Raw genomic sequence first — 72,089 nt, forward strand, 5'->3', positions numbered from 1 at the left:
TTTTTTTTATTTCAAATTGTATATATATAAATTCCAGAAGTATTCCTATAAAATGCACTTTTGTATAGAATGTACATCAAATTGGTAAAACAATGTTTAAAAAATCATCACAAGTTTCTCAATATCTAATTCATACGTATTTCCCGAAAAGCTGTATATATCTGATTACCAAAAGTAGCACGAAAATAATACGGACTTCGTCCTTGTTCACATGTATTACCTGGTTGTGAGATGGATATTTGACATTTTCGAAAAGTTATCTACACGGAAAATATATAATACCGACACCGATACCAACACTTACTGCAAAATAGAGGGACCGTATCAAACGGTCAAATCATACTGAATGAATAGCCTAGTGAAACTTGGTTGGAATCAACAGAAATAAAAATAAATATAAATTCATTATCCTGTAGTTTTATATATTTATTTATTCGGAATCTGAGAAAAACCAAATGCTGTCGTTAGTTTTGGAATTCTTTAAGTGATGAATTTGTGATATTCCAACTGTTTTCTTCTAATTGTTAAATTAAACTGATTGATGTTTTAAAGCAGTAATTTGCATTTTATGTTATTTTTTTTGGAGAAATGGCAATAATCTTATCAAAAGGGAAAATTGGGTACACCTTTTTACGTTCAAGCATATTTGACTTGACTGTTTTGTCCTGAAAACGTATAGGCAAAAGTATTTGATACATCATTTTGCTTCAGATCCATTATTTTTATATATTTAGGCTGCATTTTATATAATAGCATTACAAATTCACAGTACCAAAACATGAAATATATGAGTAAAGTGAAATACCTTTCTAATGTGTCATAACAAAAGATTAGGTGTGTTTGAATAACAAAAAAAAAAAAAGCTTCGTGCTACTTCAAACGATTAAACTGGATGTGTATTTCTTACTTACATTCTTTTTTACTTTCGTTCATTTATTTTACAGAGAAAGATTTAAGCATATTACATTGATTTTTTTTTACTAAAAGTCATTGACTTTAAAAATGCATTTTTGTGTGTGTTATCTAGGGTTATAATCTTCAACCTCTGTAAATGTTTAGTCTGCCCTTCCACAAAATACTTTTTAGTGTCTTATAACTTTCGAAAACTCCTCATGACAACCGATCAGACAATAGTTTTTAGTTGACAAAAGGTCTAAAAGTACATAAAATGATGCTTTATAGATAGTAGATACATTTGTCTTTTAAAATACAACTGTTATGTAAGGATCGTTATTATGTCATGAAGATAGATTTATCGTTTTTCAAGAGCTAAATTGACAGCGCGTCATCCCTACAATGACTTCTATTTTCACGATTGAAATCAAAGTACTGAAGTACTGAACATCGGATGACCGCAAGTTTTGTGGATGGTCACAAGCACTTGTCTCAGAAATAAAATCACATCTCTATACCTGAAAGTGAGGTTAATGTACAGAGATATATTTTTTTCTGAGACAAGTTCGTGCTTGGATGATGAATAAATGACAGGGAATTCAACCTCACCGTAATAACTATTATTTTTTTGTGATACAAATCAGTATACTCTGGTTTGTTGTTATATATTATATTAATATTTGTATATAACAGTTGCATGTATATATAATTTTCATCCATTTGTATATCATTCTATTCTACTATTCTAATAATAGTGCAGTGCAAGTGCATGGTGGACACTGTTCTGTAATAATTCGATTTTTCTAATAGATTGGATTTGAGTAGGCATTCATATTTTCCCGCAAAACCTTCTTGAGATATTCTTCCGCATGCGTTAACACTATGTACATGTGCATAGATATTTATGATTTTTTTTACTTATATATATATTTCTAACGACAAAACATTTTCATATTATTGATTTATGTTCTAAAAGAAATATTTTTATGAGTATTCATTGAAGAAATGTATTAATAACAAGCGATAAGGAATGTTATTTTGCACTCGATAATGTCCGCGTATTCATAGATCGGTTACCAGTCAAAAACTAAAGTTACGTAAGAAGAATCTCTGTGGCAACAATACATAGGAATGCCCTCACGGCCTTTGCGATGTAAAAATTAGTCGGCGTATTGGGGAGATAATTTTGAGGAAGTAGAATCCTGACTTCCTGTGTAAAGTTCTACTAATTTACACACAGACCCAATTGTAGATTGGTCAATTCTCAGCTTCTAAACAAAGCTAATAGATTTAACAAATCATTGGAAATATTTTTTTATAAGTATTTAAAGTGTAAATTACATACATATTTTATAAATGCCTGTGTTCACTGTACATTTTGAGATGACCCCTTCTCAAAAAGATTACCTGTCGTCCTGTGCATAGGTGTAAGCGTCAGTATCGATAAGTTTTCGAAAATATCTAATATTAGCCGCATCGTTGATATACTCCCGTCGTTTTCATTAATGGTTAAATGGTAGATCTTTTTGGTCATACTACTAAAGTACTGAAAGACCCTGAACAACCTTGAACAACCTTAAACAACATGATGACGACAACCGATGAATTGCGGTCGATAAAACATTTTCTGGGTTTTCGTTCCTTTTCGGGAAATTTCATAAATATCATATTAAAGAAGCATACAATTGCCCCGTATTATAAAAAAAAATCACCAGGTCACCGAATTTGATATTTATGTATTAACCGTCATGTCAGTCTATTTCAGTTAATTGTCGACAATTTAACACTTTAACACTGACTTCTTCACGAATAAACTAAAAAAAGAAATTATTGAACCAATGATATTTTACAAATCTTACGATAACATATCGATTCAAGAATAAATATTTGAGAACGTTATTTTTTACCAATTTTTCGTGCCATCTATACAAATATGCAACTGCCTGAAGAATTTTACTAGTTTTATTTATGTTTTTTTTTTTTTTTTAAATGATATGTTTACTGAAAACGGTCATAGTACTGATTGTCCTAGGACTGGTTCATCTGAAGGTGTCAGTTAAGTTATAGTAGTGTTAACAGGGTTAAAAAGGATACACACATTTTAAGAATGGACCTTTTTTTTCTTATTTCCAGCTGGAAAGACAAGCTTGGTTCAATTCTTCACAACAAACTGTTCCATGCTTTTGTGGTTATTTTGATAGTATTAGATGCTATCATAGTACTGATGTTGTTACTTGTTGATTTGGATGTTATACCAGGTAAGTCAAGTTAAATATTAATAAAAACGATGGGAAGAAGCTACTAACTACTACTAGGGGGTATTAAACGACCTTGACTACCCATGAGGGTCTCGCACGGTCGGTAAAAGTAACTACATTTGTATCGATAAGATTATTTGTAACCCACAACTCAAGTTTACAAAATAGACACCCTTCCAACAAGTAATTAAAACGATAAGGCTCTGCATCTTCCAGTGACTAAACATCAACTCCCAGTTCCTATTCGGTACAACACCAACATCAAGGGAGTCATTCGGTATATTGAGGACAGTCCGTTGATTTACCTTTGCATAGAGTGAAAAAGAGAAAAGTCCTTTGGTTTGGTTCACCAAAGAAACATTTTTAGATTGGTTTAAATTTGTACCATGTAATTCAAAATGAAGTATAATGTGATAAATATAATAAAAGGTTGTGTATGTCACTATCACAATAAAATATATTAAAATTCAGGTATAAAGGGAAATCAATGAAGGCGTGTAACTCAATCGAGGATTCTGTAAGGACTAAGGGCATCGTCCTATCTGTTTTCCTTCGAAATACTATGTTGTTAAAATATAAATAGTTTAATAATTCAAACCATTACCTAAAATAATATTCACATTGATATTATTAATTATCAGATGTTATCTTATCTTTGCATGTGCATGCTCCAAGAGCTTCAATGGTGGGACTGTTTTGACGACTATTGTAAATAGACCTGGGTATATAAATATATTGAAAAAAAGGGACGAAAGATACCAGAGGGACAGTCAAATTCATAGATCGAAAACAAACTGACAACGCCATGGCCAAAAATAAAAAGACAAATAGACAAATAATAATTCAGATCACACAACATAGAAAACTAAAGACTAAGCAACACGAACCCCACCAAAAACTGGGGGTGATCTCAGGTGCTCCGGAAGGGTAAGCAGATCCTGCTCCACATGTGGCACCCGTCGTGTTGCTAATGTTATTACAAATCCGGTAAATAGTCTTATTCGGTAGGTCACATTCGTGAAAAGGGAAGGGTATTGTAGTTACGACATAAGGAACATATCCGATATCATATGTGAAACGGTCATTCCATAACGGTCAACCAACTCGTGATGGCGTCCGTAAAATTTACGAAGGGATGATTTCAACTTCACCATTTGGAACTCTTGGTTTAATAGCTTTCTTGTGAGCAGCAATCCTCTATCAAGGAAATCATGATAGGAAATACAAGCCCGGGAATATCGTATCAATTGGAAGATATATACTCAGTATACAGGCGCTGCTGGAATGTTGCTACATAGAAATGGAAAGTTCACAATTGGGAAGCTGAAATCATCTCTTTTGTCGTAAAGTTTTGTTTTCAACCGACCCTCATTGTCAATTTCTAGATGTAAGTCAAGATATGAGGCAGAATTAACTGTATCTGAAGTATCCTTTATCTCTAGTTCGATGGGATAGATTCGTTCAACATAGTCACCAAATTTTGTATTATTTAGTGAGAGAACATCATCTATATAGCGGAACGTAAAGTTAAAGGATATTGCTAACTTCTTATCTTTCTTCCTAAGAAGTTCCTGTATGAAGTCAACCTCATAATAATAAAGAAACAAGTCGACAAGAAGAGGGGCACAATTGGTTCCCATTGGAATTCCGACAGTCTGTTGAAAAACACGTCCTCCAAACGTAACAAATATATACAAATATGATGTCAATCAAGAAATCAAGCATCTTGATAATGTCAGTTTCAGAAAATTTTTTGTTTGAATCAGAGTGATTCTTTACAAAGTAGGATTTATCCCTCCCCAAGACAAGATACTTGTATCTACGTTCGCCATTCTTTTTAATGAAACAAAGTAATACCAACTCTTTCAATTTGTCTTTTAGTTTGGAATGGGGAATAGTTGTATAAAGTGTAGAAAAGTCAAATGTTTTAATACTATTGCAAGATGAGAGAGTCTTAGATTGTATGTACTCTAAAAGATCTTTGGAATTTTTTAGTATCACATCTGATTCGCTATGCAGTTTCACAATAACTTTGGAGCCCGGCTTTGATTGCTGATAAAATAGATGTTAATAATTTAGAAAGAGGTTTCGTGGAGCACTTGGAAGACCCAGCAATATACCGTTGTTTGTAAGAACACTTATGTAGTTTAGGTATCTAATACAGTGATGGAAGATCCAGTTCTTCATCTTTGGTTGACATTCCAAAGGAACATAGACCTATTGGCATATACCTAGAGTCTGGTATCGTTGTTCCCTGTTCCATTGATTTTTTTTTATAAAAGTTATATTGATTTTTTTACTTTGGTAGATAAAGTTTTCTTTCTACCATTCGTTGATAGTACTAATGTTGTATGACTCAGAGATTACAGAACACTTTAGTCTTTCTTTATTAGCCGTACAGTGACATCTAAATGTCTTTTGTGTTAAACATTTTGTTGCTACATGTATATTGCTGTCTCATTAATGTTTATCCCTAATCTCCTTTTATTCAAAGATGATTATTAAAAAGAAATAAAAACAATAATAAAAGCTCTGATTGATTTGAATTGCATCACATGATGCTAGTCAGGAACTCATTTATTGACCTCAATCAGCAAAATGCCTGAAATACTAAACATTGTATTTCTATTGCCGAACAAGTGTCATACACATTTGTATCTTCACAGTAGGTATAGTGCCCGGCTAGGATCGTGGTTTTTCGAGTGATTTGATCGGGTTTTTTCGAGTGTGACCACTTTTTTTCGAGTGAATATGATCAAAAATGTAAACAAACAGACTTCCTTTCTGACAAGACGTGATATAGAAGCTTGAATTTAATATACAAGGATATACAATGTGTGTTAGTATTTGAGATAAAAAGATATTATCAATCCGACATTATTTTTCGTTAAAAAAGTTTAATTTAGCCTTACAATGCTTTTATTCCAAAAAAAAAAACAGAATAAAGCCATTTTTATACACATACCAATGCAAAAGTCGATGGAAATGCATACATGGAATCGATATATCCTTAGATAAACAGACACTTTACAAAAATTCTTGTTATTACATTGAAAACGACATTTTGAGACAAAATTCATTTCTATGTGTTCGAGTTTTTTCGAGAGCAGTCCGGGCTTTTTCGATTGCGTCCGTGTTTTATCGAGTGATTATACCAATTTCCTATAGCTTAAAAGGTTATGTGTCATTGTATTTAAGTTTAAAAACAAACAAAAAAAGGTTCAAATTATGTACTTTTAAAGGCACGAAACCAATGCATTCATCAGTTTGATAATGGTGTACTAACACTTACACTTTATAAACAAGTATCGTTCATTTGTATATATTGTTGTTTGTTAATCTAATGTAAGCATAGCCAATTTGGATTGAGACGTACGTACATATAGTGTGTTAAGCTGATGAACTATTCATTTCATTGTTAACTCTATATGAAATTTAATTCAAATTTTATTGTCAGTGGGAATAAAAACTGGTCGGATTAAATGTGTGTATTGTTTGTTTTTTTTTTTTTGTTATTAATGAAATTTTTTGTGGGGCAGGGAGCAGACGTCTTTTAGTAGAATATTTTTTATTACATAGCATTTTTCTGATTCTTCTCTGCTGTCCAGTAGGTTTCTTACTCCGTTTTTGAATAAACAGCTGCGCCATGGGCGCATGATACGCCCGTCGCGTTTTCAAAGAATAAAGTTCATTCTCTTATGGTTGTGGCTTAATTATTAACTTTTTCTTGCATGAATAGACATTTCTTGTTTCACATGCACTGCACGGAGTGTGATACGAAAAAGTGATACGAAAATTTGCGTTAATTTGATTTGCTAATCCAGCATCATAAGACGATATTACGGCATTTCCATTGGCTATTCGTTAGGTCATTGATGACCTTCAAAGGTTACGACGATGTACATCGCGTGTGCAAAAAACTAGACCAACGATACGCGGAATTGTTTAATTTAACACAATGAGAGTGTTGACCTTAAGACAAATAGGTTTAACAACTTGTGAAAATGGGATATCGCTTGATATCAACTCCGAGTCGTTATTTAATTCAAATAGTAATAATAAACTCGCCGAACCGGGTTCGTTTATTATTATATTGAAATTAAATAACTCGAGTTGATATCAAGCGATATCCATTCTCACTCGTTATGAAACCTATAAATAATTTCTCAATGTCATATCAAAAATTTATGAAAAACTAAAGGGAGGTTACCTTAATCTATATAAACAAGTCACCAAAGTTTCACGAAAACTCCTCAAATCACTTTTAAAATATTGTCCGAAAACTGTAAAATCACCCCTTTTTAGCTCACCTGGTCCAAAAGGGTCAAGTGAGCTTTTCTCATCACTTGGCGTCCGTCGTTGTTCGTCGTCGTCGTCCGTTAACTTTTACAAAAATTTTCTCCTCTGCAACTACTGGGCAAAGTTCATTATAGATAGAGATAACTGTAAACAGCAAGAATGTTCAGTAAAGTAAGATCTACAAACAAGTCACCATCACCAAAACAGAGAATTTTGTCATGAATTCTATTCTTGTCTTTAATGTTGAAGAGTGTCCTTTGTTTAATATGCACTGCAGCACATAGACCAAGGTGAGCGACACAAGCTCTTTAGAGCCTCTAGTTCGTCTAATAAAATCCCATAACTCGGAAACGTAAAATCTAAAATTTATAAAATTCGAAAGAGAGGATACCTCAATAGATATAAACAATTCACCGAAGTTTCATGTAAATTGGTTACAGCGTTTTTGAGTTATTGTCCTACATGCTGACGACGGACGGACGGACGGACGACGGTATACCATAATACGTCCCTTATAAAAACTCCGGGGTTCACAACGAAAAATAGTATAAACTGTGACAATACAAGTACCATGAAATGAAGTTTAAAAGATTATGAATCCCCTGCACTATGTAACATAGTATGTTCTAAAGACTTTTTTATAAAGGATCCAATGATTTCTAATTTAATACTGGAAAGTTGTGGTAGAACGTTTTCCGAACAGAAAATTTGCATTAAATTAAAAAAGGTTAATTTTGATCAACGTAGTAGTATGGTTTGGTGATTTATTGAGAATATATGATAATTTTCATTCATTAAATTTGTAAACTTTTATAAAAGAAAAGTGACCAATTCTTTTGATTTTAGTTTTATATGGCCATTCGTTCATATTATAGAACAAACGTTTTGTACAGTTTGTGAACTGTTTTTTATGATGATTATAGTTTGGATATACATTACACAACAGTTTCTTCTTCTAATGTTAATCGATTACTGATCTTCTCGGGACTGATCTTATTATTCAAGAGGAAATTATTTTACCATTGCACGAATACATTTTCCTTACTAAGTCCTCTATGCACGATTTTTTTACATTTATTACGAATCCATAACATGTAATGGACAAAACATTTTTCATTTAGTGAAAAAATATTTCTTGCTCATTAACGTTCATGTTTTATTGCCGAGGTTTACCGAACGTGACCTGAATAAACAATTAAAACAGAATCATGGATCACGTGGAAAATCAGTAAGATGATAGACATGCAATAGAGTGATGTTCAATTCTTTTTTGTTATATATATTTTCCATGCGTTTCTACTTGTAAATTAAACTTTGTCATAACAGCTGTTAAATGATTTGATGTATAAACAGTTTTTACCCATTGGTGGCCTTCGGCTGTTGTCTGCTCTTTGGTCGAGTTGTTGTCTCTTTGACATATTCCCCATTTCCATTCTCAATTTTATTCTTTAAGAATCAATTAACACTATCTAATTTTCACGTTTGTTTGCCTTTTCTTTCATCATGGTTTTCCCTCGCATTTGCGTTGTGCGGTTATCAAAGTGCTAACGAGATAATTCTTAGTTAAGGTCACTTGATACGGAAAAGCTATCGGCGAATTAGAGTACGGGAAGAAAATAATTCAATAGCAGTAAAAGATTTTGATCAGATATGGGTGTTTCTTTCTTTTGTTGGTATTTAACGCAATTTCAGCACTATTGTACTATTTCTTGGCAGTCAGTTTTTATGGTGGAAGAAGCCGGAGGGAACCGCCGACCTTCGACATGAAAACTGACAATCCTAGTCCAATTAAAGGGAAAATTCGCGATTTTTTACTTATCATCTTATTATGTTCATAATACCATAAAAAACACATTTTTATCTGGATATGAACACTAATAAAGAAGAAAATTGGGAATTATTAATTTTATTTATTCGAACTTCCTGACTACTGTGACGTCATAACATTTCGTATGAATGATAAACAGGAGTGCGTAGAAAATACAAGTTTTTACCATTCTAGAGTTATGCTCTTTACAAATGGAAAAAATGCTGAAATTTCGTTTCCGTTCTCTAACTTAAGTTTGTCTCAAACAAATGTCATGAAACTTTTTTACCACAAAACACAGATCAAGTTTGAATTTTGGTGGCGTCACTTTTACCATTCTAGAGTTATGCCCCTTTACAAATGAAAAAATTGCTGAATTTTTCGTTTTTGTTCTCTAACTTTAGTTTGCCTCAACTAAACGTTATGAATCTTATACACAATGCTTATTACCACAATACACAGATCAAGTTTGAATTTTGGTGGCGTCACTTTTACCGTTCTAGAGTTGTGCCCCTTTAGAAATGGAAAAATTGCTAAATTTTTCGTTTCCGCTCTCTAACTTAAGTTTGCTTTTTACCACAAAACTCAGATCAAGTACGAATTTGGGAAGCGTCACTTGTACCGTTCTTGAGTTATGTCCCTTTCTAACGTTGTATGCAAGCGGGGGCATCATATGTGTCCCATGGACACATTCCCCATTTATTTATGAAAAGTTACGATCAAATGCAAAAGGTATATACACTTTAAGCTACTTTGCCCCCACTAATAAGTGTTGATCTACTATGACCGTACCATTGATATTCCCCATATTACTATATATTTTTTTTTTATTTTAAAGTCTTACCTGATAGTGGTAGAGATAAATAATTTCATATGCAGGAGACATAGCATGCTTATTTATTATTATTTTTTTAGTATCAGGAGAAACTGAAGAAGCCAAAGCCAAAAACCATAAAAACGTGGAAAATGGACTTCATTACTTTGGTTTTTCCATTATCTGTCTCTTCGTAATAGAGGTAACTGATATTTCATTTTTATGAAGATCCTTGATAAAAACAAGTCATAGTGAAAGATGGCAATTTGAATATGCCATTTATATGGTTTATGTCCCAGATCGAGAAAGTAATTTGATCTTACATATGCAAGTTAAGTGTAATTGAAAATAAAAAAAGTTCTAATGTCCACTAACAGTTTATTTCTGTTAATCTTGATTTGTATTTTCCGGTTTTTTTATTTGTTTTTTTTTTTGCATCAAGCGTTAAATCCAGGCCACCGGACCACTATATCTTGCTTCTTTTGTTATATCATGTTTTTCTAACTTTCAGATTGTACTAAGAATCATTGTTGACGGAGTGGAATTTTTCAAAGATAAACTAAACGTACGTTGAAGTTAATAGTTAAAGACAAAACCCAGTCTAAAACATTTCTGTTGCAAAAAAAACAAAACAAAAATAAAACCATATTTTTCAAAATGAAAATCTGTTAAATACTATTTTTTGTTTTTTATTTTTATTAAAATGACGCGCGTGGTCTAGAAAATACAAGTTTTGTCAACATACTAAAATTACACAATCTACTGGATGTTGTTAGGACATACATATAAAGGGTTACAGTCAGTCATATCCATACATCAAATAATATGTTGAAATTGGTTTTGATTTTCATTTGATAACTCTGGAGGTTCAATCTGTCAAATTTAGCCTTATTAGAGAAAAAAAACTGATGGAGAGTTTGCGTCGAGAACCCAATAAATAACTTTAATGAAATGGGAGTGCAATACTAAGTTTGTATTCCATATAAGATGTAGTACCCAACTACGCAATATTTATTGTCAAATTTAAGGCGGCCGTCATGCCAAATAAGGGTTTTATGTTCGGTCAAATTATCTTTCCGGGGCGTCATCGACTTCACAAGCAGTAGGTTTATCGTGAGTTTAAACCTGGTAATTATATGTAATCATACTTTAACTAAGGATGCAACTCACTAAACTTTTGGTCTGGTGTACCATTTGATGGTCTAGAAACACTTGTCGGGCGCACTTAAATCATATTCATACGTTTAGTGTAGTTAGGACCACTATATCAACAAGGAGATGCAGTATGATTGCAAATGAGACAACTATACACCAGAGACCAAAATGACATGGCTGTAATTTATCATAGGAAACCGTACAGCCTTCAACAATTAGCAAAACCCATATCGTATAGTCAAATATAAAAGGCACCGACATGGCAATTTGTGAAACAATTCAAATTAAAAAAAACAACAACCTGATTTATGATAAAACATTAAACGAAAAACAAATATGTCAGATAGCAACCATTGCCAACCCCTAAATTACAGGCCCTCGACTTGGGACAGGCACATTCAGAAATGGCGGACAATGACAATCACAGAAGTACAGGTACATGACTTGGGACAGGCACATTTGGAAATTGGTTGACTCAACAGATTGACACGAAGCACCAAACAACTAACTTAAAGAATATAGAAACAAATCATAGATCAAAGAGCACGTGGATGGTACTGAACTAACACTGTTTTATTTTGTATATAGTGATTGATGCATCTTAACAACAATTTGACTTGTTTTCTTGTAACTGTGTTTGTTTTCTTTGTTAATGGTAGACACCCATCCCCAAGAATAATCCTACCTTCATTGGGACAACTTTATAATTTGATTGGGTTTTTTGGTGTTTAATGCTGTGATAATATTACTGTCATTTCTATAGATATTGTCCTAACTTTTGCACCAATCAGTAACACCGTTAGAGCTGGAGTCATTCAATATTGTCATTTCTATATAGGTGTTTGATGCTGTGATAGTATTACTGTCATTTGTATTAGATCTAGCCCTAACGTTTGCACCAGTCAGTAGAGCTGTTAGAGATGTAGTCATCCTGATGATCCTTCTACGACTATGGAGATTTTTTAAATTGATATGTGGTAAATATGTTCTTTTAACAAATATGTGATAAATATGTTCTCTTAAACAAATATTTTGTAAATATGTTTTGTTAGCAAACAAATATGTGGTAAATATGCTCTCTAAACAAACGAGTAAAAAACCCAATTCAAATTTTTCCGCAAAGTTTTACAAATACATATTTTTTTTAGTTTAAGTATACATAAATAGTTGCTTTTGAGCAAAGGGTCATTTTGATTTTGTTTTCCTGAAGACAATCTTTAATAGATTTAACTACAATATTTGTTTCTATTGACCCATTTTTGTTTATAAGATTTTGTCTTTCAAGTGTAAATGTGAATGTCTAATGCACGGCAACATATCATCAAATGATTGAGATTTATCACAAAAAATTACTTGTTCGCTTTTTTGTGATATCTCCAAGACTTGTGACCGCCTTTAGTACAAAGATATCTTGACAAAGATTAAAACATATGGTATAACAAGCAAATTATTTGATTTAGTTGGAACCTATCTAAGTAATAGGAAACGGAAAGAGCTTCTTAAAAAAATCATAATCAATACTTGGAACATTGAAAGCAGGTGTCCCTAAGACTCAGTACTTTGACCTTTATCATTTCTGATGTATATAATGATATAGAAGACGAAGTTAATTAACATAAATGATGCACAAATTTTTTTTTTTAATGAAAGCTCACGGAGGTCAGGCGGTCATTTAATTCTTGTCTTTTCATTAAAAAAAAATAAATTTTATATTGTCTTTTCAGCTGTACTTTGTTGTAACAATCTGTAAATTTTACTTCCGTTTTGATTTCAGCCGTTAATATCTGTGTACGGAAGGACATGAAAGAAGAATTGGAGAAAGAAAGAAAAGCGAGAATGAAAGCAGAGGAGGAACGGGACCATTATAAAGAAATCTTACAAAAGATACAAAACGATTCATAACGCATAGCCCAGATCATTATTTCAATATTTTTATCAATTCATCCTTTTATCATTTTTATTCGATCAAAAGAATGCACTCTGGTCAGGCTTCCATTATTTACATAAGATTATGTCATTGACCTTTACCAGTTTACATCGATTTGCTAGGCGGGCAGCCCAACTGGTCACTGTGGCCTTGAATCCAGCTGTCGTGAAAGTACCGTCAGCAAATAAAGTAATAAACTACACAAAATCAACGTCCTAGGTAAATGTCAACTGCATATTTATCACAACATCGTAGCAAGCCATCGACAACTGAAAGTAATGCAGAGTAAACACTGAGCAAATTGTCAACAATTTAAAAAATCATCTGTCCGACTGAAGGATAGATAAACACAAAAGTTATGTTGGTGGACAGTTCAAATAGGAAAAATAACTCAAATTGTATAATATTGATGTAAAGCAGTTTTAGAACGTGGGCATTAGATAAATTAGATAAATGGAGAATTGTTAACCGTCTTCTTGTATAAAAAGTAAATTAACCTCTACCATGTCGGATACCACGAATACGTTTTCACTCAGACTGCATATATTTAATACATTTGCACTGTTTAAAACTGATAGAATTGTCAGTATATGTAAAATGTGTTATTTTTCTGTATAATTCATATATGTCATCAGAAAAAAAACTGTTTACAATGTAATTCTATTTTATCTTTTTTTTCAAACGTACACAAAAGAAGTCTGCATCTTTACTTATGGAAGAAAAGAAGAAAGGAGATACCGAGGGAGGCAATACAAAACCATAAATTGAAGAAAAGCAGACAAAAGAAAAAAAAATAACAACAAAAAAATCCATCACAAAACGCTGTAGAAAAAACTTAAGATGAGGCAACACGTAGGCCTCAAAAAACCGGATCGTTATCTACATCAACGTTAGTCTCACGAGACAATTACGGTTAATACAGTTGAAGTAAAATATTGACTGTCAAAAAAATATATTTCTTTGTAAAAAAAATAAGACAGAAAGATTAGAGAAAAGAAAGTTTCCTACAATAACAACAACATTTCAAACAAACAAAAGCAAGACTCACAACAACAAAAATAAAAAGAAGGCGATTTTGTTAGCTAATACCATCACTTCAAAAAAAAAATCTGATACCTTTGAACCAAATCTATATAAGTGTAAATGTAAGCATTTGTTTATTATTTTGAAAATCATCATAGATGCAGAAAAAGATCCACCTACTTTCCTTCTAGGAGGTTTTATTAACATAATGATTTAAGGAGTTATTGCCCTTAAATGACGGTTTGTTTTTACTATTTTTATACTTTTGCCCCTAGCAAATCAACAACCTATAATCTACAAAACTGCCAATGCGATATAAACCAACAACATACTTCTTATATCCAACTCAATTAAATTCAGTGAACTTTGTTGAATTCCAATTTTTGACAATTTTATGTTTCAGACTGATATCATCTGCCCATACAAATAGTTTCCTGTTTATACGATCTGGTTCCATCCTTATTAATCTATGCAAGTGTTTTAAAATAACTGTCCACTGTGTCCTTATTAATCTATGCAAGTGTCTTGAAATAACTGTGTATGATAAATTGAAACCAGTCGCATGTCTCCCATGAAAGCTGGGATGGGTGTGTATTTACCTACACCAAGGAAAAATCTACAAGCTCTCGCCTGAATCACATTGATAAATGAAAAATTCTTGTAGCCCGGAAATGCGGAGCAATATTTAACATAGGACTTACAAGTGAATCAAATTGGTTTTGTATAGACGTCATATGAAATGCCACCAATAGCTTTACACTTAGTTATTACTGGGCCTAAGCTTTGGTTGTTAACTTAGCAACTGCATGCTTTAGAAGTAATGCTAAAGTCAAGAAATTCATTGTTCAAATTAGGCCGGTCTGACATTGAACAACATTACTCTTACGTCCATTGATAGTCATTTTATTGTCAGTACACCAATGCTATAACTTATCTAATAGGTTCTTCATTGTCAGTGTTTGCTAACTGTACAATGTCATCATCATGCAAAAAAATACATTCTTCTTCTCCCCAATGTCAACACCAATATCAAAAGATTTTAAGCACATAGCTAATTCTCATTTGTGAAAATATTAACTGCCGAACAAGTGGACAACCCTGTTGAAAACCACATATCACAATAAACTAGTCGACATGTGTTGAAGCTATCAACTATGATGAAGCACCTGACCGTCTGTAGTGTGGACACTTATTTTTGAATGTCGATTTGTTTCACCTAATACTAGTATTACACTAATGTGTATTACTGTCTGTAGTGTGGACAATTATTTGTACAATGTAATGTTGGTTTATTACACTACGAGTACGCTAATATAACTGTCTGTAGTGTGGACAATTACTTTCCACCTGAAACATCAACTTGTAGTGTCGATTTATTTCACCTTTGATTACACTAACGTACTAATTATTGCTATCATACTTGCTGCTGATACGGGAAAGCTGTAAACATGCTGAAACTTTGTATCGATCTGATGAGTTAAGCCCTTTTCAACTGATTTTTAAAGTTTGTTCTTATGTTGTGCTGTAGCACCACTGCCCCCGGTTAAGAAGATGGTTGAGCGCTCACAAACATGTTTAACCCCGCCACATTCTTCATGTGCCTGTCCCAAGTCAGGAGCCTGTAGTTCATTGGTTGTCGTTGGTTCATGTCTGTCATATTTGTTTTTCGTAAATCGTTTTGTTATAAATTAGGCCGTTAGTTTTCTCAATTGAATTGTTTCATATTTTTCATGCCGCGGCCTTTTATAGCCGACTATACGGTATGGGTTTTTTCATTGTTGAAGGTCGTACGGTTGCCTATAACTGCTTACATCCACTTCATTTGAACACCTCCTTTTTGTAATAAACCTTTCGGGCTATATAACTCTATTTATAACTTAAAATAACTGTTTGTACTTGGCTGTATTTGACAAAGCCTTTTGGAATTTTGGGTTTTCGGTGCTCTACAACTGCTTACTTTATACGCCCTTTTTAACTTTTATGATTCGAGCGTCACTGGTGAGTCTTTTGTAGACGAAGCGCGCGTCTGGAGCTCACAATTTTAATCCTGGTATCTATGATGATTTTATTTACAACCACTGGGTCAGTGCCACTGCTGGTGGAGGTTTCTCTCCAAGGGCATAACCAGCCCAGTAGTCAGCACTTTTCTGTTGACATGAATTATTATTGATATGGTCATCTTTATAAATTAACTGTTTATAAAACTTTGAATTTTTCGAAATACTAAGGATTTTCTACCCCAGGAAGATATTGCTGTGGCTGTATTTGACAAAGTCTTTTGGAATTTTGGGTCATCGGTGCTCTTGAACTTCGTACTTTATTTGGCCTTTTTAACTTGTTTTATTCGAGCATCACTGGTGAGTCTTTTGAAGACGAAGCACGAGTCTGGCGTACAGAATTTTAATTCTGTTATCTATGATGAGTTTATTTATATATATCTTTTATATACATTGTAAATGGAAAACTGTAAAGTAAATACAATGATACACAACGTCGGCACCTAGAATATATAACTCAAAACCATTCTGTATTATATGTGAAGTAGATTCTAAATATCTATCTATTATGTCTTGGTACTTGCCTTTAAAGACGAGATGTTCTTTGACAAAACTCTGGCTCATACATTTTTTTGCCCAGACACCGATGACGTTTTACAAAGTATGAGTAGCAGCTCTAAGCTATTTAATATGGTATGGATTGAGAAATGTATAATACAGCATACGCAGGTGAAGTTGAAATATTGCTGCTAAGGTAAAGAAATTTTATAATTTCAAAATGGAAATCATCTCGTTTGAACTAGGTACTGAAAGAAACCCCATAATATGGTTAATGCCACTACGTTAGTAAACAGTATCCCAGCATTTATGTAATCCCCCTTTTACTGTGGACACAATTTTGTTAATCGAACGGACAATTCTTTGATAGAAAAAATCTCTGAATTCATATATTCTGTATGTGCCTGTCCCAAGTCACAAGTAATTCAGTGGTTGTCGTTTGTTGCTGTATATCATATTTGTTTTATATTATTTTGTACATCAATTAGGCCGTTAATTTTCTCGTTTGAATTGCTGAAAATGCCTGTCTCAAGTCAGAAATATGACAGTTGTTTTCCATTCGTTTGATGTGTTTATGCATTTGATTTTGCCATTTGATAAGGGACTTTCCGTTTTGAATTTTCCTTTGAGTTCGGTATTTTTGTTATTTTACTTCTTACATTTGTCATTTCGGGCCCTTTTATAGCTGACTTTGTGGTATGGGTTTTGCTCATTGTTGAAGGCCGACCGGTGACGACCTATAATTGTTAATTTTTGTGTCATTCGGTCTCTTGTGGAGAGTTGTCTCATTGGCAATCATACCACATCTTCTTATTTTTATATTAGGTCGAACAATTACAATTTTTCAACTTCCGGATTCGACGTTGAATCAAATAATTGCCTTTTTTTTTTGCATTCTGACAGAGTGACTATTTCAAACTTTTCTCGTTTGTACATGCTCTGGGGTAATCCCCAACGGAAAACCTTCCTCATAGGAGATTTTTCAATAAAACAACGATTGTTTTTAAATTAATTTAAGCATGTACGTTATAAAACTAAAACAAATAGTTATAAATGTTTAATGATATTAATGCTTTGCATATTGGTATTAACATAATCGAAGAAAAATTAGCTATATTGTTATATGTTGAATGTGCTTAGTACATGGTGTCTCAATAATGAGTTGATAGTTGATATTAACAAATCTATGATCATGCATTTAAGAAATCCATCTGTTGTACAAACTAATTTTAATTTTACTATTGGTGGTAATGTTATAGCTTGTGTAAAAAAATATTATCAATATATAGGCTTGTTACTGTTTAGATTATTAGTTAATGGCTAAATCAGTAGCAAAATCAGCCAGTAGAGCATTGGGATTGTTAATTGTAAAGAGTAAAACTCGTGGAGGTTTCCAGCAGAAACTATTTTCATAACTTGATGATACTATGGTATAGTCAGTTATCAATTATGGTGCAGGTATTTGGGGAACCAGGGACTTCTGCATAAATGCAGTCCAAAACAGGGCCACGAGATTTTTCATTAGAGTTGTTAAATGAACACCAAATGATACTATAGCTGGTGATATGGGCTGGAAACCACCATACGTTAAAGAATGGTCAAGTATCTTGACACATTGGGCAAAGTGTTCCATAATGGACCGGCATAGGATATTTTTTTTTTTCAATTTTTGAATGGTCCTTCGAAAGTGTAATACTAGAATTAAGAATTGGAACTCTAGAGTTATAGAGATGTTTTGAGTTAAATATTTTGAACAGAAATAGTATTAAACAAATTGAGGAATATGTATTTAATAAGTATTAATCAGACTAGTGTCCAATAGTTGTTGCTTATGCAGATGGAAGTAGATTGAGAGCTTACAAATTGTTATAAATAATTATTTGAAAACTTTTTCGTCAATTAAACACAAAAGTGTTTTTTTTTTCGAGATTCAGAAGTGGGGTAGCTCCCTTTAAAATAAAAACTGGAACGTATGAAAGAAAAGAAATGCATGAGATGACATTTTTTAACTGTAACTATACTATTGAAGATGAACTTCATGTCATTTCAAAATGCCCATTATATGTAGATTTAAGACAAATCATGATATATGAAGTATACGTTTTAATGAACGTTTTGACCTACTATCAGATAAAGAAAAAAATATATTTTTATCTAATATGAGAATGTTGTTACTGTAGTGTTACATGTTAATACATAAATTGAGTCCTCCGTTTTACAGTTGGAATTTGCGTTTATGGTATAACTTTGTTTTGTAAACGAGGTGATGAAAGAACTGCTAGTATTGGCGGCTTTACAACATAAACAATTCTTTCTCCCACATTGTTTGTAGCAACCAGGAGATGGCGTAGGTTGCTTTGTTAATACAGCTGTCACTAATTTGTCACGGATGTTTTTAGGTCTTCTGAAGGCCATGACTGGTGGTGAGGGAAATACTTTTTTCAAATTGGAGTCAATCTCTATAATTGTCCTATGCTTTCGAATAATGGATGACACATTTTAAAAATCAGGATGGAAAGTGAGTACAAGAGGTGTTCTATAGACTCCTTGATTCTTATCTTTGTACTCCAGTAGTTCTTTGTGGTTAATTCTGTTTGCTTTTTCGAAAGCTGTATCAATACTGTTGTTATTGTATCCTCGAACAACTAGATGTTTACGTAGTTGTCCAAGTCTAGCATTTTGCTTATTTTCAGTTGATCTTATGTCTGAATGAAATGGATATCACAGAAGCAGTGTTTGGGATGGCATCTTTTTGGAGCACGAAATTAATGTTTGTTTGTTTTCTTCGTATGGCGATCAGTTATCATGGTTCTGTTCTGGATCTAACTCGTAGTTTCAAGGAAGATTATTTTCTCCATTGATGTTTCGGATGTAGATTTAATTGAACCATTGATGTTTCGGATGTAGATTTAATTGAATGGCGGAAAGAGTTACTGTGTTCAAGAATTTTCTTCTGATGGTCTTGTGAATCTGTCCATTTAAAATCAATATCATCAGTAAATTGAAACAATGATAATCACTGGAATGGAGCACTAGCCAAGAGGCGTTTTTCATGTTAGCCCATGAATATATATGGCATATGAAGGGTTCATTTTTGTGTCCATGCTAGTGCCGTCTATCTGTAGACGGTTTTTGTAAATGAAAGAGAAAATTGTTGTTCTGCAGCACTAGTTTCAGAAGTGTAACAAGGCACTCAGTTGGAGGAATTTTGTCTCTGCGATTGTTCCATACCTCTTCACACTCTGCCATTCCTTCGTCTTATGGAATATTTGTATAAAGAAGACGCGTCTATGAATGCGAGTATAGAATTGTTTGGTAAAGGATTAATGCTTTCCATTTTCTTTAGATAATCAGTCGTATCTTGAATGGATGATGATGATGATGATGATGATGATGATGATGATGATGATGATGATGATGATGATGATGATGATGATGATGATGATGATGATGATGATGATGATGATGATGATGACGATGACGACGATGACGACGACGATGACGACGACGACGACGACGATGACGACGACGACGACGACGACGATGACGACGATGATGACGACGACGACGACGATGATGATGATGATGATGATGATGATGATGATGATGACGATGATGATGATGATGATGATGATGATTGCTTAAAGTACAGCGGCAAATTAATATGCATATTCAGGACGAGAGCATGTTAATGTAATATGAATTTTAAATCTGCTTTGTACTAGACCGACACGCTGAGCCGGATTTTTTACGTGATAGTTCACAAGGTAACTGTCCGCAGGAAGACATGTCACTTTACCCGGACACATTATTCTGACTCCGAGCTGACCAGTCTTTGCTCTTACTCCTTTATACCGCGTGCTAAGCGAAGAAGCAGCAAATACCAATTCTAAAGTCTTTGGTTTGACCGGGGCGGGAACCCACGACCTCCGGCACTCGAGGCGAACACGCTACCACGAGACCACCGAGGCGGTTGGAATGTAATCAAGGAGTTCTTTAAAATGAGGTCTTAAGTGATGGCTTATAAACTCAGATATCTTTTCAGTTGGTGACTATTTGGTGAAAGAATTGGTCGACCTGGATTGCCAATTTTGTATAGGGTTAGGCATCATATAGAATCTTCCAGGCTTAGTTTCGTTCTCAAGCGGTCGAAGATAATCAATAATGGCATTATCGATATGCTTTTGGTCGTTCATCTCTTGAAGGGTGGTGTTGATCATTCGAATATTATAATGAATCGCCTTAAGGTAAATTGAAATAACACTTTAGAAATTGTGTGCGTCCGAAGCGTTTTTCTGGATTTACCTTGATCAGGAACACTAACACCAAATAATTTAAGAACTAAGGATGTATAAATACGTAGAAATGTTAAGAGCTATATTGAAAAAAAGAATATCCAAATTCAACTTTACCTGGGGTAGTTGCAACCCTTGTTTCTTAGTAATTACTTAACTTATCAACGGGGAATTAAAAAAAATTCACAAATCATGCAAGTTCTGAAGCACTGACTGCTGAGCTGATCACACCCTTTGGGACTAACAGTCTACCTGCAGGGTATCAAATCAGTGCTAATAAATGAAAATAACTTTTGGAGTTTTCGTGCCTACGCAGCGCCTTTCGGAAGTGGGAAAAAATTCTTATATATTTTATGTCAAAAATGTTATTTTTTTTAATAGACTTGTAAAAGATATGAGGTTTATAATTGAGTACGCCAGACGGGCGTTTATCCTACATAATCGAATCAAAATCAAAAGACTAACCAATTATAAAGTTCACTGTGTATCATCGCCACCGGAAATTGGGTACTAACGAAGCGGAGAGAAATGGAAAAAAAAGTAAACAAGGTAAGAATTCATTCAATTTTAAGCATTTCTACTGATTTGACGAGGGTACCGCTTAAGAAATGATTTTCTGATATATAATTCTTTAAATTATTAGGCCGATAAGTACAAAATTAAGACAAGATTTTGTGTTATACTCCAAAGCTTGCCACTTAGTACCTGAAAATTTCGAGGTCGATTGTCCTCTGTCGCCCCATTGGCAAGATATTCAACTGTTTTTCATTATTTTTCCAGACACTTTTTTAGATTATTATAGTGTGGCATCATATTTACAGAAATTTGTTTTCAAAATGATGGTTTTTAAAGAATATAAACCATAAAAAATAAAGTCTAGGGTACGGCAACTTGCTCGTGTTGACAAATTTACTGTATGGCAACTTGTTTTCAACTGTATGGCAACTTGCTAATTTCAAAATATTTATTTGCCGTCTTTTTAAAGAAAATAAAGTATTAGGTTCAAATATCTAATTATGCATTTGATAAAAAACAATTCGCTTGACACCACTTAAGATGTATACACAATATAAGGCTTGAACACAGTCCTATTACATCTTTTACATACCTGATGTATACAATATGAATACGGCATATACAAAAGCTGGCAAATGTTGTAACTTTCGGAAAGGCATGTCACTGTTTTACTGACCTGTTGTTATGCCCCTGACGTAGCGTTAAATGTTACCCATGTCCGTCCGACCCGTCTGTCCAGAAAGTCCCAAAACAGGGTTTCCGTTCTCTAACTTTAGTATGCCTAAACCAAATGTTTTAAAACTTACACGAAATGCTTATCACCACAAAACACAGATCAAGTTATAAATTGGGTAGCGTCACTGTTACCGTTCTTGAGTTATGCCCTTTTATAAATGAAAAAAAGCTAAATCTGTCGTTTCTGTTCTCAAACTTGAGATTGCCTCAACCAAATGTTTTAACCATACAAGTCAGCATTTGTATATAAGTGATGAACATTTCGGGGATGGGTTGTGGGTGGAAGGAAGGAAGGAGGTAAGGGCAGGAGAATTATTCCGCATTGAATATTTAGAACCATTAAGTGAATGAATTCTCTTTCAACTTTCAGATAAAATGAAATATAAATGAATTATCATTCTCTGCACACAAAAAAAATGTTGTATTGCTACACCACAGCACCATGTTAAGGGAGGTTTGAGTGCTCACAGACATGTTTAACTCCGCCTCATTATATATGTGTCTGTCCCTGGTCAGGAACATGTAATATAGCGGCAGTCGTAAGTTGCTGCCTAACATATTTGTTTATGATTTTGTCATAAATCAGGCATTTTTTATACGGTATGGGTTTTGTTCATTGTGAAGTGTATAGTGACCAATAGTTGGTCAAATCTATTTCATTTGGACTTTGTTTGAAAGTCCTCTCAGTGAAAACCATTCCACGTCTCCTTTTTCAATTAATGTTATTGTCTTATTTGTAAAAGGCAGATACAGCCAATATATTAGAATAAAGAACATTAATTTTCTAAAAAATAACTTCATCTCTATATAGTAAGAAATGAACAAGCTCGGTGGCTAACACTGTTTTAATTTAAAAAAATATTAACCTTAGATTAATCATTTTTGGAAAGAATGAAAGAAGAATCCGATACAAGGGATACAAATCCGGCTGTGGCTACGGCATAAACTATTTATATAAACTTTCTACTTGAGAATAAAGATGACCTTGTATGAAGTTTTTTTGGTTGTCATCTTAATATTATATACTTATTAATACAATTCACAAAAGCTAGCATCTTCGACTTGTAAGTTTAAAGAATTATAATGAAATAACATCTAATAAGGACAGGTTGAAATATTTTTGAATCCTGATAATGCATACGCATAAATTCTTTTGGAAAAATCCACGTAAATTTAAATGTTGATTTGATAGCGTTCATTTATTTATTTGCCCTCGTAAACAGTTTTGTTAAAATAACGAAATCGGTAATTTCTTATCGTGAAAGAATAAGTCGGGTACACCTTTTTACATTCAGGCGTGCTTAAGTTGCACTTTTTTCTTCTTATTAAGAAAAATGATTTTAATTTTAGCATCTATCTAAAGATTAGAATATTTACACACACACAAAAATAGGGCTAACTGTTGATTTTGAAACTCTATGAATTCACATTTATATTCAACCAAACAGATAGGCCGAGAGCCATACCTTTATAAGTTTCAAAACAGAGAAGGTGTGTTTGAAAACAAATAATCACGTACTGCTATATCTTTTAAGGCAAATGCAAGTCTTACTTGTATTAATTATATAATTTTAATTGGCACAATATCACATTAAAATGTACTGAGAAATATTATACATAGTAATCATGAAAATGTACTACAATGAAAATTCGGACGAATATACTCCTTTTCACTACCCCTCCATCTACTCCTTTAAGTTTAGGCCAAACAGCCTTAGCAACGGTCTTTTTTTATTTTTTTCCCTGTAAATAAAAAGATTGATTGAATTTACTTAAACTTAAAAAAAAAAAATACAATCTTATTTTCAATAAGAAACAAGAAAATTAATTCGAAACACAATTCATGATTTATTTCTCCTAATTTTCAATGAAAACAAAGTATTTTCTTCACTTTTCTTTTAACAAATTATTCATTTCAGAAATTATAAAAATAAACAATGTTGAAGACCGTACCTTGACCTATAATGGTTTACTTTTATAAATTGTGACTTGGATGGAGAGTTGTCTCATTGGGACTCATACCACATCTTCCTATATCTATTTAACCCATCACATTCTTTATGTGTCTGTCCGAAGTCACGAGCTTGTAGTTCGCTGGTTGTCGTTGGTTCATCTCTATCATATTTGTTGTTTTTCGTAAATTGTTTTGTTATGAGTTAGGCCGTTAGTTTTCTTGTTGAATCCTTCCACAATTTTCATGTCGGGGCTTTTTATAGCCGACTATAAGGTACGATTTTTCGTTGTTGAAGGCCAAACGATAGCATATAATTGCTGACATACACTTTATTTGACCCTGGTGGATAGTTATCTTATTTGCAATCATACAACATCTCCACTGTTTATATTTAAAAAAAAACCAGCACCAACAAAAGATGAATGGTCGGTTTTTTTCTTATTGAACGGCTTACAAAATTTCACCCTGACAACAAATAAGACAACAGTCGTTAGTATTATAACGATATATGAATGTATTTAGGATAATATGGTTGAAAGAAACCTTTTTGTCTTTAAAAACACAAAGTCAAATAGAGGTACGCAACGACGACTTCTGAACGAAATTAACGGCATGTATTTTATAATATTTGATAAGTAGTTTATTTTGTATATTTGTAAGCCGGTAAAGCTTTGATACAGCCAAAATATCGTCACTTGATATTATTTAAACAGTGATTAATTTTATCTTTAAATTACAATATATTGCAAGACGCCGTACAGATAAAAGTTGTTATTTTGCAATTCGCCGTACAACGTCCTGCAATTCGCCGTACAATAAACAAACAATGTGTTGGTCCATATTCTTTAAAAACATCTTTATGACAACAAATTTCAGTCAATATGATGTCTCACTATCATAATCTAAAAACGTGTCTGGAAAAATAATGAAAAACAGTGGAATATCTTGCCAATGGGGCGACAGAGGACAATCGACCTCGAAATTTTCAGGTACTAAGAGGCAAGCTTTGGAGTATAACACAAAATCTTGTCTTAATTTTGTACTTATCGGCCTAATAATTTAAAGAATTATATATCAGAAAATCATTTCTTAAGCGGTACCTTCGTCAAATCAGTAGAAATGCTTTAAATTGAATGAATTCTTACCTTGTTTACTTTTTTTTCCCATTTCTCTCCACTTCGTTAGTACCCAATATCCGGTGGCGATGATACACAGTGAAGTTGAAACCATATGAACAAAAATATTTCAAAAGTAGTTTCAAATCTGGCTTAAAACAATATATGCACGCGCGCATGGACCGGCTTGTAAATTAAACTATCTTCTTTTTGATATTTGGAAATAACTATACATTGAAGCCGAAATCCACGATCGTAGGTTTTTTTTCCTTACGTAACATAAGTACCATCCAAAAGTCAAAGTATGTGTCTGTGTTGTTTTTACAGTTCATTTCATGATTCGTCTGAGATTAAAAAACAAATTTTTGACACAGAGTGGACAGAAGTAAAATTACAAAAATACCGAACTCCAAGGAAAATTCAAAACGGAAAGTCCTTTATCAATTGACAAAATCAAAAGCTTAAAAACATCAAAAGAATGGATTTCTGACTTGGTGCAGACATTTTCCTATGTAGAAATTGTGGATTAAACCTGGCTAGCTAAACCTCTTACTTTTATGACAGTCGCATAGAATTCCAACGGTTGAGTTTGTTGCCTCTTTTTTCAAAATATCCATTATTGTGGTAGTAGGATTTAATTTAAACATCAGATACCGAATTCAGTGTGCTAAACTCATGCCTTATATCTGAATTTTAGGAGAGCCAAGTATCAGATAACTAGTCACTTCTAAAATAATTTTCATAAGTAACAGAAACAAAGTTACAGTTAACGTGTTTTTAAATTAATAGAATTACGTGTTGTATTGCAGACTTTTTGATCTGACGTAAAAATACAACGAAATTTCAGTGAAAGAGGTAGGACAAATTTCCCTGTACACTTTTACCTGTTTATCTCATAGCGTCAAAATCTCAACATTTTCAAAACTCCTGGAATCCACACACTTTCGAAATGTCACAATCGGGAAAGGGACACAATTGGGAAAATAACAGAATAGATGATTAGTCTGCTATCGAAAGATAGAATACTGCGAAAACAAGTAAGTAAGTAAGCGGAGACTCAAACAATAATATGTCGGTCATCCAATTTGTAATGATGACCGTACAACTTATGCAGTGCCGATTAAAGTCGTTCTTCCTTGTTGTTTGGGCAGTTTTTTGTGTAAGGGGTATATAACATTGTTAATGAAGTCCTTATGGTGTGCATATACACTAGTATAGTACTAGTAATTGAGATGTGTAAACGGCATACGATAGGACAGAGGATATGTACTTGCTGACAAATTGGAAGTTGGTAATTGGGAGAGAAAAAAATTAAACAACACTTTATAAATGTTAAGCGTCTGAAACGCTTTTCATCAGGCAATCTTCGGGCATTTATAATTTTGTGATCTGTTTAGAAATAAGCCATTAAATTTTTATAACCTTTAGAGTACATATTGGACTGTGATACTACTATGAATCTACGTGAAGATTTAAAGACATTTTTGAAAATGACCCTCATGTGAAAAAACAATCAGTGTAAATTTCCCTTCCTCTTTTGGTTAATAAATCAAATGCATGATTTTGCTGGTTGCATTATCGAGCTATATTTGAAAAATATTTAATCCTGGTTTTAATGATGAGTTTATTTACAACCACTGTGACGATGCCACTGCTAGTGGAGGTTTCCTCCCTGATGGTGTCACCAGCCCAGCATTTCTGTGTTGACATAAATTATCATTGATAAGGTCATAATTATAAAATAACTGTTTACAGAAACATTGATTTTTTCGAAATACTAAGGATTTTTTTACCACAGTGATAGATTACCTTAGCTGTATTTGGCAAATCTCTCGAAATTTTGGGTCCTTAATGCTTGAATATTATTTGGCATTTTAAAAAAAGAAATTATTCGAGAGTCACGGATATGTCTTTTGTAGACGAAACGCGCGTCTGGCGTACAACATTTTAATCCTGGTATTTTTATAAGTTTATTTGAATTGTAAAGGCATCTATATTTACCGGCTATACTTCCAAAACGTCAGTATTTCAATGTTTTAATTATTAATTTATATATTTAATGCATTTACTTGCAGGCAGAAAACCGACGTCATTTTAAGTGTAAAGTTTCAACAACAATAAATAAGGAAGAAGGGATCATTTGAGGTCAAGTTTCCATATAAAAAATCAACAAAAGATAAGGAAGAAGGTTCATACAAAGGATTAATGTCAAGTTTCTATAGCAAATATTAATAAGGAAATTTCGGTCTAGTTTCTATTGCAACAATAAAAAGGAGATTGAGTTTCTTAGCAAACAATTTTATTAGATAAAAGAAACTGAAAACAATACAGCAGAAAATGTTTCGCAGAATAAACAAATTTATGATAAGTATAATACTGCTTCAGCTTGTGCTTATATATATGATACTGTATTTGAAGGAGAAACGGTTGTGGTTAAAAGACTTTCACCACGTAAAATCCCTAAAGAAAGAAATGCACAGTTCAGAGAAGTTTTGTTCAAGAAAGACATACTAATGCGAGACCAAATAGACCATCCATCAATTATAAAAATGCTAGGCTTTTGTGTGAACCAATTAAAGCACGATCTTCTTAATATCTACCACGGTTATCTATCTTTAGGGGACATTTCTGCTGTGTATGAATTTGACCAAGAGTTCAAAATTGCCGAAGTCAAATTTAAAATAGAGGAAAGACTGAATCATGCGGTAGACTTAGCTGATCTGATATTTTATTTGCATCATTCTCCGCTTGGATCTTTAAAACTTGTTGATTTTTGCCATTTGACCATTTTCTATTGATCAAGGGTAAGATCAAGTTGATTGATGTAGATTACATAAGTAATGTGGAGCCGTCGTGTGAGTTCTCCACTGGATGCGCTTATTATAATATCACATGTCAATCATTAAATAGTTACGAAATTCAATATACCAATTCTAAATCTATATATAATTGCACAATTGGTGTGTGCAGAGGAACAAATCTAAAACATAATTTGGCTAGGTTCACTGAATCATTCTTCGTACATCTCTTAAAACCGGAATTATATCCTTTAGACATGCAAAAGAAACTAATAGAATTATTGCAACGTCTTGACAAACATAATATATACATTGATGATATGTTAGATGTGTTGAGAGATATCAAGGCAAGCATACCCGACATTAAAAGAGCATTTGAAAACATCATTTTAGACAAAATGACAGATGTACAACTAACTGTATATAGTGTGGTCATTCAAGCATTACATTATACCTCTACGGAGACCAACTATTAGTTACATAATTGTATGTAGTGTGGCGAATCGTTTGTAGTGTCGATTTATTTCACTATGACTGTCTGTATTGTGGTCGTTATTTGTACAATTTAGTGTCGATTTATTTCATGATTGATGGTAACACTAATGGGCATGATTGTCTGTTATGTAGACAATTATTTGCGCAATGAAGCGTCGATCTATTTCTCCAATGATTATACTAATATATATGATTGTCTGAAATGTTGAAAATTATTTGTATAGTGGATTTATTACACCTTTGATGACACTAAAGAAATAAAAGACTAGTGTTGAAAATTATTTGTAGTGTCAATTTATTTCACCTATGATTACACTTATACGTATGTCTATCTTTTTGTGGACAATTTATTGTTCAATGTAGTGTCGGTTCATTCACCTAGCATTTCACTAATGTGTATGGCTGTCTTTGTGTGGACAATTATTTGTTCAATGTAGTGTCGGTTCATTCTAATGCGTATGACTATCTTTGGGTGGACAACTATTTGTTCAATGTAGTGTCGGTTCATTCATTTAAGATTACACTAATGTATATGGCTGTCTGTTTTTATTATTACTTTACCTTTAATTTCACTACAGTGTTTGACCTTCTGTGGTGTGGACACTTAATTATTTGTAATGTCGAATTGTTTGATTAGTTAATGTCTTTTAGTTTTGTGGATTTGTACAAGATAGTGTCAAATTACTTCACTCAAGATTACACTAATGTGTATGAAAGTCTGTAGTGTGGTCAATTATTTAAAGTATCAATTTATTTTATATATAATCACACATATTTTTATGACTGGTTGTAGTTTGAACAACTATTGATAGTGTCGATTTACTTCACCTATCATTACACTAATGTGTAAGACTGTAGTTTCGACAATTATTTGCAGTGTCGATTCATTACAACAGGATAACACTATTATATGTGACTGTCTGCAGTGTGGAAAATTATTTGCAGTGTTCATTTGCTTCAACTACGATATCATTAATATGTATGACTCACAATTGTTTGTAGTGTCGATTTACTTCACCTATAATTACACTAATATGTATGTATGACTGACGGTAGTATGGATTTGTGCGTGAACCCCGTGAGGGGTTCACGCTTATATATTGGCGAGTTTTGGATGTGGCTATGGGCCACTCGATATCTCTCGGCCGGAAGTCGGAATAAAATTCTCGGAACGTCTCTCATTTATACAGGTAGTTATCTACGTCTTTGATACGGTCCCTCTACGGCTAGGCTGCCACGTGACATTGTATATTTCAACAGTCAAAGTAAATTGTAAAGTAAAACAATAAAGACTAAGTTGCAGTAAAAAAATCGTTTAAGTATTAGAACCTATTTGTCTTTTCACAAAACATATGTGTTTTTAATAATGTGAATGTTTATTAAATATCAAGTATAATGATAACGCAATTATATAATTCATGCTTTGAAACGGTCCCTCTAGTCGTTGTGTGTGTAGTGTTAATAAACCTGGGATTAGTTTATTGACAAACAATGACCCAGAATAAACTGATTATTTCTGATAGTTTAACATTTGAGATTTAGTATTTCAATCATAGCATGAGAAAATGTTGGAAAGCATGAAGAAAAAATATATATCTAAGGTCGAATACACAGTGGTCGGAGAGCAGAAAAATAATCAAACAAAAGGATTTTTCTGTAAAAATAAATATCTAATTTTATTAATAAATACTACCAGACTGAGAAATTATTCATTGTTAAGGTTAAACTGAGACTGAATTTATTCCTAATAATTATAGAATATAATCAAAATTGTAATTGTATACGTGCATTATGTCTCACATGTTTGATCAGTCATTACATTTATGAAAATTATTTCTAACGTATGAGCACCAATGAGCAGGGATGCGTACTCAAAATTAGTTAAATATCTAAATTTTAAATGGTCGTGAATGAAAAAATACTTGCGTGATTTCAATCCACAAGGATTTTAAATCCTTGTATCTCACAAAAAACGTAATTAATGTTTTACAATAATCATAACAAAATTAATTACTATCATAATGTCAATTATTTTATACTGTTTTAGTAGGGATTTATAAGTCACTACTTATATTTTGTATAGCAATATATTCATAATCTTTAAAAAGAGATGCATTTGACAAATAAAATGTCCATCCGTAAATACTTGACATTTGTGTTTATTGATATTATATTCAAGCTATTTTCGGAAAAAAAGTTCACAAACAGGAATGTATGTTTATTATAAAAATTTTTTTTTTCTTTTTCTTTCTTTTATTAGTTCAACCTTATAGCATCTAAATATTTGTTCTATGATACGGTTTTAAAAATTGTATTCATTGTGTTGACCAGCTATACTACACGTCTTGATTCATTCACATTATACACCCTGTTCATACGCACACTATCGGTTTGCGTTCACAAAAATTCTGGATAAAATGTCAATGAATCCGGAGTCAAAACACTTGAGGTAGGTAGTTTGACATCCGAATTCAACTATTAGATAAATATATGTGATTACGCAAATGCGCATTCTTATCCAGGGTATCAGTGCATATGCTTTCTATTTACTATTTCTTACGCAAAAAAAACACGTTCAGACATAAATATTAATTTCAATCGCGAATGCGGTAGTCAGAGATTGACATGTGATTTTCAAGCACGATCATCATTGCTTACGGTATTCTGACCTCTAGCTGTTTCTCTTTTCTTTTTTCTTTTTTGAGTAACTGTCCTTTTATAAATTTTGACATTTTTGAAATGCCAATGATTTTCTACCTAAGGAATAGATTACTTAACTTCGTACTTAATTTGGCTTTTAATTCGAGCGTCAGTGATGATTCTTTGTAGACTTAACTCGCGTCTGGCGTACAACATGTTAATCCTGGTATCTTTTCATATTTACCTGTATTTTTATATAAATTGATTCTTATGAGAGTATGTTTATGTATTCATAAAACTTCTGAAAATAAGATATTCTTCAAAACCAAGTTTTCCTGTAGAATATTTGAATTGGTTTAAGAAAATCAGGAAATCCTTGAAATTTGAGATGTTGTATGAGACCAAAATAAGTCTCTATATAAGAGGTCCAAATGAAGCTGGTGTGTTACTCTCAAGAAATATATACGAAACATTCTTAAAAGTTGCATGCCACAGGGTTTCACTTCACATGGAAAATGTATCTATACAATATCTACCATGAGTACAGACAAATTCAATAACGAGTTGATAATATGACGAAAACTCAATATAAAGATATGATAGATAAAATAAATGCATCCAGATTATAAAGCAAACTGAGTGCTTAAATTTATATTGTAATTGGTTTGTGCAATTTGCATTATACATCCGATTTGTACAAACTGGGATTTGCAATAGGTTTATGAAAAAAATGATGTACAATCCCAAGTAACAAATGAAATAGTCGATCTTTAAAATGTATATTCAAATAGTAGCTGTATATATACACATTTCTATTCACAACTATCCAACATTACTTTCAACTGACTTGTGCAAGAATGTACACACTATTACATATTTTTAATAAAGGTAGTTTAACTTCATCATTATCTTCTTCTATTCACAGTCAATTATTTCAATTCAAATGGAAACAAAAATTCAGCAACAATCTTTTGGTGACCTGTCAGCGGTCTTAGGTTCACGTATTGCTTTTCTTTTTTTAAAGAAAGCAACTTGTTTGTGTGATGTCGATTTACGTGTTTGACTGTAGTGGGACAATTATTTGAAGCGTCGATTTATTACACCTATGATCATATGTATGACTATCTGAAGTGGATAATTATTTGTAGTGTCAAGTTACTTCAACTATAATAGCACTAATATGTATGACTGACGGTAGTGTGGATTTTTTTTGTAGTGTCGATTTAGGTGTTTGACTATAGTGGGGCAATTATTTAAAGCGTCAATTTATTACACCTATGATAATATGTATGACTGTCTGTAGATTGGACAATCGTTCTATGTGTCGATTGTTTCACTTATGAATACATAAATGTGTATAACTGCCTGTATTGTAGATAACTATTTGTGGTGTCATTTTGTTTTCTCTACGATAAACACTGAGGTAACAAATATTGCTTGAGGGACAACACACTTATTATTATCCTCATAACAATATGGCATCATATGGTGTGTACATTTTACAATTTATAACGTTATACTATGATCAAGATCATGAAACGGACTTCAAATGATCGTAGCCTTGCATAAACTCAAAAGTTACACTGACAAGGTCACACATTACTTTGAAAAATATTTGCATTCGATATCAGCATCTTATTACTATATATATATAAAAATATTAATTTTCGCGAACCATTTAGGTCACGGAAATTCCATTTTTTGCCATCAGTAAGGAGAGTTGTACAAATAATGTGAATACACAGAACCCCGATCCAATTAATCTTTTGCTAAAAATATTTATCATTTTCTGTTTTATATCTCCTAACATCAATCCATTTTTCTCTAATTTCGATTAAAATATGCCAAAACCTGCAGTAAAAATAGATGTATGCCCCAAATAAACATTCCCCGATTGGTTGAACTACTATGGCGTCAATGTAAAGCAACGCAAGCCTCGATGTAAAGCACACGCTTCCCAAGAGTAAGGAGAGTTGTACAAATAATGTGAATTCACAGACCCCCGATCCAATTGATCTTTTGCTAAAAGTGTTCATCATTTTCTGTTCTGTATCTACCAACAACATTCCATTTTTCTATAATCCCGATTTAAACATGTCGAAACCTGCAGTAAAAATAGATGTATGCCCCAAGTAAACATTCCCCGATTGGTTGAAAAGCTGTGGCCTTGATCTAAAGCAACGCAAGCACACGCAAAAATTTCCGTTGATATGTTGAACTTCGACCCCGGGATTCAGCCGATTCACATAGAGATTTTCTTGCGCTCAAATGTAATTCTAAGTGAAGTATACTGGTAAAGTAAAATTATATTATTTTACAGAAATATTTACACATTTTATCATTAATATATTGTCATGCTTCTGCATATTTACGCTGAGCTTTAGTAAAATATAATTCTATACAAATTTTTGTTACGTCAAGCATTAAGAGTAAGAATATATTTCGCGCTTAGACAAGAAAACGATCTGTGTCACCAAATAAGTTTATCAGCATCTTTCTCAAATTTTCCAACAGAAAATAGCGTTAATTATAGAGAAATTTTGGTGAGTATTACTTATTAATGTTAAGGTTCTCCAGAGGTGGTTCTCTTCACCTTCTTGGTGGTCATGAGTGAAAATCTTATCTATTTGATGAAATAACTTCTTCATTAACTGTACATGCAATATTTTTGAAGTTTTTGATAACCGTGCACATTCCCATTGTATGTCCGCAAGATAAATGGGTTATGCATTCGTGAATTGTGCAAGTACAGTAATAATGTGTAATAAGCTGATAAGAATAATGGCGGAGGGTAAAAATTTGTGACGGGGGGATCACCATGATCACGTGATATTATTATTTGAAACAAACGGGCTCCCCATGTAACACGTGTCGGAACTATCCATACAAGGTGCAATCAATCTTATATTTCACTATTTGATGATATTTCTGTGTCTGTTAGTAGGTTTTGCAGATCAGATGTCATAGTGTAGTTTCATAGACAAAAAAGTATCATGATTGTTCCTGTTCAGTAGTTGTGATTTTTTTTTATAGAATTAGAAGGTAAGTCTACATTAGTCATTATTTAAATTAAGTCTGAAAAAAATGACTCAACTCTCTGTGTAATTTTTCCCCAATTTTTGAAACATGCATAATTCAAAGAGCATTTGCTTCCCTTGAACCTTCTCCCCTACAAATTGCCTAAAACTCAGACTCATAGTCCGAGATTACTCTGATGTCCAACATCTGTTTTTGCGATTCCGGCATTTTAACTCTTTATTTTCAAATTGAACACACTCAGCCATTCAGCTTATTTGCATCATAAATGAACGAGGTGTTAGATTATGTTTTCCTATTGAATAAGGGTCATTTTCATAAATCAGCTCTCATAATGCATTGTAAATTACTTTTTCTGTTGGTCATGTCACAATCTTTTAAAGTTAAAGTAAAAATGCCAGTATTGATGTGTCAATGTGAAAACTGTCCAAATATGAGAAAATAGCGGGTGGCAGGTCGATTAAACTTACTTAAATGAAGAGAAAAATAAACTAATTGAGGCTCGATTTATAAAGATTATGTTTTCCTATTGAATAAGGGTCATTTGCATAAATCAGTTCCCATAATGTTGGTCATGTGACATTCTTATATTCTTATAAAGTGAAAGTTAAAATGAGGGTGGTAATGGGGGTACCTTCATGACGAATAACGGTAAAAAACCTTGGCAAATGACGTTAACGGTAATTTTTGGTGCATGACGATAAAATGAAAGACTTTCTTCAAGACGATAAAAAAATCGACAGATTTTGACGAATCACGTTATTTTTTTGCCAAAAATAACAGTAACGATAATTATTTGAGACCTCTGACGAATCACGATAAGGATATGTTGACGAATCATGGTAAAATGTTAACATATTTGACGCTAACGGTAGCAGAAAATGACCGTTAGACGCCTGATGGTAAAGGGCATTCATACCCTCTAAAATGTCCGTATTTATGGCAGAGGCGGATTTAGGGGGGGGGGGCAGGGGCCCAGGCCCCCACTTTTGTGGGAACAATTTGGTTGATTATATAGGGAATCACTGAAGCATGACTGGAGCGGGCCCCCTCTTATGAAAATTTCTGGATCTGCCACTGGATGGGTCAATGTGAAAACTGTCCAAATATGAGAAGATAACGGGTGGCAGGTTGATCAAACTTACTTAAATGAAGAGAAAAATGAATAAATTGAGGCTTGATTTATATGGATCCAGTCGCCTCCAGAAGCAACGAAGCAGCACATCCACTTTGGACGGGCAAATATCATCTATCTGATATGGGACCAGCTGAAGTCCCACTGCCCTAGCTGATGTCGCAAAACAGTCTATGGAGGTTAGAGTAATCTCCGACTACAAAACTCAATTCCAATGACAAAAATGCCCTAATCTTAAATTGAAAGCATTGGAAAAGTAAACTGTAAATTATAATTTTGACAATGACCACAATTTGTTTAAGTTCAATGTACATGTAATAATATGTGGGATAATACATGAACTTAATACTGCTTCAAGGTTATACAGGTTTGTCAATGTAAATATAAAATAATTTGTTTGCTAACTTAGGGAGCTACCATTTGATTTTTAGGGGGGGGGGGGGGGGGGTCTAGGGTAAAATTTGAAAAAAAGGCAGGATGATACAATATGAAAAAAAAGGCAGGATGACAATTTATGTAAAAAAAAGTCGGGATAAACTAATAGAAAAAAAATGCAGGACAAAAAAAGAGTGAAAAATAAAAAGGCAGGACAGATTACATCTCGAACTAAAAAAAAATGCAGGACATAATTTTTCATCCTAGCCCCCCCCCCCTTTTTCCCCCATAAAAATGGAAAGGAAGCTCCCTTATAGTGTTTCCTTCAGAGGGTGTTGGCCTGGAATGGTACACTGCAGTTTTCATACGCCTGTTCATGAGAAATATTATGGTATGCCTTTGTCCGTCTGTTTGCCCTGATATGTCTGTTTCTAGCATGTTGTTCACTAACTCAGTAATATTTTTTACCAATTTGCATGAAACTCTGGTGAATTGATTATATCTACTGACGTGATCTCCCTTTTAGATTTTTAAGAATTTTATAATATACATTTTCAAAATGTGAGGTTTTATTCATTAAAAAAGGGGGATTTTCATGTTAACGCCCATTAACTCTAAAAATGCTTTGTTCACTAACTCTTCAACGCTTTCACCAATTTGCATGAAACTGTTGTGAATTGATTATTTTATAAATTTTAGGTTTCCCGTTTCAGAGTTATATGGGATTATATTCTGACATGTATTAATGTGAGCTCCCTTTAGATTGTTTTGGAATTTTAGAATTTACATTATTCAGTTACAATGTAAGGGGTTTTATTCATTCAAAAAGGGGGATTTCCATGTTTTCGGACATTAACTCGAAAATGCTTTAAGCAGTTGTCATTTGTCATGAAACTTTGGTTAATTGTTTATATATATCTATTGATGCAAGATCCCGTTCAATTTAATAAACTGTGGAATTTTATTCATATAAAAGGATGGCTTTCCCAGTTTGCAGATCAAATTCAAAAGTTTGTACTTGCACTTCTCTGGCATGTTTCAGTAAATGTGTAAATTATAACTGACATAACTAACTTTGACAATGACCACATATTTTTAAGTTCAATGTACATGAAATATACAAGGTAATGCATGTAGACTCGATACTGCTGCAAGGTTATACAGGGTTGTCAATGAAAAAAAAAATTTGTTTGCCAACTTAGTGTTTCCTTCAGAAGGTTTTGGTGTGGTATGACACCCTGTCATTTTTATACGCCCGTTTACGTGACGTACTATGGTATACCGTTGTCCGTCTGTCTGTCCGTCGTCAACATGTCGGACATTAACTCAAAACCGCTTTAACTAATTTGCATAAAACTTTGGTGAATTGTTTATATCTATTGACATGAGCTCGTTTTTTATAAATTTTAGATTTTACGTTTCTGACTAAAATTAGGTGGAGGTATGTTCTTATTTCTGACACAGGGGTATTCAACCTATATCAATTTATGCATGAAGCGATTGATAGTTGCTAGATACTGAATAATTTTACCACAAATTTGTGAAAGTTTTAACCAGTGTATAAACTTAAAATATGTTAATAAAAATCATGTCTTTTTCAGGACTTCTGATCCAACCATGTAGTATGGCATGTTTGTGAGATATGGTTTTGGCCAGTAGGATGTTCATGAAGGACCTGTAGTACAAAGTATATCACTGGATTGAGCTCATTGTCTAAGTGTATTATTAAAGTGCTTTGCTTTGAGCTCAGTTCATTGTTATGCAATTCATTCTTTGTGAAATAAAGATTTGACAGACAACTCTCGTGTACAAGGAATTGTTAAAGTAGTATCCATTTTATGTACAATGTAAGTAATAGGGAGATAAACGCATTTTATTTAGATTTGAACCAAACATTTTTTGTCCATTAGCCAAACTAAAAAAAAAAGCACAAATTCACCAAACAATGCTACTGGCGCTACTAGCAATATGATGCTAGGTTCTTTTGTTACACTTTATTTTTATGCCCCCGCCGTAGCGGAGGGGGCATTATGTACGTACGTCCCAAAATTGGTTTCCGTTCTCTAACTTAAGTTTGCCTCAACCAAATGTTATGAAACTTATACACAATGCTTATTACCACAAAACACAGATCAAGTTTGAATTTTGGTGGAGTCACTTTAACCGTTCTTGAGTTATGCCCCTTTATAATTGGAAAAATTGCTAAATTTTTATTTTCTTCTAAATATCAAGTAATTTTAAAATTGGAGTTATCTTCCTTTGTCCATGATTATAGTTGAATCAACTACAAGCAATGCTTTATACAATTTAACTTCCACTGATAAAATACAGATCAAGTTTAATTTGGGTAGGGTCACTTTAACCATTATTGAGTTATGCCCCTTTATAAATCGAAAGATTGCTAAATTTTTAGTTTCCGTTCTGTAACTTAAGTTTGCCCCAACCAAACATTATGAAACCTATACACAATATTCATTACCACAAAACTAAGATCAAGTACAAATTTTTTGTTTCCGTTTTCTAACTTTAGTTTGCCACAACCAAATGTTATGAAACTTATACACAATGCTTATTACTACATAATACAGATTAAGTAAAAAAATTGGTGTTCAACATTTATCATTCATTTGTTTATTTCTTAATTTGTGTGATATAACAGTAAATGCTAATTACTACACTTTCATACCATAACAAAACTGCCTTACTGTATTGGTATCACTTATATTTGTATCCATATAACAAAAAAAAAAAATGAAAAGAGAATACTTTTGCAATAGCTTTTTCATATTGAATACTAAAACTTTTTAGATATTTAGACATATTAAGTAGATGTTCATAATATCCACTTGACATTTTATCATATGACTTCTGTAGTTAGTTATGAGTCTTTGAAGCATGCTCACTAAGGTTCTTTTGTTGATATCATTTTCATACTGGTCAAAACTTTTTTTTGCTTTGACCAGCTTTGGAGGAGATATTTTCAAAGAATTAATAAAAAATAACACAGAAATTCACTTTCTAGCTCATCTAGCTCCAATCATCATGTCAGGCATTGTCATTTCTAAAAAACATTAAATGTCTTCAAAACTGAGAAACAATTTCCACATTTAACCGAAATCTTTTACTTATGATACTGAGAATCCCCCACAAAGTAATATAAATAGAACCATACAAATAGTAAGCAAATACATGTTCTCAGATACCATCTCCCATATAAAAAAATCACATTAAGAAAAAAGTGAACCTATTATGTGTTCCTCTCCTAGCTACAAAATGTATCCAAAATCAAAGATGTGGAACATATATATTCTATCGTAATCATTTGGTAATTAATGCAATTAGTATCTCTTCCATGCCCGTGGTGAACATAAAAAACTAAATATTACATAAACAACACCCCTAATGCTCATGTTGGTTGTCATTGTGCAACACAGTTAATACATAGAAAACATAAAACATAGAACTCCTTTTGTCATATAAAACACTGTCAAACATCAAACCATACTATCCACACTGATCTGTGTCCACACTTGTATGTAATTAAAATATTTCTCGTATTTTATTTTTATCGGATGGTATTTCTCACCCTACCTTATATATATATTTATCATATATTTAGTAGTAAATACAGTGGTTTTGAATACTTGATAAATGGCCTGCTGTTTAATCCGTATCGCTCAACTTTGAAATGCACCCTTTATCACACCCCTTTATCGCATGTCTACCCTTTATCACACCCCTTTATCGCACCCGTACTCGGATTTCTCGTTCGTATTCAATACGGAGTATCTCGGACAGTTCCTATATACTCTCCTGTTTAAATATATGATAAAGAGTATAAAACATGGCAAAATCCGTATCACATGCCGTATCATCCCGAGATACCAATATCAGCCCGAGGGCCTTAACCATGTATTATTCTCTATATAATACTACGTGTACAGAAAAATGGAAAACGATATCCTACTATAATACAATTTGACCTAAGCTGTTTTAATATATGCAACATAATTGTATTTACTTAATCGTTATGATTTAAAACAACCTTCATCAGATTAGTTTGGAGGATAACATTATTTAGAGGCTATATTTTATACATGTAATAGTAGTTAATGAACTTCATCTTTTATGAACTTAACAAAATGACATCGACTGTTCTTTATTTTATATGGCAGATGTCGCTTTATGTTTTCTATAGAAATGTTTGCTATTTTTGGTTTAATATGATATTTACTTTAAACAAAGTTATTCTTAAGAAGCAGTTGTCACATGGATGATTGAAGGTATTTAGCAGAACACAACCTCCTATAGTTTTGGTAAAAAGAAGTCGATATCTGACGTTTGTGACTGTCGTTGATAAAAACAAAACACACCTATTATGCAGCATTGCTATAGTTTGGGTAAAAAGAAGTCGACATCTGACGTTTTTGGTGGTTGTAGATAGAAACAAAACACACTTATTATGCAGCATTACTATAGTTTTGGTAAAAAGATAAGTCGACATCGGACGTTTTTGGCTATCGTGAATAAAATCAAAACACCCCTTTTATACAGCATTGCTACAGTTGTGGGGAAAAGAGAAGTTTTGCCAAAGCAAGTGTGTCCCTTTACATACTTCACATTAAGGTATAAAATTGTACTCTGTCTTGAATAAAATACAGCATTACACAGGAATTATTGGAGTATTATTGATATTGGTGTCCTAGATGGCTGTGTCCGGTGCCTACACAATGCGAATTCGAAATTACAGTATAATTTGTGTTTTAGAAAACTGTATCTAAAGAAATTTTACATTTGTGACATTTTACATTAGAAAACGATCATTTGTATTAAATTAAGCCTTTAAACTGAATTATTTGAGTATTAATATTTATGATTGATCATTGTGTCTAGTGTCCATAGTGTCCGGCTACAAAATGCATGCCAACTATTTTTTGCACCGGAACATTGTCACTGGGACAATATTTAGGTACAGACATCCAGCTAGAGTTAAACCCCCACTCCCTTTAGATTACATGTGTATTTTTTATACATAGTATGTAAGGAATTATTTTAATTTATATTTTAACACTTACATTATCAACGTAATCATAAATATTTTTTTGTTTTGTTTTCTGGTATAAAGAACTATGATTAATTTGATAGTCACATTTGACATGTTTGAAGTATATACAATGATTTGTTTGTAACTTTTACTCATTTCACAATATTCCCCACTAAATATTTAAGAAAACAAATGGGGAATGAAATTGCCAGTGTCTGATTTCACATTTCACCCTTCTTGTGTCATGTGTATAAATACAAAAGATCAGTTTAATGACAGATGAACCTTACAAACATTCATGCATGCAGGTTTTTTGTATTAATAGATGGTCATATGCTATTATTCTGCAGACCAATGCTTGATTCTCTTGTTTTTGACAAGAAGACCACAGATAATATACTTTATATATAATCAGTACATCTTTTTTTAAACTTTTAAAAGAAAAAATACTCATTGTAGGGATTTTGCTTCTCAATTTATTAGATTTTAATTTCTCAAAATCAATTGATAATATTGATCATCATATTTAAGATTATTTTAATCAATTTGTGTATGTTGTTTTTGAAACTCAAGTAATGATAATATTTGAAAACGTGTATAATTAAACTATATGGAGTTGAGAGGTATGTCTGTAAAATTAAAGCCAAAACAGGAGGAGGCCTTAAACCACATCCTACAGGGAAGAGATGTAATCTGCAATTACACAGTCGGATATGGAAAGAGCATGATTTTTCATGTCCTACCAGGTAAAATTAATGATGTACATGACGTCATTGGTTCAAGTTAAAAAAGAAACGTAAAAAAGAAAGAACCATTTGATGCATTATAGTTGCACTTCTGAAATACCACAATTTTATGTACGAAGACAGTTTATATTATCTTTAGGGGAAATAAAATTAAGAATGGAAACGGGGAACGTGTCAAAGAGACAACAAGCCGACCAAAGAGCAGAAAACAGCCCAAGGCCACAAATGGGTCTTCAAAACAGCGAGAAAATCCCACACCCGGAGACGGGCTTCAGCTGGACCCTAAACAAAAATTTGTACTAGTTCAGCGAAAATGGACGTCATCCTAAACTCCGAATCATATAATAACCAAAATTAAAAAAAAGACTAACAAAGCCAGTGGCTCCTGACTTGGGACAGGTGCAAAAATGCGGAGGGGTTAAACATGTTTTGTGAGATCTCAACCCTCCCCCTATACCTCTAGCCAATGTTGAATAAACAAAAACACAGCAATACGCATAATAAAAGAAGTCCGAGTCCGATGTCAGAATAGGTAACAGAAGAAACTAAGCAAAATGACAATGATACATAAATAAACAAAGGACTACTAGCAGTTACTGACATTCCAGCTCCAGACCTTGATTAAACTGATTGAAAAATTATGTCTTCATCATGTGAAAATCAAGCACAATCCCTCCCGTTAGGGTTTTAGTATCATGCCATCATAAAATATACGAGAAGTACATCTGTTGTATGTAGGTAATGCTCACAGCTGTATGTGTCTTTCTGGCAGGATTCTTCTGACCTGATCTTCCTTTACATCGATCATTGACAATGTTAATTTAATATGATACCTTTTTTCTATTTATCATCAAAGTTCAACCTATGTTCCTAAAAATTCAAATCCCCCAATTTTTGATAGGACATTCAGACCCTCATCTCCACATAACATTATGTTCAATTCTAGAACAGACCTTGTACAAAAATTTTCGTAAATAGTAGCTGTATCAATTCTTAGTCGTATTAATACAATTGTGTATTATTGTAATTGCAGGGGGGGGGGGGGGGGAATTCAGGAAAACCTTCAGTGAAATTGGAAGTATTCGGTCTTTCTTCCTATCAGCACCACTGGTATGCCTGTCTGCCACCATCACTGAGTCTCAGATTGCTATTATAAAGAAATCTTTAGATTTATTAAAGTCTGTTAGTATGGTCACCGTATCTCTTTGTCCAGATATCAGTCACTTTAAATTAGTTAAAATCTTAAAAGATAAAGGTAACACAATGTGTATTACCGAAAGCATTTTTAAAACAGAAATTATGTCTCTGAAAGAAAAAGGGAATAAATATCCTGTCACTTTGTTTTTTATTCCTTTACAATATATGGACTGAGCTGGTAATTGCAGCATTGTATTATAATAGTGTGTTAGAGGTCACATAAAAGAGGGACGAAAGATACCAGAGGGACAGTCAAACTCATAGATCGAAAACAAACTGACAACGCCATGGACAAAAATAAAAAGACAAACAGACAAATAATAGTACAGATGACACAACACAGAAAACTAAAGACTAAGCAACACGAACCCCACCAAAAACTGAGGGTGATCTCAGGTGCTCCGGAAGGGTAAGCAGATCCTGCTCCACATGTGGCACCCGTCGTGTTGCTTATGTTATTACAAATCCGGTAAATAGTCTAATTCGGTAGGTCAAATTCGTGAAAAGGGAAGGATATTGTAGTTACGACATAAGGAACATATCCGATATCATCTGTGAAACTGTTATTCCATAACGGTCACCCAACTCGTGATGGCGTCCGTAAAATTTACGAAGGGATGATTTCAACTTCACGATTTGGAACTCTTGGTTTAATAGCTTCCTTGTGAGCAGCAATCCTCTATACAAGCCCGGGAATATCGTATCAATTGGGAGATATATACTCCGTGTGCAGGCGCTGCTGGAATGTTGCTACATAGAAATGGAAAGTTCACAATTGGGAAGCTGAAATCATCTCTTTTGTCGCAAAGTTTTGTTTTCAACCGACCCTCATTGTCAATTTCTAGATGTAAGTCAAGATATGAGGCAGACTTAACTGTATCTGTAGTATCCTTTATCTCTAGTTCAATGGGATAGATTCGTTCAACATAGTCACCAAATTTTGTATTATTTAGTGAGAGAACATCATCTATATAGCGGAACGTAAAGTTAAAGGATATTGCTAGCTTCTTATCTTTCTTCCTAAGAAGTTCCTGAATGAAGTCAGCCTCATAATAATAAAGAAACAAGTCGGCAAGAAGAGGGGCACAATTGGTTCCCATTGGAATTCCGACAGTCTGTTGAAAAACACGTCCTCCAAACGTAACAAATATGTTGTCAATCAAGAAATCAAGCATCTTGATAATGTCAGTTTCAGAGAATTTTTTGTTTGAATCAGAGTGATTCTTTACAAAGTAGGATTTATCCCTCCCCAAGACAAGATACTTGTATCTACGTTCGCATTTGTCTTTTAGTTTGGAATGGGGAATACTTGTGTTAAGTGTAGAAAAGTCAAATGTTTTAATACTATTGCAAGATGAGAGAGTCTTAGATTGTATGTACTCTAAAAGATCTTTGGAATTTTTTAGTATCCACATCTGATTCACGCCACCTCTAGAATAGGCAATTTCACAATAACTTTGGAGCCCGGCTTTGATTGATGATAAAATAGATGTTAATAATTTAGAAAGAGGTTTCGTGGGGCACTTGGAAGACCCAGCAATATACCGTTGTTTGTAAGGACACTTATGTAGTTTAGGTATCCAATACAGTGATGGAAGACCCAGTTCTTCATCTTTGGTTGAAATTCCAAAGGAACATAGAACAGACCTATGATTAGCCAGGATTTCCTCTTTGGTAAGTGTCGTGCGGGTATACCGGTATGTTGAGTTTCCAAGTGAATTGTCAATACCTAATTCATTTATCAAGCAGTTTATGTAATTATATTTACATACAAAAACGATGTTGTTTGGGGCTTTATCTGCGGGGACAACAACATTTTTTGTCATGGAGGTAGGACAAGTGTTTTGCAACATTTGGGTCTTTAAAAATTGACGTAGCCTAGGTATTGATAGGCTCATTTAGTTTCTTAATTCGGATCTGTATCAACGACCTCACAGCCTTAATCCATTCGGAAAGAGTATCTACCTCTTCTTTCTCGCGTTTAGCCCATTGCCTGGCATAATCCTCGACTGAATCCATCAGTATTTTGAAGTTGTATTTCCAATTATAAATGGATTTAGGCTCACGATATTTCGGACCTTTGGATAACAAATTTCGCAGGGAAGTGTTATTGACAATGTTGAGGTCTCCGGTAATAACGTGGCCAGTCGGATTATATGTGAATTGGGAACTAGCACAGGTGCAATCAGGAGGTTTAGACTTGAAGTCGTCAATGTTGAGATCCTGCAAAACGTGTTTGTAATTGAAAATTTTAGTTGCAATTGGTTTGGTATAGGTAGAAATTATTGGTACAGACTGATCTTTAAAATAAGGAGGTATTTTCGACTGAACTAATTTATGATGAAGAATATTGCCTAAGTTGACGCCATCGAGACCTTTGTTGGCAAAGGAAAGTTTAAGAAAAGATCTTTTATCTTTTTCATCTTTTCCAATGCGAACTGGTCTGAAAAGTCTGTGACTTGCAATATCCGAAATGATAGCTGTAAATAGATATAAGAAGATGTGGTATGAGTGCCAATGTAAGTGTAAGTTTGTATTGGTTTGAATAAGGGTTTGTAACAGTGGTTTCCAAACATAAATTGAACAGAGAATGAAGTTTTGAAAGGGGTAATGAATACAGTTTCGTGCGAATGTGATGAATACCTAACGGCTTTTGTATAAATGGCAGCAAGTCATTAATAGAGACATCATGCAAAGTAGGTGATGTATAATGACGATGACCAAGACTGCGTCTACGTCGAGGAGTAGAGTTTAAAAATATTCATCACATTCACCGAGCTACAGGAAGGACTAGATAGAATACCTATACCATCAATTTTGTCATTGCAACCATATGGTGTCGCAGTTCCCAATTGTCGAATCCAGTAGTCCTCTTTTTGTCTAAAAGTTTGTTATACTGACCTATTTATAACCCACATTTTGGGAAAAGTACTTCCACATTTTAATGGTATGAAAATCAGAAAAAAAACGTTTAATTTGTACTGTATGTATTTCATAAAATATGTGAGCAATAACATGAGTAAGTTCAGTATAACAATAACATAACTATATAGTCTCAAGTTGTAAACAGTTACTTTTTTTACATATCATTTGGCTAATCCTAATGTCCTTATGAACAACAGATATATTCAAAATTTACATATTAAATAGTCTGTAATAATATAAGTCTACTTTAATTAATTATCAAAAACACATTACATCACATGCTCGGCACCTTTTGGCTCATTTAGCACCACTCAGAAATTGTCTACTATCATTAATCATAAAACAACATGGTTAATCGAGTTCTCAGCTCCTTTTCACTCATTTAACACCACTCAAGAATTGTCTACTCTCATTAATCATTAATAGTGAGAGAAAAAAACATAGTACATCGAGTGCTCAATACCTTTTGGCTCATTTAGCACCATTGAAGAATTGTCTACTATCATTAATCATTAATCATAAACAAACATTGTACATCGAGTGCTCAGCACCATTTGGCTTATTTAGCACAACCATGAATTGTCTAATATCACTAACCATAAAAAAAACATAGTACATCAACTCAGCACCTTCTGGCTCATTTAGCATCATTCAATAATTGTCTACTATCAATAATCATTTATCTATAAAAAAAAACATAGTACATCGAGTGCCCAGCACCTTTTGGCTCATTTAGCACCACTCAAAAATTGTTTACTACCATTAATCATAAAAAAAACAAAGTACACCAAGTGCTCAGCAATTTTTTGCTCATTTAGCACCACTCAAGAATTGTCTACTATCATTAATCATTAAACAAACATTGTACATCAAGTGCTCAACACATTTTGGCTCATTTATTACTACTAAGAATTGTCTACTATAATTGATCGTAAAACAACATAGTACATCAAGTGCTCAGCAATTTTTTGCTCATTTAGCATCACCAAAGAATTTTCTACTACCATTATTCTTTAATCATATAAAAACAGTGTACGTCGAGGGTGCAGCACCTTTTGATCATTTAGCACCACTCAGGAATTGCCTACTATCATTAATCATATGAAAACATTGTACGTCGAGGGCGCAGCACCTTTGTGATCATTTAGAACCACCAATAATTGTCTACTGTCATTAATAAAAAAACAACATTGTACATCTAATGCTCATTTTGCACCACGCGAGAATTGACTACTACCATTAATCTTTAATCATAAAATTTTTTTTTTACATCGAGTTCTCATCACCCTTTGGCTCATTTAGCACCACTCAGGAATTGTCTTCTATCATTATTCATTAATCATATAAAAACATTGCACATCGAGTGCTCAGCATCTTTTGGCTCATTTAGCACCGCTCAGGAATTGTCTTCTATCATTAATCATTAATCATATGAAAACATTGTACATCGAGTGCTCAGCACCTTTTGGCTCATTTAGCACCACTCAAGAATTGTCCACTGTCATTAAACATTAATCATTAAAAAAAACCTAGTACATTTAGTGCTCAGCACCTTTTGCCTCATTTGGCACCACCAAGAGTTGTCTACTACCAATAATCATAAAAAGAAAACATAGTACATCAAGAGCTCAGCACCTCTTGACACATTTAGCACCACTCAGGAATTGTCTTATTTCATTAATCATAAAACAACATTGTAGATCAAGTGCTCAGCAATTTTGACTCATTTAGCACCACTCGAGAATTGACTACTACCATTAATCTTTAAAAAAAAAATTAGTACATCGAGTTCTCAGCACCTTTTGGCTCATTTAGCACCACTCCGGAAATGTCTTCTTTCATTAATCATTAATCATATAAAAACATTGTACATCGAGTGCTCAGTGTTCAGATAAGTAATTGAAAAACAACAACATCATGTGCATGCTTCATATAATAATACGATGTCACGGGTATGATTGCCAATGAGACGACCATCCATCAGAGACTAAATGGCGTAGATTAGCAACTAAAGCACTATTTTATATTGACTTTACATATCGTCGTGTGAGTATTTTAAGGTTGAACCTACCATTTTTCTTGATGTAGGGATATTGAATATAAAATTGAGCGCAATTTCAAAAACATTTGACTGAGATGAAGCCAGTTATGTTAGAATAAAAGTTATGGGCTTGAAGAGAAATTTTTTGTTGACATACATTTTGAAATGAAGACTAGTATTACTATGATAAATTTGACAAATTATAGAGCAAACATATCTTAAAGATATATGTATCAATATTTCCTTCTGAACTTTCATTATAATTCAATGGTCAGGGTGGAGACAGAAAAGTGTAGTTCAGACAAAAACTCGAATAACGAAAAAATCTCGTATTTGTATAGGGAGATTGATCATTGCACTTGTGTCTTAAATACAGGGCTATCAAAAGTGATTATAGAACACTATAAACCTCATACGACGATATGTGCTTCGTCCTCGGCATCATTATCGTCCTCATTTTCAGAATCAGAATCATTTGCGTCATCTACAGGATAACCAAACTTAACTTTATCAATAAAAGTATTAATACGCTTGTGGTAAACAACATTGTTTCTTTGGCAGAATGGTGTCAAAGATTTTGTTCTATTACTTCCATTTGTCTGTTTACACTGTACTCAAAATAATTAAATTCCCTAAGTTTTGGGCGTATGATGTGTTCCTCCTCGGTAAAAACAAACTTTGTATAGGATGGTGTTTTCCTGTTTATACCATTTGAGGTGTCAAAATTATCGATAATAGAAGCTAGTATGTTACTATCACTTGTAGTTCGAGATATTGCTACGTTTGATTTGTTTGCACCTATCTGTTTTATTAAATCTTTCTGGTGTCTAACATGATGTTCCTGTACCATGTCAGCCTCAACATTTTTACATGTACCGCCTTTAACATTGACAAAGCTGTCCTCTAAAATTCGCAATTTATTTAAAGGTGATGAGAAAAACTCAACTTTAAGAATATAATCTATACATTCTGCCATATACTTAGACGATAATCTATACATTCTGCCATATACTTAGACGGATAATCTATACATTCTGCCATATATACTTAGACAGATAATCTATACATTCTGCCATATACTTAGACAGATAATCTATACATTCTGCCATATACTTAGACAGATAATCTATACATTCTGCCATATGCTTAGACAGATAATCTATACATTCTGCCTTATACTTATACAGGCAAGATATATTATGAGCGAAATTGGGTATAACTCTACAGATGTCACCCTCCTTTACTGTATCATCCATTTCAAAAAATTGCAAACCCCATAGGCATAACTGATTACAATAATTAAATAACTCATCTGTAGAATTGGGAATATTTTCAGACGGAATATACCCATAATATTTCAAAAAAGAGTCCAATAATTTCCCGTTGAACCCCAACTTTAGTAATTTTATTGGCGGAAGAAACATTATCTTGAATGTTTAAATTAGCAGGGGAAGGGTTGTTGTCATTTTCGTTTTGCATATTAAAAAATGACAAAAACTGCTCAACAATGAGCCTCTTAACTACAATTTTAATCAAATTGGCATGTCCCTGAAAATTAGACTTGATTTTTCCATTGACATCTGTCCTTCTGAGAAGAGTTCTGAAATATGCTAAAGTGCCTTGCTCTCTCAGTGTCTTTGTGATGTATAACTGGTGCTTGTACAACTTCTGAAAAAATGTAGATAATCGCTTATAATGGATATAAAACAAAATTCCATTACAACAGATATATTTGTTTTTTTGAGATGCAATAAGACATTTTAATACAAATTAATATTTGCTAATATATGCGTATATTCATTGACACAATTACTATGTGCAATAGTCGTCTTATGCACAAATATAATTATGTATCCCCTCATCATTCTTTTATTGGTGGATCATTGCAGTAGTTCTGTAAGCGTCATTCACAGTTAATTTCTGTCCCGAGTAAACAGCTTGCTACTCAGTGGTTGTCTGTCAGTTTTGTTTTCCGTTTATTTTTATTTTATTTTTTGGTCATAAATACGACGTTTGGTTTTATCGTTTGAACTGTTTCACATTTGTTCATGTCGGTGCCTTAGTATAGCTGCCTATATGTATACAGTATAAAAACGGTAATGGTATATCTCATTGTTGAAGTTTGAAGGCCTTACGGTGGCCTTTAGATGTTCTTCTACGTCAATTGTACTTAATTTGGTAGGTGTCTCATGGGCTCATTGACTAATTTCATCTATTTGTTATTCTAATACTGTACTAATTATAAATAAATAAAAGAACAGAGTTCCAATGTCCCCCGCGTTGCACATATTTTATCTATCCAAGGTACAAGGGCAATAACTAAAAAAAGCACTTTTTTTTGTTCTTTAAAACTTTTTATTAATATCTTAAGAGAAATGAAGGCTTCAGAGCTAATGCAATGTGATTTCCATTATAATTTATATTTCCAAGGGGCATAACTCGTTAAAAATATTTGATCAGAACTTAATTTTGAAAGTGTCAAAGACATTGATGATATAAAACTAGCTGATATAAGTTTAATAAAATTCTGGCAAGAATTGAACACATAAGAGCGATAACATTGCAATTTTCCATATAATCAATATTTTCAAGGGGCATAACTCTTTTAAAAATAATTGATCGGTACTGATTTTTGAACTCTTCAAGTACATTGATGATATAAACCTATAATATAAATTTCATAAAAATCTAGCAAGAATTGTACACATGCGAGCGCTCATAAGGCAATTTTCCATATAAGTAATATTTCCAAGGGGCATTACTCTTTTAAAAATTATTGATAGGCACTTATTTTCAAATTTGTCCAAGACATGGCTTATATAAACCTATGATATAAGTTTCACAAAAATCTGGAAAGAATTGAACACATGAGAGCCCTAAAGATGCAATTTTCCATAAAATTAATGTTTCCAAGGGGCATAACTCTTTTTAAAATAATTGATCTGCACTGATTTTCGAACTTGTCTAAGACATTGCTTATATAAACCTATGATATAAGTTTCATAAAAATCTGGCAAAAATTGTATAAATGGGAGCGCTAACAAATATAATTTTCAATATAATTAATGTTTCCAAGGGGCATAACTCCTTTAAAAATAATTGATCGGCACTGATTTTCGAACTCGTCCAAGACATTGCTAATATAAACCTATGATATAAGTTTCATAAAATTCTGACAAGAAATGTACACATGAGAGCGCTAACAATGCAATTTTCCATAAAATTAATGTTTCCAAGGGGCATAACTCTTTTAAAAATAATTGATCTGCACTGTTTTTCGAACTTGTCTAAGACATTGCTAATATAAACCTATGATTTAAGTTTCATAAAAATCTGGCAAAAATTGTATAAATGGGAGCACTAACGAATGCAATTTTCAATATAATTAATGTTTCCAAGGGGCATAACTCCTTTAAAAATAATTGATCGGCACTAATTTTCGAACTCATCCAAGACATTGCTAATATAAACCTATGATATAAGTTTCATAAAATTCTGACAAGAAATGTACACATGAGAGCGCTAACGATGCAATTTTCCATAAAATTAATGTTTCCAAGGAACATAACTCTTTTAAAATTAATTGATCTGCACTGATTTTAGAACTAATCTAAGACATTGCTTATATAAACCTATGATATAAATTTCATAAAATTCTGACAAGAAATGTACACATGAGAGCGCTAACGATGCAATTTTCCATAAAATTAATGTTTCCAAGGGGCATAACTCTTTTAAAAATAATTGATCTGCACTGATTTTCAAACTTGTCTAAGACATTGCTGATATAAACCTATGATATAAATTTCATAAAAATCTGGCAAGAATTGTACATGTGAGAGCACTAACAAGACTGGACGGACGGACGCCAGGTATTTCCATGTCCCCGCAAAGCGTTGCGCGGGGGACAATATGTACTATTTCTGTAAATGATGGAGGGAAAAGTTGTTGTTGCTTACATCATTGATTTTTAAGTCCTTGCGTAACAATCAAATAACAAATCTAATACCTATTTGAATTAAAACTTTTTTGTATTTATTTTCAGTCTATTTTGCTCAGTCTCATCAAATTACCTCTAGAAAATCCTGCTTTAAATGCCAAAATTCACAGATTACAGGATTCAGATGTTCAAACCTGTTGACAGGATTCAGTGCCTGCAACAGTAGATGTTTAGAACCTTCTAAATGTACTCTAGTTAATTGGTCCCCTCCAACTACAATGTTATATTTGGTCAAGGTATCAGTTGTTCCTAAAAAAAGTTGCTTCAACTTCTATATCGGTATTATTATAATAGTCATATACATTGTAGGAATCTACATCTATTCAATGCCTAGGGCTTTTTTTCTCATATAATAAAGAATGGAAACGGGGAATGCGTCAAAGAGAAAACAACCCGACCTAGAGCAGAAAACAACCCAAGGCCACCAATAGGTATTCAACGCAGCGACAAAAATCCGCACCCAGAGGTGGGCTTCAGCTGGCCCCAAAACAATAATGTATGCTATGCCCCCTAGCTAGTTCAGAGTATGTTTGTGTTGTTGTATTATTAAGATTATTAACATGTGTGTAATTTTAAAGCTTGAATGTGACCTACCGAATTAGAATTATCATCGGGTTTGTACTAACAAGAGCAACACGATGGATGCCACATGTGGAGCAGGATCTGCTTACCCTTCCGGAGCACCTGAGATCACCCAAGTTTTTAGTGGGGTTCGTGTTGCTCAGTTTTTGGTTTTTCTATGTTTTGTTTTGTGTACTGTTGTTTGTCTATTTGTCTTTTCATTCTTATGACGTTGTCAGTTTATTATTGAGTTTGAATGTCACTTTGGTATCCTTCGCCTCTACTTTGAAATAAGTATAGACACTTTTTTTTTGTTGTAAACAATTTGCTGACTTTTAAATGCATTAGTCGTGGCATTGGGTGCTGTAGTATTGGTTTATTACCAACATTTTTGTGCAATGTACAAATTCAAGGCTTGGTATATGTATAAGAGACTAGGCTTTTATTAAAATCGGTGAGAACGTGCATATTGCGTGAAGGTTTAATAAATACTCGGCAATCCGTAGTAAAATATCTCATTAAAGAATAAAGTGTTTATGTGTATCAAACCTGGGACTAATGTGTTGTCTTGGTCCCAAATAAATTAGAATAAGAGAACATAATAAAGATCTACCATTACCATGAGCATCAGAAAACGCATATAACATTAAAGTTTCATAAGATGTCATGATGTGTATGCAATCATGTATTACCTTTCGTTTCTGAATTAAATCGGCAGCTGGAAGACTTGGTATTTCTCTCTCATCTGTCTTGTGAATGGATGTGGTATGTGGTCGGATGTAATTGATTTTAACCAAGAAAAAGATTTAAATTCACTAAGAACTCTGCTCAGCTATATATAAGAAAAGACAAAGGTTAAAATTACGTGATATCTCTTTGGCTCAGGGACATGGGGAAGCCTTCTACAACAAAAAGTACTTGGGTTCATTTTCTCTTTTTTCATATCCATTTTTAATTTCAATCTTCGATTAATTACACAATATCACAGCCCCAGTGTGTGTATTTCAAAGATTAAATAATATTTTCAAAATATTGTTCATTTCTTTCTCAGTCAATACAGTTAAGATGAAGTTCATTTTTACATTAGTTTATCTTTTGAATTAAATAACATCGAACGATGACATGCAATTCATATGAGAACTATGTGATCAATAGGAAATCCAATGATGATAACTAAATTTCCAAATATGCAAAATAGATTGAATGAGTATATGCTATGTGTTCGTGTTTCTCAGTCTTCATCTTTCCTGAAGGTTTTGTAGACTGTAATTTGTCCATTTGTCGTTTTTTTTTTTCTGTTTTCTTTTTGGCATTGATGTTGTCGGTTTCTTTTCAACTTATGAATTTTAATTGTTCCAATGTATTTCCAGTCCCATTTTTTTGGAACTTAGAGTTATCTCTCTTTGTCCATCTTGTACCGACTTTCCCACGTTCTTTTAAGATATGACTGTGTGGTGTATATATATATATGTTACAGTGAATTAATTTGTAAAATTAGGGATTATGTATTTTCAGGAATTATGCATAATCAGTAGGAAAAATGTCAGGGATTATTCATAAAAACTGGAATGAAGAGACAATGAATAAAAGTAAAATAATTTATTCTATAAAATCATATTTAAACATCTTTAGAAACATAAATATTAAAATCTTAAGCACAATATTCTAATACAAATCATTTATTTTTACTAACTACATTCTGAGACTAATATAACATAGTAGGTCTCAGCTACATTGTAAATTTGGATGACATCTACCATGAGGGTCTGGATGGGGGGGGGGGGGGGGGGTCCCTCATTTCTTTATTCTTTAATTTTTGAGATAATTTTTCTCTTTACTTTATTTATTCTGCCCATTATTCTCTATTCTGTATATTTTAGCACGCTATTATTCTCTATTCTAATTTTTTTGTCTATTCTTTTTTTTTTTGGCCCTTTATTTTGCACTGTTTGTCCATTATTCTCTATTCTGTAAACCCCACCCAGACCCTTTACTATTGAGCATTTGATCTGCTTATCCTTTTTTTTTTGCAACCAAATAAAACCCCAAAAACCCTTAGCCTCCACATATTGAATCTGGAGAAAAATAAAGTGTTCATTAGAAACATCTGAAGGTGCTAAAAAGGTCAATCAGACACCTCAAATTGATTCCGTGTGTATTATCTGAGCATAATTTCATGTTTTGTAGCCAAGCAATATCCTTTTCAACCCTTTTATGAACGATGGCCATTATGTTTTTGAGGTTTCCCTTTCCACGATCAACATACAGAATTGGTATCACAGCCTCCTCCAAAATTGTGTTCAATATGTCAAGCATGTGTTCTGTTTGTGTTTCTGGACATTTGGCTGCATTTCTTTGCTTAATTCGAATTAATTGTTTGTTAACTTTCATCCGCTTTGTTGTACGGCAAATAACATGATCTGTGCATTTATGCTGGTGTTATTAATTTCAATTTAAAAAAACCTATTTGTTTATGAGTAAATGTGGTTTAACACAGTTAGGCCAAAAAAAAATATATGTCTGTTTAAGGTTACATACTTTAAAAAAATAGGGTAGGTAGGTCGGTATTTCCATTTTATTTTATTTTTTCATTTTATTTTTTGTGACATGATTTTGAGTCATGCGTTGTGGTCCGAGTTGATCATGGGCCGTATTTTTAATGATTGGATTATTTCCCTTGGTAATTGGTTGGAAAAATATGACGGCAAAGTGTTTATTTCATCACACGAGTTGCGAATTTCCTTAAAACAGCTGTCATATTCACGATTGTGAACATTGGGATGTATCAGGCAATTGGTTTATATTATTTGCAACACTAACTTCGCTTTTGACACAAGTTCAGTTTATTTTTCACTTTACGACGGAAATAAAATGACTTAGGGTCGGTGCTCAAAAGTAGGGTCGGTCGGGTAACCGTAAACAGACATATATTTTTTTTTGGCCTTAAATAGAATATCACCAGAATAAACAGCTGTGCCATGAGTGCATGATACACCCTTCGTCTTGTGTGTGAATTTTTATGCAATAATCATAAATAGTTTCTGACATACAGCGCAACATGCGAAAACCCTCCTTTTTAAAAAAAAAAAAAACTCAATATCTCTATAATAAAATTTTGAATCAAAAGCAAAAAGTATACAGATCTTTAGATTAATATAACTAAGAAGTGTGTAAAATTTTAAGCAATAATCATAAATCGTTTTTGAGATACGGTGCGACATGTGAAAAACCCCTCCCCTTTTTTTTACAAAATACTCAATAACTCAAAAATAAAATTTTGAATCATCACCAAAAAGTATACAGATCTTAAAATTAATATAACTAAGAAGTGTGTAAAGTTTTAAGCAATAATCATAAATTGTTTTTGAGATACGGTGCGACATGTGAAAAAAAACACACACCTGTTTTAGTTACTAAGTCCCGTAACTCAAAAAGTTTTAATCTTATTTTCACCCAAAAGTATACAGATCATTTGACCATCATAAGAAACAACTATGTTAAGTTTCATGAAATTTGGATAAGTTGTTCTCAAGTTACGGTGCGACATGTTTATGCCGGACAGACAGACGGACAGACAACATTTGTATACCATAATACGTCCCGTCCCGTCAAAATTTTTACGGGCGTATAAAAACTGTTCACTTTAATAAGATTTGATAAAAGGACAGGGAATGAAAACTGTCCACTCAAACCATAAAGAGGTTATACATATGATTTAATTGTGTGTATTTGATTTATTTTAACCAAACAGAAAATCTTTGTATTATTGATAATCCCTGAAAAAATTCCAGGGAATTTGTAAAATAATTCTTAAAATTTTCAGTGATTATGGAAAATCACTAGTCATTTTCAGGGATTATACATAATCACTAATGATTTTAGTGATTATGTGTTGGATAAAAACTGCAATTTTTATACGAGTGCATGCAAAACAAATTTTTTGGTAGTCTAGATACCTACAGCACAAACAACATTTTCCAAAAGACCAAAAAAGTGAAAAAGTATATTTTGATAAATGTGGACACAGATGATGCCCCCGCTTGCAGATCATATAGTTATAAAGGGACATAACTGAAGAACTGTAAAAGTGACGCTACCCAAATTTGAACTTGATCAATTAAATACCCTATCTAATTGGTATTTACTTAACTTTTTCAATGATTCAAAAAAATTACAATTTCATATGTGTGTTTACCTGACTATCTGAGTCATAGTTAGGATCTTTTGCATCCCTGCAACTACCATCCTCAAATAATTCATCCCCCGGTGCACCCCATGTGCCTTTACCTCCAGCGCCACCTATAAACATAGATAAAATTTAACTAAATGCATTAGCTGGATTCCTTACCCAATCTCTATTCATCTTATTGTCAGAATAAAAATTGAATGAGATTTTTTAGATTCTTAAGCACTGTCACCTACATAGTACAAAGTATAATTATTTTGATTACAGAAATCAGCTATGATATGACCCATGTCAATTAACAAAGACCTATCACATGTATAAAGTTTTTTAGGGGGATTTTCTCGCTGCTTTAAAGACCCACTGGTGGCATTGGTCTGTTTTCTGCTCTTTGGTCGGGTTGTTGTCTCTTTGACACATTCCCTGTTTCCATTCTCTACACTATTACATTGGAACAAACATGTTCCACGTATATTATAACCGGTATTTGTTATCCATCTGGTCTTAAATGAGAAAAAGATCAATGTGGTGATAGCACTGTTTAACTTAGCCAGCTAATGCCAATTTACTTCTCAGAACTCTTTATATGCAAACAAGGAGACGTGGTATGATTACCTGAATGAGACAGCTAAGTGTTTCTACCAAAAGACCAAAGAACAAGAATGTTAAAACAATTACTGGTCACAATATGACTTTCAACACTGAGTAATACCCATAGTATGTAGAAAGCTATAATAGGCCTTATAAAACCTTTTTTATAAATTTTATGACTATGCGCCTTTTCACTTACATGATTATGTAAAATATAACAAGCAATAAAATTATAATGTCTAATAAAGCATATAAAATAAATACAGTCATACCTTTATTGTCAGTATAAAACAGATAAAAATAAATGTGGATAGTGTCCACATGTGGACACAGATGATGCCCCCGCTTGCATATCATAAAGTTATAAAGGGACATAACTGAAGAACGGTAAAAGTGACGCTACCCAAATTTGAACTTGATCCGATTTTTGTGGTAATAAGCATTGTGTGTAAGCCTCATAACATTTGGTTGAGGCTAACTTAAGTAGAGAACAGAATCTAAAAACTCAGCAATTTTTCTATTTGTAAACACGCATAACTCTAGAACCGTTGTGTATAAGTTTTATAACATTTGGTTGAGACAAACTAAAGTTAGAGAACGGAAACGAAAAATTCAGCAATTTTTATGTTCATAAAGGGGCATAACTCAAGAATGGTAAAAGTGTCGCCACCAAATCTTGTACTTAATCTGTATTATGTATTAATAAGCATTGTGTATAAGTTTCATAACATTTGGTTGAGGCAAACTAAAGGAAAAAGGGTGAAGGTTTGGTACCATTAAAACGTTTAAACCCGCTGCATTTGTTTGCACCTGTCCTAAGTCAGGAATCTGATGATCAGTAGTTGTCGTTTGTTGATGTGGTTCATAAGTGTTTCTCGTTTCTCGTTTTTTATATAGATTAGACAGTTGGTTTTCCCGTTTGAATGGTTTTACACTAGTAATTTTTTGGGGCCCTTTATAGCTTACTGTTCGGTGTGAGCCAAGGCTCCGTGTTGAAGACCGTACTGTGACCTATAATGGTTTACTTTTATAAATTTTGACTTGGATGGAGAGTCGTCTCATTGGCACTCATACCACATCTTCTTATATCTATATAAAGTTACAAAACGGAAACAAAAAATTTGTACTTGATCTCAGTTTTGTGGTAATGAATATTGTGTATAGGTTTCATAATGTTTGGTTGGGGCAAACTTAAGTTACAGAATGGAAACTTAAAATTTTGCAATCTTTCGATTTATAAAGGGGCATAACTCAATAATGGTTAAAGTGACACTACCCAAATTCAACTTGATCTGTGTTTTATCAGTGGAAGTCAAAATTAAACATTACATTGTAGTTGATTCAACTATAATCATGGACAAAGGAAGATAACTCCAATTTTAAAAATTACTTGATATTTAGAAGAAAATAAAAATTTTGCAATTTTTCCATTTATAAAGGGGCATAACTCTAGAACGGTTAAAGTGATGCCACCAAAATTCAAACTTGATCTGTGTTTTGTGGTAATAAGCATTGTGTATAAGTTTCATAACATTTGGTTGAGGCAAACTCAAGTTAGAAAACGGAAACTAACAATTTTGCAATTTTTCCATTTATAAAGGGGCATAACTCTAGAATGGTTAAAGTGACACCACCAAAATTCAAACTTGATCTGTGTTTTGTGGTAATAAGCATTGTTTATAAGTTTCATAACATTTGGTTGAGGCAAACTCAAGTTAGAGAACAGAAACTAACAATTTTGCAATTTTTCCATTTATAAAGGGCATAACTTTAGAATGGTTAAAGTGACACCACCAAAATTCAACTTGATCTGTGTTTTGTGGTAATAAGCATTGTGTATAAGTTTCATAACATTTGGTTGAGGCAAACTTAAGTTAGAGAACGGAAACAAATTTTGGGACGTACGTACATACAGACGGACAAGGGTAAAACTTAATGCCCCTACCGCTATGGCGGGGGCATAACAAAACGCATTTGACTAACAGGTCGAACAACGGATGTTCTAAAAACCTGCTTACTACCATTATATATATATAAGTACGTCTAAACAAGTGACAACTCTTCGACAGACCCATCTATTGGATCACCAGTGAAGGTGATACACGGCTGAAAACACATATTATATTCATAATTACTCTAAATATCAGCACAACAATGATCAAAAATGTTAAATGTGCAAATTTGCGGAAGCAGATTTTTGTTCTTCCCTTGCTGGGATATGAACTCATGCTATTTGGATATCGTGAAGGTTTTCATGTTGGAATTGTTATAACTGTTAGTTTTGTAAGGGTCTTGGACAGCTAATTACTATACACTATGGATTTTGTTTATTGTTGACGACCATCCATGAGAAAATGGTTGCTTACATCCAAGTCAATTTGGTCTCTGTTTGATGGATGTCTCCTTAATACAGTTATTTTGAATATTATCCAATAGCTCTGTTTTCATTATTTCGCTATTTGTTTTTCACAAAGTCATATACCAGTACCCGGTAGTCAGTAGAGTCTGTACAAAGAATTAAGATCTGAAAGCTCTTTTTGGAAGCTCTAGATAATTTTCTAACCAGTTTTCCCGCTGTCATAAGTGTTCAAGTACTTTAGGAATTTGAGTTTTCACTTAACTTATTTTCATTCATCAACTCACACAATGACAAACTAGACTAGTGTTTATATTTAAGCTTGTAACTTCAACTTAAGGGGGTACAGAACACACAAGGGAGTTAACTCTTTAAAAATCAGCTGAACGTTTTAATCACAAAGTATTAGTTTAGAGAAATCAAACTTCTTAATGATCAAAATTAGTGTTTGTCAACCTGCTATATATCCAATGAAATTATTTCTGCAAATTGTATGGTTCAAATTTCTTGAAATTTTTATATTTTTAAAAGTAAATATTTTGTCAAAATTTAATGAAAATCAAACGAGCCAACTTTAATTTATTTAAAGTGTTGGGTACCCCCTTAACATTTATTACTTTATGAGGTTAATCTATCTCAGAAGCAAATGTTCATCCTGTACAATGAAGCCATATTCACACATATAGTATGTGTAAGCAGAAAAACATAATTTAAGCCTTTACTTTCTTACTTTGTTAGCGATGAGCAGTAATATATCAAAGTATTTTGATGAAACTGAACAAAGTATTTTTTATTCTAATGAAGGGATTGCTACCCCTTTTAAGTAACTGGACATACTGTCTGTGTTGAATAAATGATGAAATAAGGCACTAAGCACTAATAGACCTTATGTTGCTTAAATATATGATTTGGGCAATGGACATCAACAACATTTAAAGTTTTATATAAATGCTGGCAGCAAGCAAACATTGAAAAGTAATAATCAATTAAGCTATAGCCAGCACCAAAAGGAAAGCATGCAAGGATGTGTTAAAAGCATATGTATTTGTGGTCACCAGTTGGATTTGAACCAACATCCCCTAAGAGGTGTACTGCAATTGTACTATGGAGACTTGAATTTACAATGACATGTTAGCACAGAAGGCATTTAAATCAAATCTATTGATTAAAAGTTGTAAGTAAGCAAACAATATATAAGCATTTAAGCTACAACCATCACCAAAGGGGAAGCATGCAAGGATGTGTTAAATGCATTTGTAGTTTGTTACCAGTAGGATTTGAACACATTTCTGTGTATGTTATCTCCCATGGTAAAATCTGAAATAAATATGTAAGAAAAAATAGAGATATAGAGATTTCAGATAAATGCTATTTGTGTTTTAATCAGGGGGGGGGGACATAAAATTAAACAGACATCAATTGATAATAAATGGAGAATGTGTCCATGGGACACAGATGATGCCCTTGCTTGCATATAACGTTATAAAAGGACATAGCTCAAGAACAGTAAAAGTGCACCACCCAAATTCAAACTTTTGTGTATTGTGTTTATAAGCATTGTGTATAAGTTTCATAACATTTGGTTGAGGCAAACTAAAGTTAGAGAAAGGTAACTTATTTTGGGAGGTACGTACGTATGGACAAACATACAGACGAACAAGGGTAACACTTAATGCCTTCTCCGCTGTGGCGGGGGCATAAAAATTCAAATCTCCACTGTTGAAAACACAAATAGCTTAATTTAAGTATTTGACTAGAGGCTCTAAATAGCCTGTGTGTTCACCTTGGTCTATATGCATATTCAACAAAGGACATTCTCCAACATTGTATATGAGAATAAAATTCATGACAAAAATCTCCGTTTTGTTGATCTTGTATTGCTGATCATTTAGTCTGTTTAGTTTCTCTCTATCTTCTTTAGTTTTTGCTAAAAACACAAAAGAGGGTAAAAAAAATCTTCATTTAAGAGCAATCACTCCTGTGAGGAGTGACAGTCTACTAACTATATCAGCAAAATCTGACTTGTTATTAGATCTTGCCTTCCTGATCATTTTTGGTATTTTACAGTGTCTACTTATCTATGATAATTCTTATCATATAAGGCAAAACTCAAAAAAATGGTAAAAATTGTCATTAAAGGGCAATAACTCCAATAAGGAGTTGTTGGAAGATTTTGACCTTAATTGTTTACTTTTTACACATTGTGACTTGGATGGAGAGTTGTCTCATTGGCACTCATACCACATCTTCTTATTTCAAATTAATTGTAGAACTTGTTTTGCTGATCATTTTTGCAATTTAAAGTTTCTCCCCATCTATTATAGTTTTCAAGATAATAGGCAAAAATGTAAAAAAATAGTAAAATTTGTCATTTAAGGGAAATAACTCCTACAAGAAGTTGTCTGACAGTTTTGACGTATAAAAACAATTGGTAAAGCTCAACATTCTGAATATTTTTGCCCATGTCAGATTTTCTCTATTTATAACTGTTTTCAAAATAATAGACATAACTTGCATTTTACCGCTATGTTCTAGTTTTAGCCATGTCGGCCATCTTGGTTGGCAGGCAGGTCATCGGACACATTTTTTAAACTACATACCCCAATGATAGTTGTGGCCAAGTTTGGTTAAATTTGGCCCAGTAGTTTCAGAGAAGAAGATTTTTGTAAAAGTTAACGACGACAGATGCCATGTGATGAAAAAAGCTAACTTGTAAGCAACAATAGGCGATCGTACGGCCTTCAACAATGAGAAAAAACCCATACCGTATAGTCGGCTATAAAGGGCCCTGAAATGAAAAATATGAAACAATTCAATTGAAAAAAAAACTAACGGCCTAATTTATAACAAAACAATTAACAAAAAACAAATATGACAGACATGAAGCAACGACAACCACTAAACTACAGGCTCCTGACAGGCACATAGAATGTGGCGGAGTTAAACATGTTTGTGAGCGCTCAACCCTCCCCCTAACCTGGGACAGTGGTGTAACAGCACAACTTAAAAACAAACTATAAAAATCAGTTGAAAAAGGCTTAACTCATCAGATCGATACAACATTGGTGGCTAAGGTTACATGTGAATTAGAATACAATAACTGAATAAAATTTAAAGCTTTACATAAAAAAAAAATTCTATTGTCGATTGTTGAAAATAGAATGCTTTTGTCTAAAAGTCTTTTTATTATCGGGTTGATGTCCAATTGATGTATATTCCATATCTCCTTTTATTCATAAGCAAATGAAAAATAATAAAATCATAAATGTATATTGTGATAGATTGACTTGATGTCCACTTAAGGTCAGTTTTATATAAAGAGAATAGTTCTTGATAACAGAATGGCAGGAGGTAAAGAAACAGTTTACACTGTATTTGCTATAAACTGAATTTAATGAATTTTAATCCAGTAAAGTGCTTGGAACATTGAAAATTTGGTTTTCTAGATTTTGAAATAAACCCTCATTTTACATGGTCATAGTCATTCTTTTCAACATAGTCTGTAATCACATCAAAAAAAGCGAACTTTTTTGTTAGCCATCAGACATTTACAATCCTAAATAAACTCATCATAGATACTAGAATTAAAATTTTGTATGCCAGACACGTCTACAAAAGACATATCAGAGGCAATTGAATCATAAAAGTAAATAAGGCCAAATAAATACAAAGTTGAAGAGCATTGAGGACCCAAAATTTCCAAAGGTTCTAAATGTCATATTAATTTGTGAAATATACCTGTAAGCTGTCCATTCATGATTGAACAATTACCACATTCTGGGAATGAACAACATTGTCCTGCTGGTTTGGTTAAAGTTCATCCTGGTGGTAAACTGTTGTATGATTGACATCTGGAAATCATAAAATTACATTTATTAACACTCATTATTCTTTATATAAATGATTAAAAAACAAGAATGTGTCCATACTACATGGATGCCCCACTCACACTATCATTTCCTATGTTCAGTTGACCGTGAAATTGGGGTCAAAACTCTAATTTGGCATTAAAATTAGAAAGATCATATCATAGGCAGTGTTCCAGCTAGGTCGTTTTCACAGGGCGGTCTGCCCGCCCCTTCCTGAGTGCCGCCCTGTGCCCTTTTTACAGTTTGCAGGGCGCCCTGCCTTTTTTGAAGATCGATTGGTATATTATTTTGTTCGTATTGATATGATCAGCCAATTACGAAAATTTACCTGGCGACAAGTATATGACTTTGTTTACGACCCCAAGCTAATCAACGGTTACAACAGGTGTCATAATCTGTTGTTATAGGTAATCCTTTTATCGGATGGGTCATTTAATGATCATCAACATTAATTCATTCAAATAGAATCGGTCAGTCGGCATTTGTCTTTGAACTTGAAGAAATGTTCCTACAACTTGGGCACAATTAGCAATGTTTACCGTAGTTTCATGGAGAAAACGTAATTGACAGAAAGTCGAAAACCATAATCAACTCGTTAAAAACATTGCTCTTATTGTTTTCCGTGAAATAAATAGCAAATTAAGACGTATTTTTCATTGACTGCCTTCATTTTTTATACGAAAATAACAAAATCGGCCACCATATTGTTGATTGCATTTACATCTTCTACGTACTGTTTATTATCCTCCAAAGAAGGAGCACACCCAAATAAAGAAAGATAACTCAATCTTATTTTTTCCTAGCATTGAGTAACCTACTAAGATATTATAAAATATGTCTTCATACTTCTGACTTTAGAATTTATATGTTTAGGTGTTTTGAGTTATGGGAAAAGTTAAAGAGGGTCTTAGTAGCAGGGTTGGTAGGGTGCCTTGGTCATCTTTTTCTGTATTTTTTATTTTCAATCCAAATTTTCACTGTTCACTATATCCTAACATTGTGCATTTACAGCTGTTTTTATGCTGTATTGCCATTAAGCACAGAAAAGGTAGAAAGGTGAAACTTGTAAAGTGTGTCAGACCATAGAAACAGAATGAAGCAGGACATTTTTCAAAAAATACTGCATATAAAGCTTAACTGTGCCAAGCAATTATTTAAAACTTGTGTCACAAGCTGCTTGATAAGTTTTCAGCCTAAAAAGTAGAAAGATAGCTTTTCTCTGGGCTAATGCTGTTGTTCTTGTATATTTATAACCAGTGATTCAATGAACAAACAATGTTTGATTATAATCTTTATTAAAACATGCCCTTTTCATATTATCATATCACGCGTTAAATGCCCTTTTTAGGATTGGCACCCTGCCCTTTTGAAATCCTAGCTGGAACACTGATAGGGAACCTGTGTACTAAGTTTCAAGTTGATTGGACTTAAACTTCATCAAAAACTACCTTGACCAAAATCTTTAACCTGAAGCAGGACAGATGGACGGACATAATGTCCAGCATTCTCAACAACACATGTGCAGTTATATTCACATTAACTAGTGTTAAAACTTACAAACTGTTGCTGACATAACATCCAGCATTCTCAACAACACATGTGCAGTTAAAATCACAACCATCTATCCAGTGATCTCCCTGTTTGCATATCTTTTGTTTGTAAATACAGGCTTTAGCTGAAACAAATAAGTCAAATATATACTTCAAACCACACAATTGTCACAGATGAATTATTTACATGGCTTTTGTAAGTATGTCAAACTAAGATATTTTATTATAAGAATGTATCATCAGAGTTAGAAAATCTGAAAAACAAATCCCTGATAATTCATCTAGACAGGGCTTAATATGAAAAAAGTATCCATCAAAATGAGTTTTTAACAGTATTGTATTTTTCATGGCAATATTACCATAAATTTTTAAAAATTGCCTTTTACCATTTGAATTGGTCTTCAACAAAATTGCATGTAGATATTTCAATTACTCCTAGTTTTGGAAAATAACCTGTAATGTGGAAAAATAAACTAATATTTGTGAAATAGAGATGTTTTAATTGTTAACAAATATATTTCAAAAAATTGTTTGTTCATTTTGGAAGAAATATGTAACTGCCATGCCTTAATTCTCTTAATGATCCCAGGTGAAATATGTACTTCCTTATTATAATAAGTCATGTGGGTTGTGGTGTAGATTTTATAGAACAATCTTGATGGGCAAGGATAGCAAACACATCTCCTTTGCCTGCACTGGCTGTAAAAGTAATTAATAAAATGCTCTGCTGGGCGCAGCTTGATATGACCGCAGAGGTCGAACCCTGAACAGTTGGGGCAAGTATGGACACAACATTCAAGCTTGATACAGCACTGAATTTGGATTGTGATTAAATATTTGACACAGCACAGGTTTCTGACACAGAATCTTTGTGGTCTAAGAACTTGAAAAATTTTAATTTACCTATTCAAACCATATCATTATTATTTGCTTTCATATATAAATCAGAAATAACCAATTTAAAATGGAAAATTTTAAAGAAAAAAAAATCCCCCCCCCCAAACTTTTTGAACCCCCTTATGATTCATCACCCCCAAACTCAATCCCAGCCTTCCCTTTGTGGTATGGTACCTGCAGTACAATTTCAGAGAGATCCATACACTTGAACACAAGTTATTGTCTGTAACTAGAAAAATGCTTGTTTTTTTTGCCCCTTTTTGGCTCCAAATTCCTAAACGTTTAGGGCAATTACCCCCAAACTCAAACCCAGCTTTCCCTTTGTGATATGGAACCTTGTAGTACAATTTCATAAAGATCCATACACTTACACACAAGTTATTGTCCTGAAACTAGAAAAATGCTTGTTTTTTGCCCCTTTTTTGGCCCCTAATTCCTAAAATTTTGAAGCTATTACCCCCAAAATCAATCCCAGCCTTCCCTTTGTGGTATGGTACCTTGCAGTACAATTCAGAGAGATCCATACACTTGAACACAAGTAATGGTCTGGAAACTAGAAAAATGCTTATTTTTGGCCCCTTATTCCTAAAAGTTTTGGGCAATTACCCCCAAACTCAATTCCAGCTTTCCCTTTGAGATATGGAACCTTGTAGTACAATTCATAAAGATCCATACACTTACACACAAGTTATTGTCATGAAACTAGAAAAATGCTTTTTTTTTTGCCCCTATTTTTGCCCCTAATTCCTAATATTTTGAGGCAATTACCCCCAAAATCAATCCCAGCATTCCCTGTGTGATATGGAACCTTGTGGTACAATGTTAGAGAGATCCATACACTAACACACAAGTTATGTCTGGAAGTTATAAAAAACGCTTATTTTTGGCCCCTTTTTGGCCCCTAATTCCTTAACTGTTGGTACCATAACCCCCAAAATCAATCTCAACCTTCCTTTTGTGGTATTGAACCTTGTGGTAAAATTTCATAGAGATCCATTCACTTAAACTAAAGTTAGAGTGCGAAAACCAATGTGTCTTCGGACGACGACAACGACGACGACGACAACGCCACCGTCATACCAATATACGACCGCAAAAATAAAAAATAGCTCTTATACATATATTGCATATCATATATTCATATTAAGGTGTAAAAAAAAGAAAAAATGCAGATTTTGGCCATTTCTTTAAAGATACATATACATGTAGATATATCAAAAGTGTTGAAAATTTAATGAAAGTGAAGAAAAAATACCTACAATTCTTAATATTTTGTTTATTTCAATATCATGATTAAATGTAACTTAGCCTTTATTGAAATACCAGTAAACCATAAGATTTTGCTTCTGTTGTACTGATCATGTTGTAGAAAGTTCTTATCAATTATAAGGTCAGATGACTTCATTTGTGGCAACAACAAAAATAATGGAAAACCTTACTTCCTGTACTGGTGGGTAAATGGATAACTTAATTTGGTAAACCCTAGAGAAAAGTTTGTCTTATTTTATTGAAACACTTCACTGGAACAATACATTAGAAATGGCAAAAATGGCAAAAATGCATGACTTCACCTACTATAGGATGCTGAGATGTAATTGACAAAAATGGAAGTTGAGTTTCGGAATCGATCTATTAACCACCATTATTATTTAGATTGTGCTAACACCTGTCATCATGAAAAATTAATCCATTTTTAATCTTATTTATCAGACTATATATAAAAGTAGGAACCTGTCTGGAAGAGCTTCAGAAACAGATCAGGTCTTGATATAAAGTAAAATTCTTACTCTGACTCCAGTCTGATATGGTTTGACCAGGAGCATATAAGAATGCTGGTTTAGTACCACTACTGGTCTCATATGGACAGCCATTGTTCTGGGTAGATACCATCATCCAATCATTAGAATCACATTTATTGTTGGAACTGCTACTCATGTAAAATTGTCTTCCACTTGACATATCTCTGAAGAAAATAAAAAACAGAAAGAGAATACTAATTATTAAAATTCTGCAACATGAGATTGGGGTCGATTTTTTCAGTGGAAAGAAATAAATTATCACCAATGTAATCTGTTTCTTCAAGGGTTATGTTCTTAAAATATGACTATTTCTTGTTTAATGTCCAGTAACAAATTCTTAATAAGAACCAGTTAACCAAAACATAAGTTGATAGGATCTACAAAGGTGCACACAACGTAAGGATAAACAATGCAATTAGAAAACAAGGGCATATGGAGAAGGTTAAGAAGTTTGCCTAACATATGACCCCCTGTAATTGGTAAAAATCCAGGATAATTTATCAATCTAATAAATGTTTTAAAAACTTAAACTGCAGAATGTATGTAATGTTGACTGGAAGAAAAACTAAGTCCATTTATAAGAAAAATACGGAAAAAATGGAACAAAATTTTATCAAAATTTCCTTCTAGATACTAGCTTTTGATCATAAACAAGCTTATGTCCAAGTGTGGTACAAATCCAGGATAGTTTAAGAAAGTTGTTAAAATTTTTAAAACTTTAATCACAGAGTGAATGTAATGTTAACTGGCAGAAAAACTAAGTCCATTTATAAGTAAAATACGTAAAAAATGGAATTTTTTTTTACAAAATTTACTTTTGAATATAATCTTATGATCATAAACAAGCTTCTGTCCAAGTTTGGTAGAAATCCAGGATAGTTTAAGAAAGTTTTTAAAATTTCAAAAACTTTAACCACAGAGTGAATATTTGTGGACGCCGCCGAAGACGACGGAATGTAGGATCGCTATGTCTCGCTTTTTGACAAAAGTCGAAGCTCGACAAAAAGCTTTGTTTTTGTGACATAATTAATGTATTTCTCATGAATTTTATGTATGACTTTATATATAGATTCTTTATCAATATTACAAGTGGATTTAACAGCAAGCATTTCTCTACTTTAGCTTGTTAATTTCTTATTTTTAAATCTCATACACATGGAGAAATAAAACTGAAAGATTTCATTTTTTTAAAGAAATCAGATAGGAAAACAATTTCTTTTTGTTATGATTTAAAAATTTCCGTCTTAATGTTACCATGTGCATGTTTCAAAGCATTGCTAAATAAAGAGAATAAACATACACAGTCTTGGATTTAATATATTTTTCTTAGCACAGAATTGTCTAAATAGTCAGAATATCTTTGTCTTTTTCTATAGTTTAGGGATTCATACTACCTGTGACATACTGACATACTTGTCTTTTTCTATAATTTATGGAATCATACTATCTGTGACATACTGACAGGCTATCTGTGACATACTGACATACTATCTGTGATATACTGATATACTATCTGTGATATACTGGTATACTATCTGTGATATACTGACATACTTTCTGTGATATTCTAACATACTATCTGTGAAATACTGACATACTATCTATGACATACTGACATACTATCTGTGACATATCATTATTGTCTTTAACACTTGTCTTCACTAACTGTTGATCTGATTTCACTCCATGCACTTCTATCTTTACAAACGGATCGATTATCTCCCCTTTTTTAGTGTTGTTTGGCTTTTGAATCTGATAAGCACTTATTATCTACAATCAAAAACATATATATTCAAAAGTTTAGGGATATGGATTCTTCTGATTTACCCTATTCCAAGCTCTGACATTTCTTTAGCCTATGTATTGAAAACTGCAATTCAGCACATGTATTACTTATATATTTAACATGTTTTAAAAAAAACATGATTCAAATGGTTTTATGAAATTTCTGATATTGTTCCTTGTTTTCATTCAATGAGTAATGATAACAAATTTGATTTTATATTTCCTTGTGAAGAATGTGAAATATTGATGATTACTCTAATGGCACAAGTGGGAAGTTTTATGTTTGAAACAAACATAAAAGTTGTGCATGACTTGTGGCTTTGTAGAATGTATAAATACATAGCCACAGTGATTAAAGTGATGAAGTTAAATCTTGTGTCTCGGCACATTCAAAACCCCTTGAAATAACAAGCTTTATACTTACTATAGCTATTAGCTTCCTTCTCTTCGGATTTTTTATTTTCTCAGTTTCTATACCAAACTTGTCACCTAAAATAAACCAGCAGAAAATGATTAAGATTTCTTAATAAGTAAATGGATGTGACAGAAAAAACAAAGTTTCATCTTTCATATTCTTCAATATAAAAGTTTATTCAAAACCGGCCAATAAGTGATATACTGTAAACCTGAACTGATTTCTTTTCTTTCTATTAATATTGTGTCTTAGGAGAAGATAATCTAAGAATAACTCGTGTATAATCATTTTTGCAATAATTTGCAAAAAAAATGAGTCGAAACTAAATTAACTTCAAATTGTTTCTTTCATATTTAGCCCTTTCCAGTCATCTTTGTATTGACTATTCTCTTACTGTGCCGGGTATAGGTGAACAGTGAACTACACTCTTTCATATCAGGCCAACTTAAAAAGTATGTGTTAAAGGGTGCCTGCCTGAAGTAAAATCAGGTAGGTATTGATCCGTATTTTTTTTTTTTTTTTGCTAAATTTTTTTTTTACCTAATCTAAATGAGAAAACCAGCAACTTCGGAAAGAAACACTTACAAAATTGCCAATAAGCACTTTAAGAGTAGGCGTTTTGCAATCTGATTAGATTCAGATCCTGTGTCTGCCACTTTACTTACAACAATCTAACAACACTCAGTTCTTCTATCTGTTTTGGTCATTATTACATCAGCCAATCAAATTCCTGACTTCTAATTTGTGAAAGTGTTTATCATTAAGACAAAACCAGCGGAACCACTAACAGAAAATAGTATGATACATTGTCAGATCCTTAGGAGCAAAGCATGAACATATGATCTGTATTTTAATCAGATTAGGCATTTTATGGCATTAAAAAAAGGGTAGACCCTAAACACAAGTATTTTTTATTTGGACATATTCATGATAAGATAGTATTAACTTCTACAATGAAGCAGCTAACTAAACAAACTAACTTTTTTTTTTAAATTACTTACTTAAGGATGTAGTTAGTTGAAATTAAAAAAATCTAGAATTTAAAATTGATACTGTAAATCAGAAGTGCATTAGTAAAGGAAAAAAATAAGCTAAAAATATTGATAGGTTATGGAACTCCTTTTTGCGATATTTGATTTAAAAAAAATGGTGGTAAAAGGCTGACTTGGACTTTTACCTTATATTTAGCATTGGCATTATTTGGGTCTCAAATCGTAAGGAAAAAAATCTTGAATCTGCTTAAATTTTGGTAATGACCTTTTTATGAGCTATTGAAGTCTTTTATGAAAAGAACAGTGGGTGATATGGGGCAAATTATTTTACCCTGTATCGTAGGAAAAAACCCAAGAAGTCCGAACATCTGACAAAGATTCATAAACCTGACCTTAGTACATCCTTAACAAAAGGAACTGTGGCTTCAGTATGTATCCACAACCTCCATTATCCATAAATTTCCCATGATTCAATTGTAAAGGTTCACCACCTGTCTGGAAATTCAAGGCAAATAAAACAAAACCAAAAATTAAATCATTTAAGGATAATAGTTTCAGTTTATTACTGTATGCCATATATTTTCATACTTAAGATAGAACATTGTTGCAAACTTTCAATTTTGCAATCATTTCTCAACATTAAAAGCTTACTATATGTATTATTTTTTTCTACTTGCTTTACAGGGTTATAAACAAATGAGATCAATATTAAAGATTATTTTGTCACCATGCAAGTGCAATCTTTTGGTTCAAAATTTTGAATGTCTGATCATGTTTTGAATAAGTTATATTTCTGAATCTATTGGTCCCTTGCTGCATACTGAGACTTCTAATTAAAAAAAAATCTCCATGTAATTATTACTAAAGATGAAAATTAAAACTGTCTTAACAAATCTGTGTTACCATACATTTGGTTACTTTTGCATGTGGCTTGTTCATGGTTGATTCATTAGATGGGAAAGTAAAACTTTTGCTGTGTACAACATGTAAATAAACAGTGAAATATTCAGGTAGGATACATTTTGATATTGTCTACCAAGAAAATAATGAAAATTAGACAAACAATTTCTCTACTACTTAACCTACCAACTTGGCATCCAACATTCCACATTGGTGTAGGATTAAAATTGCTGGAGTCAGTTCTGGAACCAGCAGGGTAAGTACGGACAAACAGTTTCTGTGTCAGTTTGTTCAGTCCTTCTGGGTCATGTTCTATTATTTTAAACACTTTGCAAACATTCAGTCTGAAAAATATAAATTTTGAAAAAATAAACAAGTATGGATAGTATGTTTGAATGTTTGACAGTGTTTT

The 72,089-nt window shown here is 32.9% G+C and overlaps 2 protein-coding genes across 2 annotated transcripts in view; one reads left to right on the forward strand and one right to left on the reverse strand.

The window, feature by feature from the left end:
• The window catches only part of LOC127735085 (voltage-gated hydrogen channel 1-like), a 16,399-nt gene extending 2,587 nt beyond the window's left edge, over positions 1-13,812 (forward strand). Inside the window, exons 2-6 of the mRNA XM_052245186.1 lie at positions 3,028-3,152; positions 10,174-10,274; positions 10,584-10,637; positions 12,066-12,204; positions 13,002-13,812. Of these exons, the coding sequence (XP_052101146.1) occupies positions 3,028-3,152; positions 10,174-10,274; positions 10,584-10,637; positions 12,066-12,204; positions 13,002-13,129 (547 nt within the window). The 3' untranslated portion in view covers positions 13,130-13,812. The remainder of the gene's footprint in view (positions 1-3,027; positions 3,153-10,173; positions 10,275-10,583; positions 10,638-12,065; positions 12,205-13,001) is intronic.
• Positions 13,813-48,347: 34,535 nt separating this feature from the next.
• Positions 48,348-56,649, reverse strand: LOC127733644 (uncharacterized). The gene is made up of 6 exons (XM_052242960.1): positions 56,536-56,649; positions 53,068-53,172; positions 51,853-52,047; positions 49,118-49,447; positions 48,912-48,957; positions 48,348-48,790 (listed from the first exon to the last, which is right to left on the reverse strand). Exons 1-6 carry the CDS (start codon positions 56,647-56,649, stop codon positions 48,348-48,350), a joined length of 1,233 nt encoding a protein of 410 aa, XP_052098920.1.
• Between the last annotated feature and the right edge of the window lie 15,440 nt (positions 56,650-72,089).

Source organism: Mytilus californianus, unplaced genomic scaffold (genome assembly GCF_021869535.1).
Source record: "Mytilus californianus isolate M0D057914Y unplaced genomic scaffold, xbMytCali1.0.p SCAF_3, whole genome shotgun sequence".
Lineage (NCBI taxonomy): Eukaryota > Metazoa > Mollusca > Bivalvia > Mytilida > Mytilidae > Mytilus > Mytilus californianus.

Excerpts from the sequence above, each read along its gene's own strand:
- LOC127733644 (XM_052242960.1), bottom strand. The coding sequence starts at position 56,649 with ATGTTTATAGGTGGCGCTGGAGGTAAAGGCACATGGGGTGCACCGGGG. Across the intron at positions 49,448-51,852 it reads TAAAGCAGGATTTTCTAGAG|AAGTTGTACAAGCACCAGTT; the intron begins GTAATTTGATGA and ends ACATTTTTTCAG. Across the intron at positions 48,958-49,117 it reads AAATATTATGGGTATATTCC|TATAAGGCAGAATGTATAGA; the intron begins GTCTGAAAATAT and ends TGCCTGTATAAG.